General features: G+C 38.7%; 1 protein-coding gene across 1 annotated transcript; it reads left to right on the top strand.

Annotated features, from left to right (window-relative positions):
* The first annotated feature begins 34063 nt into the window (after nt 1-34063).
* Nucleotides 34064-67536, top strand: MTPN (myotrophin). The gene is made up of 4 exons (XM_068142162.1): nt 34064-34411; nt 54869-54982; nt 55985-56068; nt 64267-67536. Exons 1-4 carry the CDS (start codon nt 34340-34342, stop codon nt 64351-64353), a joined length of 357 nt encoding a protein of 118 aa, XP_067998263.1. The 5' UTR covers nt 34064-34339; the 3' UTR covers nt 64354-67536.
* Nucleotides 67537-72089: the final 4553 nt, after the last annotated feature.

Here is a 72089-nt window from a genome sequence, read left to right as displayed (position 1 = left end):
CTTGAACTTATTAAAATTGTAAAACAACTACTTGATTTGTCATCTGACAAAAACTCATAGTTATGGTTTCACAACCAGTTAAAACACAGAGTTAATGAAATAGAAAAATGTTGATTTCCTGTCAGAAAAGTGATGGTCTTCAGATGCATTCTATATAAATGCTTCTTCTTTGTAAAAACATATTTACCTCTTTTCACTAGGGTCATCTGAAAATAAATATTAAATCTGGAGATCAGATTTCCTGTATGCTTTTTTCTTTTTTATTTCAAGGAATGTTTAACCAGTAATCAGTGGAAGTGCAGATTCCCACTGTGACTAAAATACCCTCGTACTCCTTTAAGCCCTACTATGTAGGAAGATAATAATACCTGGCATCTACACATCACTGAATTTCTCAACCAGGCTTCTTATTTGAGACAGTAAGTTTTTGCAGTATGTATCCTGGCTTGCATCAGAAATAGTGTGGCCAGAAAGAGCAGGGAGGTCATTCTGCTCCAGTACTCAGCACTGGTTGAGCCACACCTTGAGTACTGCATCCAGTTCTGGGCTCCTCAATTTAAGAAGGATATTGAGACATTTTAACATGTCCAGAGAAGGGCAACAAGGCTGGGGAGAGGTCTTGAGCACAAGCCCTATGAGGAGAGGCTAAGGGAGCTGGGGTTGTTTTGCCTGGAAATGAGGAGGCTCAGGGGAAACCTTATTACTGTCTACAACTACCTGATAGGAGGTTGTAGACAGATGGGGGTTGGTCTCTTCTCTCAGGCAACCACCAACAGAACAAGAGGACACAGTCTCAAGCTGCACCAGGGGAAGTTTAGGCACGAGGTGAGGAGAAAATTCTTCACAGAAAGAGTTATTGGCCATTGGAATGTGCTGCCCGGGGAGGTGGTGGAGTCACCATCCCTGAAGGTGTTCAAAAAGGGATTGGATGTGGCATGAGGTCATGAGGTGTTGGGTGGTAGGTTGGATTTGATTTGATGATCTCTGGGGTCTTTTCCAACTTTATTGTTTCTATTCTATTCTTTGACTCTATGATTCTATGTATGCATATGCTTGTATGCCAGTGAAGTGTGCTGTTGAGTAGTTGTTTATAGTAAGATCTACATACACTTGTCTGAATATGGGCTCGTCTATCACAGGCTACATGCCAAAAAAACAGCAAAGGTCTTAGCCCCACATGCATAAGGTGGTGGATTCAGTCACCTACATGTTAGAGAGTGACAAAAGCCTGCCTGGTCATAGTATCCCACTCAAAGGATGGCAAAGGATATGTGTGGAGAATCAGGGGATACAGCCCCTGTCAGATTGGCATGACATGAAGTGTGCTGCTGCTCCACTCCTTAATTGTGCTGCAGCAGCAGCAAGGGGCTAGCTGTCCTCTCAGGCACATCCAATGCTGTGAAGGTCCCTAAAGAAAGGATGTTGAAAACAGCAATGTGAATTGAACATATTCTGGGCATGGTGTCTGGCTTGGAACACATGACTCTGTAGTGTAGTGTGTATGACTATGTGTGAAACCAATCACTAACCAGACATTGCAAAAGGTTTTAGTCCTTCCTGGACCCTAGGTCAATAGAGGTTAACAGTCTTCACAATAGAAATTTACCAACCTTTTCCCATACACAGCTGCTAAGATGAACCAGGTCTTCCCACCCATATAGTTAAGCAGAGCTGCACAGTTGGGCTGAAAATTCTCTTTGTATGAGAAGCATTTATGCCCTCCAACCTTGATCCCAATATCAATAACAGCCCCCTGAACATTTGTATATCTAGCACCATAGCACTATGTCAAAATTCTGAGTTTCATTTTATTTCTATATTTGGGAAAAAAAAAGGAAAAATCGTTTTACTGAAATTGTTCATCATTTTTCCACTGTTGATGAAAAAGACATCATGAGAGATGTGTCTGCATGACATTAGGACAGTGAACATTAAATGAAAAGGAAAAGAAAACTTCACAACTTCCCAACCCATAGTTTTTCCAGTCAATTCCAGTTACTAAAATTAAAAGCTAGACTGTTGGTTTTGGCACTATGTTGTTCCTTCTCCTCATAACTCTAATTTTGGTGAGTAGAAAAACTAGTCTGTATTTCAAGAACAGGCTCAAGGCCAAAGTCTCTGACTTTCCATATAGCAGAAATGCTCCTGGAGCTGGATCCAAGTGACCTGACTGGAACATTTAGGGGGTGTTCTGAGGACTCCTGTGTTTCAGAGGACATCTATCCATCTATAGCTCAGAGGTGCAACACAATAATGAGCGAAACACAGACCTTTCTATTCCAGAAGTATTAGAATAGGGACTGATCCATAATGTATCAGACCCTGCTGTGTTCTGTGCAGTGATTGCAGTGTGTGATGACTCAGGAAAAAGAAAAAGAAAAAGCAGGAAGGAAGAAAGAAAATTGTCCTTTAGACATGCAAGAGCACCAATGCTTTTAAAAGATTGAATAAATTGCTGAGATGCAAGTTCCTGGGCTAAGTTAGTCTTAGAGCTCAGTTTTTATAATTAAAGCCTCTATTTTAAATGCACAGCAAAGCAATTAACTCATACTAAGGAGTCAGGTGTCTGTGTCTGCAGATCATTTTCATGATGGCAGCATTTAACCCCAGGTGTACATTTTGTACTGTTATTTAAAGGTTTCTTCTGCCACTGTGATCTCTCAACCCCAAACAAACGGTGGTTGCATTTGTGACCCCATAGCACGACTCCCTCACATTACTTACCAGAAATCCACCCAATCAGTAAAAGAAGGGTGCAATCTCCAATAGAAAGGACCACAGAAAGGACAGAACACAGAAAAGGCTGTAAACCAGTTCAAGGCTGACAGAGAAATTTTCAAGATACTTTGCATTTCTAAACACTTGGAATACAGACTGTATGATGATTGATGTGCAAAGGACTCCCAGCAAAGAGTATTTTTGGAAGCTCACAGTATCAGTCATCCATAGCAGAGAAAACTAACCAACTGAGATGTGAGCCTGATGTTTTGAATCTGGACAAGAGAGTCAAAATGAGGTGCTTAAACTCTTTTTTTTTTTTACTATGAAACCTGAGAACAGGCACTGAGAGAAAAAATTCAGTGTAGGGAATTACAACTCTGTTTCTTTGAAAATACATCCCAGCCTGCTCCTAAAACATCTGACCCTACAATGCTTAAAAGGTATTAGAAAACATACATGACACAGGAGGAAATTGGGAAATTGGAAGAAATTTCTGACATTTGGGATAGGATAGGATAGGATAGGATAGGATAGGATAGGATAGGATAGGATAGGATAGGATAGGATAGGATAGGATAGGATAGAATCAATAGGGTTGAAAAAGACCTCAAAGATCATCAAGTCCAACCTGTTGCCACAGACCTCATGACTACTAAACTATGGCACGAAGTGCCACATCCGATCCCCTCTTGAACACCTCCAGGGACAATGACTCCACCACCTCCCTGGGCAGCACATTCCAATGCCTAACAACTCTCTCTGTGAAGAACTTTCTCCTCACCTTGAGCCTAAACTTCCCCTGGTGCAGATTGAGACTGTGTCCTCTTGTTCTGGTGCTGGTTGCCTGGGAGAAGAGACCAACACCCTCCTGGCCACAACCACCTTTCAGGTAGTTGTAGACAGCAATAAAGTCTCCCCTGAGCCTCCTCTTCTCCAGGCTAAGCAACCCCAGCTCCCTCAGCCTCTCCTCGTAGGGCTTGCACTTGAGGCCTCTTCCCAGCCTTGTTGCCCTTCTCTGGACACGTTCAAGAGTCTCAATGTCCTTCTTAAACTGAGGGGCCCAGAACTGGACACAGTACTCAAGGTGTGGCCTAACCAGTGCTGAGTACAGGGGCACAATGATTTCCCTGCTCCTGCTGGCCACACTATTCCTGATGGTGGCCAGGATGCCATTGGCCTTCTTGGCCACTTAGGCACACTGCTGCCTCATGTTCAGCTGGCTGTCATTCAGTACCCCCAGGTCCCTTTCTGTTTGGCAGCTCTCCAGCCACTCCAACCCCAGCCTGTAGCATTGCATGGGGTTGTTGTGACCAAAGTGCAGCACCCAGCTGATAAATAAATTAGGTAGGCTGAGTATAAATTTGGTAGATCACTGGTTTTCCCTGCTTTCCTTGTGAGGGCTTTGTTATGACTCTGTAACATTCACAGTATGAAATGTGTTGACCCATAAAATGGTCAGAACTACATTTTTAATTGTCTGTGTTGCAAAGATTTGAGTCTACATATAGTTCCAGTATTATGGGAGTAATGCTTGTTGAATTCTGCTTCAGAGGTCTCCATAACAAAAGGACACAGTCTCAAGCTGCACCAGGGGAGGTTTAGGCTGAATGTTAGGAAGAAGTTCTTTATAGAAAGGGTGACTGGCCATTGGAATGTGCTGCCCAGGGAGGTGGTGGAGTCACCATCCCTGGAGATGTTTAAGAAGAGACTGGATGGGGTGCTTAGTGCCATAGTTTAGTTGATTAGATAGTGTTGCATGATAGGTTGGACTCAATGATCTCGAAGGTCTTTTCCAACCTGGTTAATTCTATTCTGTTCTGTTCTGTTCTATTGTATTCTATTCTATTCTATTCTATTCTACCCAGATGTTGTGTGCGAAAGCAGAAATAAAGAATTATGAATTTATAGGAAATATGTATAACCCTCTTACAAATCTGTATTTCCTTCCTGAGCTTTAGGCACAGGCTCTGATGAATTAGGGGATTTATTTCTTTATTCTTCCCCTTAACCTGCAATAGGTAGGAAAAGCTGCATTTTCCCAAGGCATTGGTTAACAGGACACATATGGGCAAAGTGGGACTGTAATTTGCTGCTTCTTTTAAGCCATCAGGAAATGTTAATGCACTTGTAGCCCCACAAAATTAAGTAAGCCTGTACACAGTGAGCTCAATTCTATATATAGTTCCCTCACTCATCATCCACAGATGGCAAGTTTTAGATGACAGAGTGGCTCAGTGTTTTTACTATGCTTATCTAAAACATATATGTTTAATAATATACTACATTCCATGGTTCTTTACAGCTTTCACATTCAGGAAGGGAGAATTTGTTTACACTTGACTAGAGCAAGTATTTCATTTGCCTGCCAATATGAGCCACATATATCAAGATGGAGCTGAGGAATATGGAAGCAAGGATCAACAATAGTGAAATAATGTGCCAAAGCTTGTCAAATATAAACTTTAAAGCACATTTTACATGAACTGCATTTGGATGATAAAATCATGAATAGCTGAAGGGCCATACATAACAAAGGGGGCCTTTTTCTTTTAGATGCAATGCTGCTCTGTAAATCTGATGAGCAAAAGAGTACACTGCCTCACGGCTCTAGACTTCTCCTTGTTTGCTTTTCTTTTACCACAGTGGTGCCTTCAAGAGCAGAGTTCCTCAAAACTTTCACACCAGTGGTGACCCTTCAAGTGAATCAGAAGAGGGCTCTTGACTTTGCTATATCCCTGTTTTAACTAGAGCTGAAAATACCACCTTTTCTAGACATCTATACATATGAAGCAGTAAGCTTTACAAAACACCAACTGAAATGCATTCAAATTCTAAATGTGGATGGACAGCATCTCATAAGCAGTGGGACAGAGAGCTGTGATTTTATGTTGTCATATCTTTCACAACACACACCTTTTATATACTGCTCCTATGTTTTCAAGCCGGGCTTTCTTTCATAGCCCATACTAATCCACTCCTGTCTGGGAAATTTGTGCTAAGGCTTGGCAAGCCAAAGTTCACACTGGCTGCCCAGTTGGTTGCTCCCTCTTAGAATTGATAAGGGGCAGAATTCTTGCATTCCTACCACTAATATTATTACTGCTGGTCTCTTTCTCCTCAACCCACTATCCATAATCACACAGCTGCTGGGAATTTAATATCTTTCATCTAACTCATAACCAGAATTCAATAGGTTCAAAAACGGTTGGGAGGAGTGAAAGATTCACAGGTAAACAGGCAAGAAACCAACAAAACATACAGGAGATAACTCCTTTGTGCATAGTCAGTTTTCACATTTAAATACCAACAATAAGACTATATAGGTAGAACAACTCTCATCACAAAATGTGTTACACATGAGTTACAGAGACGATTTCATAGTCTTCCAAAGTGCAGCCTTTGGAACAAAGCTATCATTCAATAAAGCACATCCATATCACTAAATAGTCTTAGGAGAGGGAAAGAAAAGGGATTCTTCAAACATGACAATCACTAGTTACACATGAATTAGAATTCTGTACTGAACAGAAAAGTCTTTCCAAAAATTGTAGTGCAATATAAATATTATTCAATATAAAGATTGCAAGGTTAGCTAACCTCAGAGTTGAAAAGATGCACAGGCTCAGAGCTTCTGTAAAGATGTCCTGGCTTGTGTAATAAACTGCATCTTCTACAAATGATCAATCATCAGCACTTCCTGTACAGAAGAATCTAAACTGGAAATGGATAACTGTTCTGTTGAGGCCAGTCCCTGTGCATAGCTTACTCGTTTCTCCTCTGTCTGTCCTTTTCCATAATAGTGAAGAGCCACTTTATACTCATTCACAAAACCCTTATCTTCTTTTCCCATTTTTTCCCTCAACTTTGCCATTTTCCATTGAGAAATCCAGCTTTCATTTGCTTTATTTAAATAAGTAGACATGGTTGGGAGGAGAGTCCCAAGATGTGGGGAATGCACAGATCTGAGAGAATGTGAGAGACTGCAAGGATTAGTTGATTATAGATTATATGATGTGGCATAAAGGCTGAGGGAAAGAAGAGATGTTCAAAGGAAAAATGAAATTAAACAGTGCCTGGCTTTGAAAGCTATGAGAAGTAGCATACTTTGAGGATGGAAGGAGAAAAAAATATTCATGAATTTATGTCTTTGAGAATTTTTATAAAGTAGTTCTTATGAAAGCACCATGGATCCTCTGGCCACAGAGGAACAGGACCATGGACTGATGTAGTAGCACTCCCAGGTCATACACACTGGAGAAGACTATTTATTGATTGATCTGTGAAAGGACATTGAATTGGTTACAGGCATTTCTGGGAGGTTCCTATCCAAACACTGATGCAGTCCATAGCTACTTAACCTGTGAGACAGGTTAAAAAACCCCAGAACCATAGAAGTTAAGGTGCTGCAACAAAATCTCTGCTGGTGAAATTGAATCAAATGCAATTTATCTGAGAACTCTGGGCTTTAAACTGAGAAATTTTACCAAGTCACACATGCTCCAGGAGCCTGGAGCTGTCTTTACTCTGGTTTAAAAATATTAATCAGTGATTAGGGCAATAATGAACCATTCAAAACCACAGAAATTTTATTGGATCTGGTTTATGATTTACACTCTTCGCCTCTTTAGATCCCAAAGACTCTACATTAAGAAACATGAATGATGTTTACTGCAAACAGCCTCTGAGAAGCAATTCTTAGCCTTCCAAAGCAATTTTCCAGCCTCTGACTTTCGGTATAAATTGTTACATGTTCCTTCTTCTCATGTATGCAGTAATTTGAATGGAGTGTGGCTGCTGCAGGGAATTAATCAGAGGTGGCGGCTGAACTTCACTTCCAAATCATTACATGAGGTTGATAAAATCAGTCACAGGGATGAGTGGACTGAGTAACCATAGCTGCACAGCTCTGAGCCAAAAACACAGGAATTCACTAATAATTTTTGTATTTGTTTGGTTTTCTTGTTCTTCAAATGACTGAAAACATATTTAGAGGCTTTCAAAATCCTGGCTTGCTGTCTAATGCCTACAGATGCTATTAGCATAATTCTTCCCTTTGTTGTAGCAGTGATTATATTGCAGATGATCTCAGAATCATCTGATCAGGATTGAAGACCTTTCTGTCCACTGTCAATAGGTGCCTGGTGACCTGGACTCTTTTCTCTGACTCAATTCAGATGAAATGGACTTCAGCACTTTATCACCTTTCTTTCTCCTGTCTCTGAAATACGGTGCTGCAATATACATATGAACACCTGCAGATCTACATCATGGAAGAGCATGTGGACAAACCATAAGTACTGGAAAAGCTTCTCTTCTGAGCTGTTTGCCTTTTATGTTTGGGGACAATAGGGGAAGAATATCTGAGGGTTTTTTCAGGAGGAAAAAAAAAAAAGGCCTGGAGAAGTCACTGATATTGCAGTTTAGTACACAGTTTGGTATGTTCTTTCTGGAATCCCAGGAAAATAGCATGCTGGCATTGCATCTATGGAGACTAGTTGTCAGAGATTTCAGATTGCTTTTTCTTGCAGATGAAAGATGAAATGGGGCAAAGATTCTCTAGACAATTTTGATTAAGTGCTGAGCAAGTAAATTACCAGTTATGTTACTTTACAAAGGGACTTACCAAGGTGGCACTACAATATTGCAGAGAGCTATGATATGTCAGTGGCTGTAAGACTACAAGAGGCTAATTGTGGAAGTTTCCTTAGTTATGTTAAAATTAAAAGGTTGTCAAGCATTTGAACAGGCTACCCAGGAAAGTAGCTGTGAGTCCGCTCCCCTGGAGGTGTTTAAAAGAAGTGTAGTTGTGGTGCTTAGGGACAGTGTTCAGTGGTGGACCTGGCAGCAACACTTGAACTTGGTGGTCTTAAAGGTCTTTTTCAACCTACTACCCTTCAGGTAGTTGTAGAGAGCAATGAAGTCTCCCCTCAGGTTCCTCTTCTCCAGACAAAACAATTCCAGTTCCCCAAGCCATCTTTCATTAAACTTGTTCTGCAAACCCTTCGCCAGCTTTGTTGCCCTTCTCTGGAGACAGCACAGCAACTCAGTGTCCTTAATATAAACACTTAGCATCACTTTTCTATGCTGCAGTGCAAGCCTCCGTTTATCTGTACGTTGGGTTATCAGTAAATCTTCCCAGACAACTTTGAAAGTACATTCTAATTGTTAAGCATTAGTAATAACAGATTGCCAAAGTGGTCTGAAATCAAAACCAGAACAGATTAGAGTGTACCCACCACTTGTACCTGTCATGAATAAAAATATAAGTCTTCTATCAGCACTCTCTCCTGGGACATGCAAAGGCATTTCAGTGCTAGCTACAGAGGAAGAGTTTGCAGTACAGTCAGAGAATGAAACAGTTTAGGGTTGCCCTTGTGACTGTCCTTTCACAGGTGTATTAGTTGATATGATAAATGAACATTGTAGCTCAGGCAAGCACATCCTTACAAGGGGATGCCATGTCTTTTTTCAGTTCTGTTTGTTGTGTTGGTTTTGGTGGAGGGAGGTTTGATTGGTTGGTTGGGTTTGGTTGTTCCAAAATTTTGATTGCTCTAAAATTTTAAAGCAAAACAGATGAATAAGCTTCAAAACATTTTAAATTATTCACTTGTTTATCAAGACTTCTATAATATATCCCTATATTTAGCAAGACATATGACTACTTGGTCCTTCTGGGTCATACTACCAGGTTCTCTGAAATTCCAGGAATCTTTTTCAACTTCATAAGGTTCTAAGGTCTCCTAAGACTTCCCAACTCTTCCTCTTACTGCCTAATCTTCTCTTGTTTTAGGATGTACAGTATATTTGAGCAGTGCAAGTAAGAGTGAGAAGGCTTATGGAAGGAGTTAAGTGTTTGGGCAAGAAGGGACTTCCCATGTTTTTGGGAATCAAGCTTTCTGTTCCTGCTTAACAAGGAAAGACTGAGCTGCAGATGGACATAGCGATTGCAGAAACTTAAGAAAGGGCAAAATTTACTGCTGCTAATTCTGAAGAGAGATGTATTGCACAGATGACAGATACGGTCGCTTTCCTATAACTTTTCCCATTTGTATATACAAATATGTTTTGTATTGTCAAATGGAAATACCACTATACAACAAAGAATCGAAACTACTGAAGCCCTCATGTTGTGAAGTCATTCCAGGGCTTTATGAAAGACAGCTCAAGCCATTAGCTAGAGAGAATATCAGACTCTTCACAGATTAACGCTATAGTTTTATGTTTGAGTTTTCTTTTTTTCGCTTGTTTTCACTGAACTGATGCAAGCTCTTGCAGAAGAACAGAATCTGGCTTCTCGCATCAATTATGTTTTTACTCTTACTAGGTCTTTCTGATGTTAGGAAGAACTAGGAGAATGTGATTTGCTTTGCAGATCTAATTACATAGTCACTTTCTCATTTCAAGGCATAACTGCCACAAAATAAGTCCCACTGACAACTCAATAAAATGCAACAGGAAATATTTCCATTAGGTCATAGCCCTTTCTTGTGTTATTTGGTTCCATGCCCAGTGATGCCAATTTGTACCAGAGGAAGACATCATCAGTTTGTGGTGAATATCAGACGGTTACATTTCTATTCAACTGGTAGATTCAATGTTCTATTGCCCTTTGCCTACATATTAATGCCAGGAAAGATGAATGCAAAGTAATTTTAAAATTGGTTATATCTGCTCCTGTTCAGTTAAAAGATAGCAGAGGTTAAATAGTCATGGTAAATCTAAATTACTGCCTTAAAACTTAACTTTTGATTTCTTCATTTAGTCAAGCTGACAAGAAATCAATCCCTAATAATTTTTTCAGTTATTTTTTCCCAAACCTCATATTTCTCATTTTATCTAAATCTCCAATTTGGTTTCCTGATAACTAGCAAGTTATGGCAAATAAGTTAAAGCATCATGCTTTTCATAACAATATGTCTGAAAATGGTGTTCATAATCTCTGGAGTTATATATTTTAGAATCTCAATTTAAATGCAGATTTTTAAGTCCCCAGTTAAGCATCCATGAGGGACAGCTCTCACTTGATTAGAATACCAATCGTGAAAATATTTTGCATTTAACATTTTCTTCCACAAAGTGAACATAGTTAATAGACAGTCACAAAGAGGATAAAGTTTAATGGATGATATTTTTTTTTTCCAGGGATTTTCCAGGTAATGCAGTAATTCTCCAAGTAGGCTTATTTCAATATAACAGAATTTCAAAGTACTTTCTTACAAAAGAGGTAATGCATTTCAGCTAATGCCCAAGTCATTTTTTCCTTTTGCCTTCTAAATTAATATTTACCTGTATGATAACTCCTAACCAACATGAGATCCTGCTGGAAATGAAAAGCCCATAGTCTCAATTTATCGTATTGCACTACGTTTCAAAGAGCCCTGGAGCTAGGTAAGGTGTCTGTATTGACTGAGTTGAGACATATTGTTTGACTGGCTAATTATAAACGCTAGTCTTTCTAGGCCTGTTGTACAACCAATTACGAATGGTAGCCTTGCCCAGAGCAGGAACCAATTTAGTAAGCTTAGGCAGGCCTGTCAAGTAACTTACCTTGATAAGATGGGTTCTTCTGACACTTAAGACAGCATTTCCAAGCATGCCTTTGCTGCACTGAGTGCATGTATATATTTCAAATCATATTGAATGACTACCATAAGGCAAATAAGTGCTTAAACATTTGAAGGTTTGGGAGGCTGGATTTAAAAAATTCTTCCCAAAATAAATAGAATCTGGAATTAAATATGGCTTCATTTCAGAAAGGTGTATGCCAGTTATGAGAACCCAAGGAAAGACTCTACAGCAAGACTGAAAATTCATCGCTTTTAATTCCTGTTTTAGCAATTGTATTAGTCCCTAAAACAACCTTGAAATCAAACAGCTTTCATATAGTGGATTATCTGAGTTGATCTACAGAGTATGGAAAGAAGCCAAGCTAATGTGGATTTTATTTCTTTTGTCTTTAAAGCTTAATGAAGGGACACACTGAAAATAACAAGAATCAGTCTTTTAGCACCACTCTCTGCAGCTGTCATAAATGGGCTGACAAGAAGCAGAGGGGTTTTGCATAATGACATGAGCATGTCAGAAGTTATACAGATGAGTCTCGGAATAGGAAAGCTGACTTTCTTTTCCATATATTTCTGCTCAGTCTTGAACTGATGGACTGCTGCCCTTGTGCAGTACAGGAACAAGGAGCAGCAGTGAGGGACCCAGATCTCAAGCAAAGCCAATTATTCAAACATGAATTTGCTCCTGGCCCTAGAGAAAAAAAATAAAATTTAAGGCAAGATAGAAGAAAAGACTGCTGACAGACATGGAATCATAACCACATATGAGGGAATATCTGTCACGATTATTGAAAGGGAAAACGTGTCAGCAGCCAAATGTCCATTCCTCTACTCTTCCCCAGCAGCCAAATGTCCATTCCTCTACTCTTCCCAAGGCCAGGGGCATTGCAGTAAGGAGGCAAAGCGAGATAATGAGGCATTCTGATATGCATATGAATTACTCCTCTTGAATCCTGGTGTTTGACTTCACTAGTCTTCTTAACACATTGTGTTTGTTCATTGCAGTTCTCTAGTTCTTTTCTTTGTGTCTTACGTGGATGTTGTTTAAATGCTATCGGTTCCAAAAGAATGCAAACCCTCCAACATCATTATTGGAACCTCAAACACAGTCACAGGGACTCCAGACCATGGCAATGTATATGACATGCAGCACCATCTTAGTGCTTTTGAGAATGAATCATATATCTATGTTGGATTATATCTCGAATCAGCAATGGGAAGTCCTCATTGACATTAATTGCAGGATGTCCAGACTATCCTTCCTTTATCTCACTGTCACTATTTCTGCCCATCTACAGAGGCATCTAATACACTTAACCTCTTGCATCTGTGTTAGAGAATATTTTTTGATTTGTTGTTGTTTATCTTTTAAGCTCACTGATGATGTTAGTACCAGGAACATAGAATATCTTGAGTTGAAACAGACAATAAAGATCATCTTGTTCCAGCTCCCCCTCCATGGGCAAGGACAACTCCTACTAGATCAGGTTGTTCAAAGCCTCATCCAACCTGATCTTAGAGACTTCCAGGGATGAGGTATCCACAACTTCTCTGGGCAACCCATCCCAGTGTCTCACCACCCTCATAGTAAACAACTTCCTCCTAATGTCTAATCTAAATCTACCCTGCTCTAGTCTAAAACCATTGTCCCTTGTTCTATCACTGCATGACCTTTCCAGCTATTCTGTAGGCCCCGTGCAGGTACTGGAAGACCACTATAAGGTCCCTCTGGATCCTCCTCTTCTCCAGTCTGAACAGACCCAACTCCTTCAACCTGTCCTTATAGGAGAGGTGCTCCAGTCCTCTTATCACCTTTGTGATAAGGGCAACAAGGCTGGTGAGAGGCCTTGAACACAAGCCCTATGAGGAGAGGCTGAGGGAGCTGGGATTGTTTAGCCTGGAGAAGAGGAGGCTCAGGGGTGACCTCATTGCCCTCTACAACTACCTGAAATGTGGTTGTAGCCGGGAAGGGGTTGGTCTCTTCTCCCAGGCAACCAGCACCAAAACAAGGGGACGCAGTCTCAAGCTGTGCCAGGGGAGGTTTAGACTCAAGGTGAAGAGGAAGTTCTTCACCAAGCAAGTCTTTTGTCATTGGAACAGGCTGCCCAGGAAGGTGGTTGAGTCACCATCCCTGGAGGCATTCAAGAGGGGATTGGACATGGCACTTGGTGCCATGGTCTAGTCATGGGGTCTGTGTTGATAGGTTGGACTCGATGATCCTCAAGGTCCTTTCCAACCTTAGTTATACTGTGATACTGTGATACTACTGTGGCACCTCCCTGTCCTGACCAGTAACATCATTAATGTCACAACAGTCAAGGCCACCTCCAGCCATCCTATCTCACTTTGTGCTTTCCTACTTATTAAATATTTCTTGATAGAATGTGCACTTTTTTCAGAGGTGTTCTGGAATTAATTATTTTCCTTCTCATATGGTGATTTACTTCTCTGTACAACTGTCAGGCTTATTTTTCATATGTCCATATTCACAATTAATGTTTGTTAAAAAGAGTATTTCTTTTAAGCTCTAATCCACTTTTCAAAACAGTTTTCAGCTTCTGAATTCAAACTGTTATTGATGTAATAGTTTGCCTAAAACCTATAATTCTACCATTCTCCCACTCATCTGTTCCTGGAACAAACCTAAGAACTCAACTAAAAATATTTTGTCTTTCTTCACTTGTAAACTTACCTAAACCCCACTATCAAATGTCTCATAGTTCAGCCCCAGTATCATGCTACCTGAAAGTAATATGCTGTTGCAAGGATGGCTTGTGTGGGAAGAAATACCAGCCTTGTTTAATCTCCTTTGCTGTAGCATGAGCTAGTTCCCAAGAGATGCCAAACACATCTGCATTCCTTTGCAGTCACACATACAGGTGCACTGCAGCCACTCTGATTTATAGAATCAGATTCTGCTGCAACATTAAAGCTTCTTTTACTTGAGCTCTACATGGCTTAAAAAAAATGGCTGAGAAGGTAGCCCTTTCCCCTTTCTTTATGGTGTCTTTCCTAATATTTTCTGTTTCTGTTGCACTCCAGTTCTAACATGAACTAGGAGATGTATCTTTGTGATTTCTGGTGTTCCAGCATTATTTTACTCTGTACTGTCACTTGAGCTACTGGAGTTTGCTTCCCAGGGCAAACATTCTGTTCCCAGAAGCCTTCTGGATTTTCCAGACAGCCTGCCAAGTCCAGCAATTTGTGTAAACTGTCTGTACTGGATTCTAACTTCAATAAAATCTTCAAGTTTGAAACCTCCCTGGAAAGTAGGAGTGTAACACTTCTCTGGAATGCTCCTTTCCAACACTTCTTAAAACAAAACCCAGAACCTTTATATAAACACAAAAGTCATCTTCATTTTCAGTAAATCACATCATTGTCATTGCTTATTAGACATGGAGTCTAATAAACCTATGTGCATGTGTACCATTCTTTACATACTCAGGGTCATCTGGATAGTAAAAGGCTCAAAAGTTCATTTAAAAAAAAAAAAAAAGTTATTTTATTTTCTAAGTATTCCATGAACTAAACAACCCAAAAGATGTTTCCTATAAATATTTCAGCTGTTTCTACATGGTTGTGGAGTCAGAAATAGTAAGAAGTCCTCAAAGAAGGGGTATTCTGTTTTATTTTAAGCATCGATATATGTTGGAGTGGTACACAACAGATGGCAGATAGCTAGAAACAGAGCAAAGAAAATGTACTGTATAGTTTGCTAAATCTGTGGCCAAATCAATCACAGAAAGCATAGAATTTGATCCCACAGTTAAAGTGGCAATTGGCATCACCTACACGTACAGTGTCACAATCTTCTGGATCACCTATCATTTGATCAAGAATCAACAACATGCCCTCACTGATCTCAGTTAGCTCAGGGAACGAACTATTTTGCCAAGCAGTCCAGTACTGAAATAAAGACAAAATATCCTCCACAATGGGTCAAACAGAGAACAGGAAAACCTGTTCAAAAAGGAAAAAGAGATTGCACTATCTTTGTCCTGAGTGGGCACACATGGTACAGGAAAGCTGAAAAATAAATTCAACAATAATAAACTGACTTCCACTTTCAGTTAGAGAATTTTGAAGTAATTGGAATGGAGCCATGCATTTGTTATCCAAATGTCTGGTAACAGAATCTTGCCCATTTTGTTTACAGGTGGACTGCAACTATACAATCTGTTACAGGTGTGATATGGTTTCTACTGGGTCAGTAAAATACATGGTTTAATGTTTTTATTCTCCAGGTATCTTATGTGGTCTGAGACCCTGTAAAAAAACACTTAGTTAAAGCCAGGGCTATATTTATTCCTCAGCAAAACTGTGACTGAATGCCATTACAGTCATAACTTCAGTGTCAGCATGGGTGTAACTCATGAGAGACCTCCATTGTATTTGAGGGTGTAGTCTTAGGATTTGACATTCAAAAGGTTAAGTGACTAAGAGCAGAGTGAATAGAAGGGAAGGTAGCAGGGATAAAAGGAATAACTGAGTGGCACTGTATTTTATTTTCTAACCAGCAGGGAAAATTACAAATGAAGCAGCTGTACTGTGAAGTAAACATAGGCTGCAGAACAGTGGAGAACTTTAAAAAATACAAAAGGACATGGATCAAAAGACTTTGTTTTCATTACAAAAGGAACTTTTGTTGCTTTATCCTGATGTTGTCCTTTATGTAGCACATGTATGTATTTAATTTCCAAACTTTTTTTTGGACCAAGAAGCCCCAAGTATTCCAACAGCATCCAAAGAAAAAATTGCAACATTACAACATCCCTCAGAGCCACATCTTAAGTGCTCTATTACTGCCCTCTTCTATATGCTCTCCAGAGGGATCTTGACCAGCTGGACAGATGGGCACAGTCCAAGTGCTGCACTTTGGTCACAACAACCCCATGCAGTGCTACAAGCTGGGGTCAGAGTGGCTTGGAGAGCTGCCAAACAGAAATGAACCTGGGGGTACTGATTGGCAGCCACCTGAACATGAGCCAGCAGTGTGCCTAAGTGGCCAAGAAGGCCAATGGCATCCTGGCATGCATCAAGAATAGTGTGGCCAGCAGGAGCAGGGAAGTCATTTTGCCCCTGTACTCAGCACTGGTTAAGCCACACCTTGAGTACTGTGTCCAGTTCTGGGCCCCTCAGTTTAAGAAGGACATTGAGACTCTTGAACGTGTCCAGAGAAGGGTAACAAGGCTGGGGAGAGGCCTCGAGCACAAGTCCTACGAGGAGAGGCTGAGCGAGCTGGGATTGTTTAGCCTGGAGAAGAGGAGGCTCAGGGGAGACCTTATTGCTGTCTACAACTACCTGAAGGGTGGTTGTGGCCAGGAGGGTGTTGTTCTCTTCTCCCAGGCAACCAGAATGAGAGGACACAGTTCAATCTGTGCCAGGGGAAGTTTAGGTTCAAGGTGAGGAGAAAGTTCTTCACAGAGAGAGTTGTTAGCCATTGGAATGTGCTGCCCAGGGAGGTGGAGGAGTCACCATCCCTGGAGGTGTTCAGGAGGGGACTGGAAGTGGCACTTCGTGCCATGGTCTAGTAGTCATGAGGTCCTGGATGACAGGTTGGACTTGATGATCTTTGAGGTCTTTTCCAACCTTGTTGATTCTATGATTCCATGATTTTATATACTTGCCTTTTCTCCAGCGCTGTCCAGAAACTATTTCCACTAGCTGACTAATACAGGATTGTTCCACTTACTGCTCATCATTAGAAGAGCTCTCAGAGTGTGAAAAGTAGATGAGTTGAATATAGAAAGCAACAATGATTCTCCTAGCCCACCAAGAAAACAATTCAACTGACTTTGTGTTCTGAACTTCATTAGTTACAGCAAAATATGAATTATTTCATTTGCTTTTCTCAACAAGGCCCAGTTATGTGGAAAGGGATAGTATTGTGAGAAAACCCAGCATCTGGAAAGGATGAGACACATCCATAGTTACGACTGTGATGAAAGTATAACTCAAGTTGAGTACGTGTTTAAGGGTTTCTCTAGGATTTGGGACTGAGACACAGTGGTGGAGGCAGTAAATATATGCTTTGCTATAAACTCTTCACAGAGATAAGATCCTCTTTTAATTAAATGTGGCTAATTAAAGTAAACAGCAGGTTTCAGGCTGCAGAGTTTGTCTCATTTGCTGCACTGAGACAAAAATTACCAAACCTTGTCGCATTAAGTCTATATGGCAACATAATGATACCGGGTCAGCTGCTCCAAATTTTTTCCAGACATGTAGCTTGGTCTCTGTGTGTACTTAACAGGAATCAGGTTTGGGGGGGAAATGAGTATGTCAGAGTGGAGGACAGGAAAGAGACATAGTCTATTTCTTTGCAAGAGGCAGACAATAAGCATTAAACAAAGGCCAAATCAATTCTTCTACGAAGTGGCTTGTGACATTTCCTTTTCCTGTGGGAAATAAAAAAAGTGATAAAAGCTGTAGTACTGCTAAAACCTGTTTCACCTGCTAAAACTTATATCATTTCCTCAGAGAATTAGACATTTCTCTTAATCTGGTGTTATAACAACACCAAAAAAGAAATAAATTTGCAACATCTAGAGACAATGAGAAAAACAGTAGAAAGTAAGTATAAGGCTCCAAACCTCCTTATCCAAATCTTCCCAATATTAAAGGACATTTTAAACATGCTGTTATCAGGACATTAGGATATGGAAACAGGAGATAAGCAGCAGTAAGACTTCTAATGAATGATGTTCTAGCACTTTCAGTTACTTCATTGCCCTCTGCTGCTACTCTATGGGCAACAGCTTCAGAACTACTCTACAGCAACAGTCATTATCTAAGAAAGCTATGAGGGGAAAGGAGAACAGGCAAGGCTTAAAAGATAGTGCTGCCTGTTGTCCATTTATATCTACACCCTTTACTGTGCCCCATGGTCACTTATATTTATCGCTTGCATAATTGTCCCTTGATCAGCCTTTCAGTATTTCCCTGGTGACAGAAAGGCTCTGAGGAAGGTGTAAAGAGAGAAACCTGTCCTTTTTGTTGGTTTTTTTTTTTTTAATTGATTGATCTTTTAACTGAATTATAGCAACATTTTCTTTTACCTCCATATATAATTGGATTATGTAACTGAGGTAACCCATTTTCCCTTCTCTTCCCCATCCTGCTGTCCTCCAGTAAAATAGGAACAAAAGAAACCATTTCTTTGTCTGCTCAAGCATCCCCAGTATTACAGGTTACAGTGATCTATTTCCCCTACGTTATCACACACTACCTCCAGGTATAGGAGAACTAACAGCCAAGGGAATGGAAACTTACCCTGAACAAGGTTAGAAATATTTATAAGTAAATGTTTTTAATCCTTTACCATCCATTCTTCACCAAATGTAGCAGAAGAGAATTGCTTTTGAGATTTCTATATCTGGAAACAGATCAAAATTCCCCATTGCATATGGAAGTTTTTAGAAGGTAATATCACACCCTGGTGGAGTGATTTACTAATTTTTTCCTTCCATTAAAGCTAGCATAAAAATAGTGAGTGGTTGCATAAGAAGGCATGATGTAGGAATGCATGTATAGAAAGAAAAGGGCGGGGGGGAAATCAGGTTTACTTTGTCTTTCAAGTCTTTCAAGACTGCAACCTTAATATCTAGTTAATATATTTTTGAATATTTCTCTTTCTCTCTAAATATATTTAGAATACACATAAACATATTTTGTTTAAGTGTATATCTTATATACTCACCTATAAGCAAGGCAATGCTGTCATTTATATATTTACACTGCTGGATTATAATATGCAGTGTTATTATTATTTATGATGCTGGACTAATTGCTCTTCAAAACTACTAATTTCCAGATATGATCTATAATATTTCTCCAGTAAAAACTACAGTGTAAAAAAAAGAGGCTTAAGCTTTACAACTATTTCTTGCTGTAACAAAAATCCTGTTAATTACAAACTGAGGATTCTGCTATTAAATTTCAATAAGATACCTGCATGACATGAAGTACTGTGTTACTGCACTTAAAAAACCTTCTGCAGAAAGCTTACCTTTTTTTAGCCTGTGAAGTAAACACAGGTAGGTGACTATAATGATCAACATTCATTATTTAAGTGGTTTAGGTGCAAGCTGCACTGCTCAAATTGTCTTTGCCCCAGAGAATACACAATTATCAGACTTAACTGAAATTGATGAAAAGGCTCTGATGGATATTGGGCTAGAACGCTTGTAGCAGGAAAAGGCAGGACTGGAAGTATCATGCAGCTATTAGAATATGCAGCCAGAATTTACAGTAGTAAAATAAGAAGGTTAATTGAAAATTTTAGATTTTATTTTCATCTTAATGCATCATGGAGGAAAAAAGATATCAGGTAAGACAAAAGAGGGCATAAAATTGTAAAAGACAACTTTTTAAATCTTATAGTTTAACAAAGACCATTAATTCCTTGGAAAATAGAAGGGCTTTTATTTGTTCAACAGAATTAAATTAAGACTCTGGAGACTGGATTCAGGGAGGTGTTCAGGCACTAATAGAATTGAATGGGAAAGAAAAAAAAGGGAAGGGAAGGGAAGGGAAGGGAAGGGAAGGGAAGGGAAGGGAAGGGAAGGGAAGGGAAGGGAAGGGAAGGGAAGGGAAGGGAAGGGAAGGGAAGGGAAGGGAAGGGAAGGGAAGGGAAGGGAAGGGAAGGGAAGGGAAGGGAAGGGAAGGGAAGGGAAGGGAAGGGAAGGGAAGGGAAGGGAAGGGAAGGGAAGGGAAGGGAAGGGAAAGGAAGGGAAGGGAAGGGAAGGGAAGGGAAGGCAAGGCAAGGCAAGGCAAGGCAAGGCAAGGCAAGGCAAGGCAAGGCAAGGCAAGGCAAGGCAAGGCAAGGCAAGGCATTGAGCACATGTAAGCTTTTATGGGTCTAGGCCTCTAGAATCTGCTTTAATACCTGTCCCATAATGAAATTCACCAAACTGAGCATCTTAAAGGTTTGTTAAATCAATATTTTGGGAATATCTTTTATGCATTTTAAGATTGTATGCAGGTAAACCAAAGCTGATAAGGCTGAATGTTAAACACATTCTTTACCTACTTTTAAACCTTTTTTTATTGTTTGCTTCTAAAAATAATGGAAAAGTACATATAACAGAGCAGACATATCCATATTTCATTATTATATTTAAAGCTTTTTCTTGCAGCTACTAGGATCAAGAGTTAATATTAGTTTCTGGCTGCCCTTTTTCATTACATTTTTATTAGAAATTACCACTGTGTGCACACTTATTTATATGTCTGTATTTCCTGCCATAGAAATAGTACTTAAGAACATATTGTCCCCTAGAAAGAAGAAAGGAGATCAAAAGGAAAAAAAAAATCTGCAGATGAATACATGGCAGCATTTCTGATGCTGAAGCTAAAGGGATGATGTTGATAGGGCACAAAATTGATTTACCTTTAAAGATGTTTCATATTATAGCTCTCTAATTCCAGACTCCCAAACGTGGTTCTTTTGAGAATCAGTCTTCATTGACAAATGATTATGACAAAGCAATAACAAATGGGGCCAGGAACGGCTCCAAGGGGTCTGCTTATTGCTGTCTTCTCAGAACACCCAAAGGCACTCTTAAGATCAGCTTCATTGTCTTTCTTGACAGTAAACTGGCAACCCCAACACCCTACTGCATTTGGAAAAGTATCTTCCAGAGCACGCAGGACCCATATTTAAAGCTGTGATTATTGGCTTCATGAAGCTTGTGCAAACACAAAATCACCTCCAACATTCCTGGTCTACCCACCCATGACACAACCATTTTCATGAGAAGTTACAAGAAGCTCCCAGGACCTCTTTAGGAAAATGTGTTAGATTTAGCAAAAAATCTATGAGGACCAATGGGAGCAGGAAAGATAGTCAAAGGTATGATTGACAACTGTATATCTCACTCCCTTTTACTTTCTGTAGAAATCAGGCATGTAAATGACATCTGAAGCTTTGAAAAGCTCCACCTACTAATTTTGAAGCACAGGATAGTAGCATGTTGTAATAAACTAGAAAGTATGTCATTCTGAACAAAAGACATCTTGGACTATTAATTTGCTGCAGGCTTGTCATAGAAAAATGTCATTGGATATGAATTCGTTAAGTCAGTGCATGTATTTAGTTCCCTTGTGGTATAAAAGCTGTGGTTTCTGCTGATTGTTAAAAATACAAGAAATACATTCCCTAAAACCATAGGAAAAAAAATATCAAACATTTCATGTGCATAAAGGAACATAATTTACAGTTTCTGTATGAGACAGCTAGGCATTTTAAAGAGTTCATACAACAGCCTATTGTGATTTAGGACACAGCAAAGATTTTTCCCCATGATCACAGGCTTGCTTACCTTACCTCTTTATCCCCATAAACCAGGGTTGACTTCCATTAACAATTGCAAAGCCATCTGTGAGGGTTAGTATAGTACTCTCTGTGAATAACCTGATGTGTGCTGGGAGAACTGCAAAACAGCATGATGAATTAGGCCCACTTACTGGAATATTTGAAATATATGTACTTGTGGAAACCTTCAATGGAAGCTAAAGTAGCAGCTGGGATCCAGATCATCTTAACACTCTAAAACCTGCCCTTCACTTGTTTTGAAAAGGCAGCTGTAAAAGTTGAAGTTCTCTATAGTAATATTGAAGGCAAATGTTAAGCCCCAGAGAATAACAGAGGTGAGAGTATGGTCTGGAACATAGCTTTTAACTGAAAGGTGTTGTGTTTAGTTCTCAGGGTATTATGTCAAAAGAATTAGTGTGACATTACACAGACAGGATTTAATTTTCTTTGTCTCCATGGAAAGCAGTGAGGGTAAGCGCGGCTGCTTTTGTGCTGAATTTTCTAGCAGCTGAGTTATAATCAAACTGCTGAGGCCATGTTTTTGATGCCCTGGACAAAAGCATGGTCTTGCAAAGACATGTTATGTGTTCCTTCCTATCTGCTTCTGTGTTTCTACAGCCAGTAAGAAAACATGGGGTTGTATGCAACCTGGGAACACCCTGATGGGGTGTTGTATGCCATTTTGAGAGATTTGTAAGTGGTCAAATACCATGTCAGAATCACAGAATCATAGAATGATTTGGGTTGGAAGAGGCCTTAAAGATCATCTAGGAACAACCCCTCTGCCATGGGCAAGAACACCAGGTTGCTCAAGGCAACATCCACAACCTCCATGGACAACCTGTTCCAGTGCCTCACCACTTTCACTGCATATAGTGAAGCATTACTGTGCCTTACAGGGACTTACAGATTAAAAACTGATTTGGGGAATGCATACAGCAAAACTACACAGCATATCTAAAGGAGATGGGAGACATACAGCAGACTCTCCAGTGAGAATGTGGCAATCAGTCTGTTAGCTTCATGCATCCTAGCTCCATCAGAGAGAGATCATTCTCCAAACAAAGTCAGCAGGCTGCAGATCAAAAGAACGGCAATGTGTTTTAAAGCACTTCTGAAAAAGAGAAGGAAAGTCAGTTCCCAGAATTGCTGCCAGACCGACAGGCAGAATCTGTGGAAGAAGCCTGAGGATATTCAGCCTTCTTGGTTCCAGGAAACACTAAGACTTAGGAAAAGAGCAAGTGTACACATATTTTGAGCTTACTGCTTTTGTGAACCACTTTACGGGAAAACATTTTGTTATAAGTAAACATTTTAAGGCATTTAGAAGAGAGCCTGGTCACTGTATGAGTTATTGTTATGGCCCCAGATAGACAATGAGGGCCAGGATCCCTGCTTTCTGAGAAATTCACAGCATGTGCTGGGGAGTGATGGCTAGATCTGAGGGTAGGAGACAAACATGACCCCATGTAGAACCAGGTGACAGTGAGAAGCCAGAGGCAGAAGGATGGGGAAGGTTGTACCATTCCTGATTGGTTAACCTTAACCTTAATCTTAACCTGGGTGTTTAAGGATACTTTGTAGTGGGCACTGCTGACAGCCAGGCTTTGAACTTTACCCATAACGCTGACTGCTAGCAGAACCAGTCTGTGATAGAAATAATTTCTATCTGTGAAGACTGCAAACAACATAGATATAACAGTGGGTAGAGAAAGAGGTAGACGTCCATTTTACACATGGAGAAGACATAGAATGGCAAAAAATCTGTCAAAAATAGCACAGGTGTGTCAGCCACAACCAGGCACTGAGCCCTAGATGTCTGAATCCTTACTTGAACCCTCAAACTCAGGACTTCTTTCTTGTTAACAGTAATACTGTCATAATAAGCAGCCATCTGGGCAAGGTAATACATTGCATTAGAATGACTCTATGTAATATAATCAATCAATTGCAAGTGAGCATCTGGCATAATAATCTTTGCTTTCCTTTTTTTTTTCTGCTTGTTCTCTTGTTTTCTTATCTGGTTATTTCTACCTTTTGTAGAAAAGCTTCATCATTCTATCTCCAAGGATTAGCTGACATAGAGAACTTCAAGAGGAGCTTGCTAGCACTAGGATGGGAGTATCTTTTTACAGAAAAAGCTGTTAATAAGGCAAGCATCTTTCCATGTTTTCCTCAGTTCTCACACACATATGCAGCTCTTTTCATGTTATCACAAGAACTGAATTAAATGAGTTAATGAATTAAATTAATTAAAAAATGATAGACAGAAAAGATACTTTCAAGGCAGACTAAACCTACCAAGGAGGTGGATAGAAAACCCAGAAACTTGAATCACCCTTCTCTCAGCAATTGTCATCCCTCTAGTAATTCTCCTACCCATGTAATTTCTCTTCATGTTTTTTTCATTTGTTTGTTTTTAATGTTTTCTTCACATACATACATCAATATTCATGTTTAGTCTGTTTAGCTTTAAAAGGCAAGAGATCAAGGAGGAATTGTAGGGCAGAAATTCCAAAGCTCTAGTCTTGCTGAGTTCCCCGTCACATTTAGAATAGAGAACAACGGAAAAAAAATGTCCCAAAGAGTCAGAAAACATGAAAATGTCTGATTTATATGACCAATAACAGCACAGTCTGTATTTAAAGCATTTCTGTCAATCACTATCTTGAAAGAGACAAATTTTAAAATGCACTCATCAAACAAAACAAACAAAAAAACTTGATACATATAAGGAAACTACAATTGGCTCATGGATATTTCATGATCTAAGAAAAATGCCAAACTCATCAGACAAATTGTTTGGTGTGAATTATTCACTTGAGTCTAAATTGCTACTCTTCCAGGAAAATACAATGGAAACCTGTGACTCCTTGTCATCAGATTTGCTCTTTGGGACTTCAATCATATTCACTGTTCTTAACAAAAAAGAGCTTTGTATAACAGTTTGCAGTATAAGAGTAACAAAAGGATTTTTCTACCTTTATCTTTTGCTTCTAAATTGCCTTCCACTGTATTCGTATTATACATTTATGTTGCACATACAGACCCTGATTCAGCAGATTTCAATTTCCATTCCTTTAGTTAAGCAAGGCTGAAGAAAGATCTTAAAATAATGCAAGAAAGATTGTATGGGGAAGGACATGCTTATTTCCCCTGTTGAACATTGACACATTGACATGTTTTCTAGCTGGTCTGAACTTTACATTCCAAAGGCAAATATTTTGTCATTTGATCTAAGCACAGCCAACGGCTGACAAAGGCCCTGTTATTGCTGCTCTTTGAGCTGAAGTAACTCATCAGCCCACTAGAGCACAGTCTTTCCTCCTTGGTTACCAATATTTGCTATTGCACAAATAAATGGTCAAATAAGTAGCCATGAAAGAAATATTGTGGACAAGCAAAACAAACAAATAGAGAAAATAACTTTAATACTGGAATTAAAATGTAAGGAAGTAGTAAACAAATTATATGAAATGCCTACAATACACTCTCAAAATACTTAGGTCCAAAGCTTGAACATTCTTCACTTGACCCATTCAGAAACAAATGGATTATTGTATTCAGTTTGTCTGGCTTCTTCTCTGGCCTGTTATATACGAATACACCCACACAATGCAGGCTTTTTTCTCCTCCCAGATGACACTTATGATGAATAATGAACTTTATATTTCATTGTCATATCCTTGGTGGTCTCCTTCAGCATTTTTCAAAAGGGATTACTTAAGTTGCAGAGTGCTTAGAATGGTACTTATATTTTTATGTTGTGCTGCTTCAGTCCTTTGTCTTGAGATGGATGATTCAAACATAAAGCAGGCACCAAAAAAACAGTGTACAGCTGATGCACTATAAATCTGCACATCTAACTGTGATTAATAGAGATAGGTGTTATAGCCAGTAATTGTACAACAGCTGTTAGTGAGAATGGAGGAAGAAAAAGAGATCCAGGAAACCACAGTGAAGAATAAATTGTGGGGACAAAAGTTGCTCTGTATATTTATAAAATGTTAATTATCTAACAAGATAAATGGTGGGTCACCATTAGCGAACGCCATTTGCTATAGTGAAAACCAGGACAGTCTTTTCTTACCAGAGAGAAAAGGCACAGTATGTCTTTGGCTGAAGCAAAAGTACAGAAAGTACTTGAAAGTATTTGGGGTTTTTGGACTGTTTCTCCAGATAAGTATCTTAATCTTCCCAGCCCTCTCTCTCCTGACAGGGAGAAGGTTGAAGGAGTAACAGCACTTAGGGAGCAAGACTGCTCTTATATAAATAAATCCACAGGAGAAAGTCCAGATACATCAAGATGTAACTGGGGTCATATCCTGCATATGGAGTATCTTAGGCTGCTTTGTTCCAAGTTGCCTGAAAAACTACCACTGATACATGGGCATTCAGTTCTGGTTATACAGCATGGGTCTGCAGCTGCTGGAGTCAATGTAAAAATCCCTACTAGGAACATGAAGAAACAGATTGCCCTTCCTAGATACATGGAGAAACAGACTGGCTTGCTCTATCTCAGCCCAGCACTCTCTCTTCAAGACCTGATCATCTCTGGTGTGATCTTTCTGTGGTAGCTGGTTCTCCAACAAATATAAATATGGAGACTGAAAAACCTTCACTGAGTCACTCTATAATATCAGATGCAACAATTCTGCTGCTGGACAAATGATCCAGCATAAAGGAACATTTCTTAGATAAGTAAAAAGGGTTACTATTTAAAAAAAACCCTGAAGTATACCATGTACTAAGAAAATCAGCAAGAATGCAAGTTCATCTTTTGTTTGAGAAATTCAGCTGAAGATAAAACTAAATGTCATGGATGATTTCAAATTTAAGGAAAAAAAAATTAAGGTGGTTTTTAAAGGCCTGAAGAAGGGTTTTAAATGAGTGACCTGCACATACCAATGAAGAGAATACTGGACTGCTTCAATGATTATCTGCACAAAGTGAAGCAGTTCCTACCTCACACATCCTCTCATATATATGAAAGAGTGAAAGTTATCACTACCCCAGAGCACCAAAATATTCCTTCAGAAAAGTCACCAAATAACATTTCAGCAAAGCATGTAATGGTAACTTAGAGGAGCTACCATGAAACTAGATAAACTTTCAAATCCATTTACCATTTTTCATTTCAAGGCAAGTGATAGGTAACATAGATCAAAGGAAGTTAGTATAGAAAACGTTGTATTAAATGAAAAATGTATTCACAAATAACATTATGTATTTTACAGCCTCTTCTCAGCTCCTCTTATTTATCAACTGAGTTTTGGTTTCTATTTTGAACTTTAAGAGCTATCATTATACACAGCTATAACCCTATAATCTGTGGGGAAAAAATTCCTCACAGAAGTGCATTTCTTTGTTAAGTAAATGGAAATTTGCTTCCCGGAATGTCCATAGGGAAACAAACAAACAAACAGGGAAAAATGAGAATAATTTGGGGTTAGTTACTCAGTCCTTGTGCTAACAAACTGCTTAAAGCCATGTTAATTTGTCTGTGGTTCCAGAACAATTAGAAGACATGGCACTGAGACATCATTCAACCCACTTTTTTCTTCTATTCTGTATTGATCCTGACCAAGAAACCACTGCATGTTTAGGATCCACGTAACAGCTAACCTGTGTAGGCGTAAGCTTGTGCTAGGCTGTGCTTCATGTCCTGCGGGGCCCTCAGGCCGGTGCTGTGCTGCATAATGACATTGGCTACAGGGTAACCTTGCCCTGATCATTGAAACCTGCAGGAAGCTGCCACTTGGAGCCAGCACTGGCACACTACCTGCCTGGTCTTGTCTTTATCTGAAAGGTCAGCAATAAGTTTTCATGAGAACATCTCCTAGGAACAGAGTTGTTTTGTTGCAAGGCAACTATATATTAGCTCAAAGAACCAAAAGGGAGAGTTTCTCTCCATGGACCTTATCTGCGGTGCGCAGTGTGCTGTGGGAAAATCTATCAAGGCTCTATCTGATGCCCCACAAATGCAGTGTGCCCAGCATATGAAGGGACATAAGGTTTACTCATGGTCTATATTCTTCTTACTATTCTGTCTTATTAAAGTAGTTCTCTTATTAAGCCATTTGTTGTTGGATCTTTCTTATTGCGGTTCAGACAGGACCCTGCAACACCCATCTCTTCCCTCACCTCCCTACCCTGGTGCAAGACATCTTCCAGCTGACTTCAGTCTAATATAATATCATTTTTAAAAGTACAAAATCACTATACCTAAAACTATCTCCAAGCATTCCTCCCATGATGGCTCCTCCAAAATGAACACCCTAATACTGCCTTAAGGATGAGAGCATGAGCTAACTGCTGCCTCCTACTCTGACAGGAAGGCACTACTGACTTCATCCATATGAAGAAGACACAGGCATTTTGTTGGTTGGATACCAGCAAAAATCTTTTATCTGCATTCCATTATAGGTGCTGCACTAACATCTATAAATTAGCACTTTCTCTTTCCTTCTATTGGAATCACTCCACCAAGAAGAGCAATGAAAAATATGACTCTCAAAATAAAGTGTCCTCTATCTTTTTAGATACATTATGAATCATGTGAAGGGGCTAACATGTTTTCTTTGAAGTTCACTAGTAAAATAAGCAATAATTTCAAAACATCAGTGTAGACTAAATCCAGTTCTTAAATTTTTAGAATCTACAGTACCATCACATCCAATTGTTTGGATATTTATTGTTGGTAGCAAGACTAAAAATAAGTTTAACCTTTTCCTGTACCTAATTCTGTGTCTCAGAGGAGTTTTTGAATGGTGAATTTAATTAAGGCTGCTTGCCCATCACCCCAATTTATCTAAATTTTGCTAAATTTTAAACACTGTGAAAGGGACAATAATCAGGCTGGTGCATCCTAATTTCAAAGTGTTTGAACTTGCAGTCTGAATCTGCTTTCATTAATAATGATGTTGAGCAAGTAAAGTCCACTTATCACAGTCAAAACTCAGATACTATATACTCAAATTACACAATTCTCTGAGTCAGAAAATCTCAACAAAATATGTTCAGAGTTTCTAGCCCAAGGCTATACAATTAAGTAATATCAAAATCGATAATGGATTACAGAAGTTTCTTTGAGTCTCATGATTAATCCACTAATGCTGTTTATTAAACAGAGTTTTAATTCAGATTCTATTTTCTTGATATTCTATAATACAGACTTGAAATACAAGTTATTGCTTTTATTTTTATGTGAGGTGACCACAGAGTAAAATTCTGTAAACCACTTCACGGCCAATGATTGCTGACAAATTCCCCTAACCATAAGCAAATGGAACAGTCACTGGCTGATGGCAATGTGGAATATTACACAGGACTTTCAATTGAACTCCAAAAGTGCAGTTTTACTAAGTTCACACTTCAAATACCATGGCTGGTTCATCAGCCAAGCAAGGTGCAAAGCCAGTGGACTTAATTTAAAATTTAATCTATTAAAGGAGTAGTTAACTGCAACAGTGACTGGCTCCAGAGAAAAGTAAAAAAATAATGAATCTGTTACTTAGAGAATATTCCCACACTTTCTCCTATTTGGTCTTGTCACTTGGACAGAAAATCTTATTTTCCTCTCAGGTGTTCAGATGTTGGTGCACTGAGATTTTATATCATTACCCAGTCTGTTGGGGTTTTTTTTAACCAGAAACAACTTCTCAAATATAGGAAGGTTTCTCCCATCATCTTTACTATCTGTAATACAGACAGGAAACATTAATATCAGGCTAAAAAAATCCATGATGTCAACACTTTGAAGCAGAACTGCTTACGTTAAAGTCATTATCAAGAGAAATTGGCATGTACACTGACCTCGAACATTCATTCTTCCAGCAGTAAAGCTATATATGGTGGATAATTTTTTAGAAGTAGATACACATTCAACAGGAAAATTGTTTTTCTATTAGCATAGCAAATGTAGCCAAAAAGATTCTAGATGGAAAACTGCAGCAACACCTGGGAATTTGGAGGAGCTGAACTGCCAATATACAAGTCACCAGAACAGCAGTGTGAATAGATGCCCATTCATTTCTCAGGTAACTGCTGCTTAGTTCCAGATCACATCTGGTGATTATGAATGCTTTATGCCTCATCCATTGTTTATAGTTATAGCAATTGTTAAGTAAGCAGACAGTTACGAAATGTTCAAATGCACAGACTAGGATCATGACTAATGCTCAAAGGAATAACAGGTTTTAGGACATCAGACTGATTTTGCACCTAAACAGGATTACAGCATACAGAGATCTGCATGCAGATCCAGAATGTAGAAATACACAGACATACATATCTGCATGATCTGTGTGTATATACATTTATAGAGACATGGTTCATAATTACCTGCATCCCAGGATGTGATTGGCCTTCTGAGCTGAGAGTGCAAATTGTTGGATTGTATTCACTTTTTCACCCACCAATACCCCCAAATCTTTCTCTGAAGGGCTGCTCTAATTCCCTTAATCCCCCATCCTGTATTTATACTGGGGATTGCAGAACCTTGCACGTGATCTTGTTGAACTTCATGAGTTTTGCATTGCCCCTCCCCCCCCCCCCAAGCCTCTCAATGTTCCTTTTGATGGCATCCCTTCCCTCCAGTGTGCTGACTGCACCATTCAGCTTGGTGTTACCAGCAAATTTGCTCAGGGTGCATGCAATCCCATTGTCCATGTTACTGACAACGATGTTAAACAGAACTAGTCCCAGTAATAACTCCAGGAGATGGCTACCTGGATGGCTAAGTATTATTTCAACTCACAGATATGTAGAAGATATGCCTGTACTCATGCTTAAAGTCTGTAACCACACGCAACTAATCATACCATCCTTCACACAACAAACCTAAGATCTAGTCCTGAAATCCCATTTAGATTCTCTTTGTGTGGCACTCTCTTAAACCTGAGGTAGTCCTAAATCTGTGTTCACGCCTTCCCTGACTGTCAAACGTTAAGAACTGAACTTAATCACTCCGCAGGCAGGAGACCTAATTCCCGGAGATAACCACTAGAGGTCAGGCAGGACATAACTCATAGTCACAAAGAGACGGAAGGTTCTTCTAAGGGTGCAGCTCTCAAGCGAACTGAGTGACCAAAATGCCACTTAAACCAAATTTAAATATTCGCCAATTTTCATACCAAAACTTAAAACCGTGCTCTTAAAAACCGATGTATTCAAGGCAGATCACATGCACTGGTATGAAGGAAAGGGAAAGGAAATAGTTTTATTAGATAGAAAACAGGTATGCAGATAATATGGACATTCTACATAAACAGAAGTTGGTCACAGTAAACATCTTATTCAGCAGGTGCACCAATCTACTCAAAATTTACTTATTTGCTGTATTTTCAGCTGAAACCTGAAGTATTTATTTTGGTTATACAAAAATAAGCCCTACATCTCCTGTGCAGCTCCTTGAATGTCAGAATTAGTTTTAGGAATCCTTCTGTTCTGGGTATTTTTTTTCTGAAGAGATAAACAAAAATTAATGTCTAATTGTTGCCTGTAACGGTGCAAACTTGTCTCTGTAACTGTGGCTCACACTGACTTGCTTATTTATAGTAGGACTGATCTACTTCTTGTGTTCTGGTTCCTGTGTCCCTACACATTTTATATATGTGACACTGTTCTTTTAATAAGTCTATACTATATGCATAAACAAATACCCACTCACTTTCCAAACTGTAACTTTTCACACAGTCATCTTCTCTGAATTAGGGTAAAAATGCTTTCCTTTTTTTTTTTTTCCACCTCCTCAGTGGATGAGGAAAAAAAATTGTATTCTTCCTACAAAAGGCAGGCTACTGCTATCTGCAATTCTTCCCTGGAGAGTTGGGCAATTTCAGTTTTCTAACTTTTTCTAAAATCCTAGAATTTCACCTACAGTATTATCATTTAGAATTATCTCTATGCATCTGAGCAAGTTCAATAAAAATTTCATTTAATTAGAAAATCACATTTGGCATCACTTTTAGAAGCCACTTATTTATTGCTTTAACAAGCACAGTGAGAAAAATTACATTGCTTTGTGTTTCCTCTTTGTTAGTATCAGTCCCTAATGTGCCCAGCGCTCATTTGCTTACTAGCAAAGGATTTCACCTTTGTCAGCACTGCAAAGCCCATACAGTTGTGAAAAAACAAACTGCAACCTATTCAGAATCTTGCACCATCAGCAAAGCTTTGGGCTAAGTTAACCTGATTGGGATACTCAACTATACTGAACAGTCCCTTGCTTTTGGAACAGAGACTCTCTTGTCACTCACACAAATATCAGGACTTTGATGTTTAACCCTTGATTGCAACTGTTTGCTTGAAAGCAATTTCAGCCTTCAAAAGAATAATCAATGAGTGAGTGATCTTTTCCAGTCATCACTGGTGAGGCTGGAGATTGAGTACTGCTTCCAATTTTGAGGTCCCCAGAGCTAAAAAGGTATTGACATACTACAGTGAGTCCATCAAAGGATAACCAAGATGATAAACTTCAGCACATGTCCTATGACAAAAAGCTGAAAGAGACGACAAAGTTAAAGTGAGGTGAGGAGGACTTTACTGGCATCTTAAGCTGCATCATGGGAATATAGAGAGATGACAGAGCAAAACTCTTCTTGAAGGGGTACATATAGGATCAGTAGTAACAAATAAAGTTACAACAGGTAATTTTAAACTAGATATAAGTATTTTTGCTTGCTTGTTTCATGAAAGCAATCAAACATTAGAACAGGCTACCAGGAACAGCTGTGGTTACACCACACCAATATAATCAGAACTTAACTGGAAAAGGCCCTGGGCAACCTTGTCTAAATTGGCCCTGCTTTAAGCAGGGATTAAATCAGGTGAACTGTAGAGACTCCTTCTACCCTAAATTATTGTGTGTTTCTATATTTTTTTTTTAATGAATGTAGAGAAATAACTGATATTATCAAGAGATAATTTCTTGATTTTTCATCTCCTGTTAAATACTCCTGAAAAGAGAAATAAAGTTATAGAAAAAAGCTATCTTCTCTTGCATGAAGGCACAAAGGCTTTAGTTAATTTTAGTGAAGGAGATAGCAATAATGGTTTAATATCCATACTCTCATAATTAAAAGAAGGTACAGTACTTGAGTGTGAAATAAATAAACTATAAAAACCTACTAGCATCTACAAATGATACTGGAAAAGGCCTACAGACAAAACAGGATTTGCACTCTGTTAATAAATAAACCCAGCCTGCTTATTTATGAGGAAAACCTCCAAATCATTATTCATCTTCTGATCTTGAAGGGAGTATTTATCCACGCTGACACACTCCTTGCTTCAGTTTTCAGAGCCAGACTCTTCAACAATTGCTTAAGTGGCTGCTAGATCATCTTTACTAGAGTGCTCAGGGAAAAGGCAGTTCCATTCTGTTAGAAGATGCATTTCGACAGAATTAACTTCTTCTTCATTACCAAAGGCTGGCACCCAAGTTACTGCAACACCCTGCAAAACTTCTGTGCTTCAGAAATACAATGAAACCAGAAAAATCACGAGCTGTAAGGCACCATCACTCCCTTCCCCCCCTCCTCAACTCCTCTTTAAAGTTCTTTGCCGGTATGGTGCAGTGCTCCCTCTTTCTCATTAGTAATATCATTGCTGCCTTTAAACAGCATCTGCACATTTACATATTGTTGCTAGACTGGGTACAGTCCTAGCTCTAGCTCCAAGGGGCACCCAGGATGACGCTTGCCAAAGGAAAAGCAGCTCCCTATTAGCAATCGAGCATGACTCATGTTCTGTGTTCCACACGCAAAATAGGTGGTTTCAAAAAACAGATGCAACCACAGACTGCCAACGTATTAACTAATTATCACATACTTCCTTTTATGTCTCCCCGCTTATATTTTGGAATCCTTATGATAATGATAATCACTGCGCATTCTGTGCCTCGGGTTTTGCAGAACAGCTATTTAGGCAGCCAGTTCCTCTCAGTGGGCACAGGTATTAAAACACGCCGTTCCTCAGCCGGTTCGGAGGTAGGACCCAGGAGCCTTTCCGAGCCCAGCGGAGCCCAGAACAGCCTGCTGTGCCCTCAGCATGCCGCAGCGTCCCCGGCAGAGACGCAGCGTCCCGCGCACACCTTTCGCAGAGCCCTGCTACGTGCAGAGGTAAGTGTAAGGCTGCGTTTTATAGGGCTACCCTCTCAGCCCGAGGCAAGCTCCGCGGCCCCGCCAGCGGGATGACGACACAGTCAGCGGAACCTGACGCAGCCCTCATCACCATGGCAACGCCCAGGGCGGGGCCGCGGGAACATGGAGCAGAGATGCTGCCTTCGCGATGCCTCCGCCGCGTCTCCACGATCACGGGGAACGCTGGCAATATGTGCATGCGCAAAGTGGCTCCGGCGGCAGTCTGCGGGAGGCGCATGCGCTGCGCGCCCCTTCTCCCGCGTGGGTGTCTCGGTGGGGTGGGCAGGGGATCGCGGGGGAGGGGAGCTGAATGGAAACCGGAAGCGGAAGCGCCGCGCGCGAGTAAACCGCTTTTCCCTCGATCCGGCGGATTCTCCCGTGTTTCCCTCTCCCGCGTGCCGGGCCGATCTCCAGCCGCAGTAACTGCTCCTGCCCCGCGCCGCGCCCCGCCCCGCCAACCGCCGGCAGGCAGCGAGCGAGCGGCCGCCAGCCGAGGGAGGGGCTCCCGCCCTCCGCGCCGCCGCCCTCGCTCCCTGGAGGTGCTGTTGGCCCCTCGCTTCCTCGTCCTCCCGCGTCTCTGCTAGGCGGCCGCGATGTCTGACAAGGAATTCATGTGGGCCCTCAAAAATGGAGACTTGGACGAGGTGAAGGACTATGTGGCCAAGGTAGGAGGCGGCGGCAAGATCCTGGGATGGGCGAAGCGGTGCTATGGTCTGAGGAGGGAGGATCGTGCACGGAGTCCTTTTTAGGGCCCTCCACTCGAGCGGTGAGGCAGGGAGTCGGCAGGAACTGCGGCCTGCTTGGGGACAGATTTTGAACTTAATGCGTGCTGAGGGTCCCGGAGGTAGGGCGAGCTTCCTCTCCCCCTCCTCGCGGCCCTTTCGGTGCCTGGGCTTCCTTCTTGTCTCATCCCCCCCAGCTCCCCTCCTGCCCCCGAGTCGACCCTCGGTCATGCTGGTAAAGTAGTTATGTGTCCGTACGTTAAACTTTCTGTACTGACTGCCACTATCTTGTTCCTGCTTAGCTGATCTTGTGTGCATATGCATATGTGTGGTCTCGGTTTGGTTATCTGTGCCTTACGGCTCATCCTTAATACGGTGATGCTAAGCTATTGGCTGTGTTGAGGCTTAATTCATTAACCTTCTGTGAAGTGTTTTGGTATCTAGTTAGGGTGACTGGGACAGGATCAGTAGACACCTGTGTAATGGGTGAAGAGTCTTTAGGTACACTGTAGTATTTGAAGGCAACATCTGTCCTCATTTGCCTTCAGTTGTCAATGAGGTTTGTGGGACAAGCACATACACATAAAGGCAAGATTCTGCTCTGGAGAATCCATCGTGTTCAGGAATATCGTCTTCTGTTACATCAGAGCAAAGGTTTACCTGCAATTTAGCTAAAATTACTTGGGCCTCTGAACAAATTAAGAGCTGTCTTTGGGAGCTTGATGCACGCTGACATACCTTGCTGTGATGACTGAAGTTCTTCCTATTCCAGTTGTCAACTCTGGTTGATAGTTACCCAGACTTGTAGTGCTCTTGGCAAAAAGGTATGTGTGCAAGTACTTCCAACTGCTTTAGTACAAAGTCCAACAGCTTAGCTTGAATAGTCTTCTGACAGTTTCAGCTAAGCTACTGGACTTTGCATCAAAGTGGCTGTGCACTCACATGCTCTGCTTTGTGAAGTGCTGGAGTTAATAACTGGAAATAATACAATTATCCCACTTCAGTTCTTCGTTAAATGTAATGTACCTGTGATTCTGTAATAAAGTTGGATGCTACATTTGTGTGTCTTTTCTTTCTTCTCAGCTTTGTGGGCCACTGGAGTGTTTCAGCAGCAGATTTGGATGCTTGCTTTTACAGGGCTTCCATATATATCTAGAAAGTTCACTGCACACTAGTGATTAGTGGATCTTTGTGTGTCTGTTAGAGGCAAAAAACTTTGGCAGTAACCATCTTAAGTCAGTTTATATCTACAAGATCACTGCCATACTAATTACAAACATTGGTGTTTTTTTTATAGAATAGAATTATAGAATTGCTAAGGGTTTTACTAGTAGAATTGTCAAGGATCATCTAGTTCCAGCCCCCCTGCCATGGGCAGGGACACCTCACACTAGATCAGGCTCTCAGAGCCACATCCAGCCTGGCCTTAAAAACCTCCAAGGATGGGGCTTTACCACGCCCCAGGCAACCTATTCCAGTGTCTCACCACCCTCATATATCCCCACTCTGCTTGAGTGACAGCATAACTCTTGTAGCAAATGAATTTATGTGATTGCTTTTCATCCACTTCAGTGCAAAGCTGAATATTTGGTTCCATCTGTTACTGAAAGAAGCTTGAGCCAGTCTGGTTCATGTTAAAGAGGCTGAAGGGCACCATCTCACTGTACTAAGTAAAAAAAATTAAAAGAGAGATACCATCTCTGATTACAGTAAAAGAAGCCTTATGTTTTGGAGCTGCATCTAATGTAGAAGGTATATAAGCTATGGGAATGTTCTGTATATTTGTGACCTAATCTTGTTATTTTTTTCCCTCACTTCCAAAGAGGGTTTCTATCATCATCCTTCAAGCATCCTACTTGTCAGTAGCACAAGTAGTCTCACATTTTCAGTCCATTACATATTCTTGACAGGTTGTGGGCTAGTAAACTCTTAGCCTGGTTTCCTGTGGAACTAAAACTTACGTAAGCAAGTTTTGAACTGAGCCTCTTCCTTCCTAACAGTTTAACTTTTTGGCTAATTTTTGCTAAGTTTTATAGGGGTGCAGATAGGTGATCATGGATTTTGTGAAACTAAATGAAGTAGAGGGTGGTACCTTCAGAGAGGAAAAAAAAGTAAAAGAATGAGCTTATATTTTACTGCACAACAGGAAATGTGAATTGAGGAGTGGCAAGAACATTCTATGAATCCTTAGAATGCAGGAGAAGCCTCATTTGAAACTTAACATTTTTTGTTCCTGAATTAATGAAAAATGTGAGGGGAAATTATAGTTTGATACTCAGAAAAATGTCTTTATCCATGCTGAATGTTCTCTTTGGATTGCCTTGCTTATCAGTTATGTGGCTTCTGCTCCCTGCTGCTTTCCCATTCTAAATATGATTTGATGTTCAGGAATTTTACTTACATAAACTTTGCAGGAGTAGAAATATCCTTTCCCTGTAATGTGGGAGGCACTCTTCTGTAGCTTGCAGTTTGCATTGTTGTATAATCATTTCTTTTCTGTCTTCCTGAAACTTTTGATTTCCAAGTTCTCATTTGTTTTGTGTCTTGTTCTAGTCTTATTTCCTCATTAGTTGACTGGAAACAATGGCGCTTTTAACTATAATCTTGCTGTCTTGCTGCCAATAAAGCATAAAGGGATTGACCTCTGATTTTGTTTCCTATCTGAATGTCAGGGCTTGAAATGCTAACTAGATGTCTCTGAGCGCTTTAAAAATAATAGTATAAATGGATGTCATCAATGAGACATTAATAAGCTGTGAAGGTTCTGTCTTTGGAATCATTAAAATGTCTTTATTCACTGATTTGGTTACTAGGTACCAAGGGGATGAAAGCTTAGTGGCTCTCAGATTCAATTCAAAGAGCATGTGAACTTGAAGCATAATGTGAAAACCTTTCTATGCAATGGCATGGTCTATCCCCTGTAAGTAGAGAAAGTTTCTGCTACTTCAGCAGTTCCTAGACCAAGAGAGAGTACAAAGGCAGGAGGAAGTCTTCATTTGCATTTTATGGATTTTTATGTGAAGAGATCTCACATTCTGTTAAAAATACTTCAGAAAGAATCTTTCACAGAAACAAGTCATTTTGAGGGGTGACAGTGAAATAGATAAATGCAAAATGAAGCTGCCGTGTTGCTTAGCAAAAGAGACCTTGGTGCTGCCAGTCTATGCTTTTGGAAGATGTTATTGGCATTTACTTGTTAAAAGTGTGAAAGATCATTTTTATCAGTTGAATATTCATATAAGACTACTTCTTTTTTTTTTTTTTTTTTTTTTTTTTAATGAGAAACAGCTTATTAATCTCTACATTTCTCAACTTGTAACTGTCAACTTTTTCTTTATGGTAAATGTTAATTTCTACTGAGTACTGTAGTTAGTGCATTATACTAGCAGTTAAGTATGGTGTCATCTATTTTTATAATGATTAAAAAAGTAGTTTTACTGCTAACTTTCGTCGGTATCTTCCTTCTGAATATAGCCAGCATATGTTGGCTCCAGAGATGTCTTTGCAGGAATTGAAGAGACTGAAGGAATGCTGCACTCTTCCCACATACATCCACTCAAATTTTTAAAATTCCTGAAGAAAGCTGAAGCTTTCATGGGAACAGATGAATCAGCTGTGCAGTTAAATGGATCAGGAGGACCCATGCGGATCTGAGAAATTTGCTTCCCTCAAGGGAGAGAGCAGAGGGTTAAAAAGTAGTAGAAGAGCAGGGTATATTAAGCCTGCAGATCCTCTTCATGTGAATGGTGCTTGCTCTTTTGCCTTTTCTTTATCTTTTTTCCCCAGTGGAGTGAGAAGCTGTACAGTTGTTTAAAACTACTTCTCTATCAACATCCACATGTTGAATTTCCACTGAGCAGCAAATTTCTCAGGCTAAGCATAACTTCAGTCACTAGGCACAAAATTACTGTAAAGATAAACTTGGATCTATAAGAAGGAAGTTACCATAAAGGTTTGTTCTAAAGTTAGTATCCTTTCCTATAGATTGAGAGTTCCTTACTTTATGATCTGATATAGTCCTCTGCATAGTTGCTTCCTAAACCATAATGCTGCTTACAGTTATGTTAGGTAAATCAGCTAGCATAATACTATAAGAAGGTAGGACAGTCAACCAAACTGAAATCATCAGATTTTTTGCTGCTGAGTAGATTGGGAGGCTGAAATGATGGTAGGCTTTGAAACTAATTTTTAGAAAGTGTGTATAGGTTATGCTTGCCTAGTAGGCACTTTCCCTGAGGAGTCGTGTTTTTGGGTGTGGGATTTTTTTTTGAGTTGGTTGTTGTGGTTTTTTTTCAATAACAGAACAAAGAAAACCAAATCCGTAGAGGACCTTTTATCACTCAACTGGAAAACAGCAGCTACTTCTGTGTTCTTCACAAAATTATGATACTACAGTCTTGCAGTTCTTTAGGGTATAAATGATGTTTGAATATGTCTTGACAAATGGGGAAAACTTGACTACTGTAAAACTAACTGGAGAGGCTAACCCAAAAACCTTGATTAGAAATACTGTGTTTGAAATAGAGGTAACGATCAAGGTCTAAGTGTAGTGAGAGAGAAAATAAATATCTGCAGGAACAATTATAAGAATGAGGAAGTAAACAGCATTTAGCTGTTGAGGGGTAATGTCTGTTCCTTTGAGTATCCATTGAAATGGCTTTTACTCCTTCAGGAGCAAACTAAACAGAAAACAAGCACTTAAATGGTTTTTATATATGGGTGGATTACTTGAGTTACAGATTAACCATGCCATGGTTACATTGAAATTCACCTTGTTTCACTATCTTGAATGCAGAAGTGCACTTCATTATTGTGGCTAAGTTGATATGTGTATTTCCTCTGGTATGCAAGCAGTTTTCCTCCTCTTAAGTGATAGGAAATCTGAAAGCCTGGCTGGGTTGCTGTGCAATGTATGTATATCTCAGTAGTTTGTCCAGGGAGCCTATCAGGGCTGGCACTGACCTGGGAGCTGCTGGCCTCTTGCATATCTCTGTATTGTATCTCCTTGGTGTTATTCCAGTACTTACTTTTTCTTTATCTGGAGATTCTAGATCTGATATTATTCTCTATTTGGTTTACTGCTTAAGTTCTGCTTAAACTTGGTGTTCAGTTTGCTTTTTTGTGAATTTGAACATGGTGACCTAAACCTTTCTTATGTGAAACAAGACACTTGCTTTTGCTGTTAGCAAGCTCCATATTAATAGTTAGTTACTCTTAACTACAGTGCCATGAATGTACTGTAAACATGTTCAAAAGAACACAGCATGACTGCTGTAATTTAGTAGTGGGAACAATGAGACGTGTGAGCTTGATGAAAATCACCTTTTTGGGATGGTTAATAAATTTCCCCAATTTGATCTGAAAGAGTCTTGAGGACGTGGAAAAGCATTGCTCACAAATGTTACTAGTTTGCGCATCTGTTCAAGCAGTATGTAAGAACAGCACAGAGTAACAAACTCGCCTGTAAACTTGGCATTGTGGTGGAACGTATGACTTACTGGCTGAATGAATGTCCCAGAATTCTCTAGTCTGTCATTTATGTGAAGGTACAGGCATAACTGATTCTGAAGTGTAACTAGAGTTCATAATAACCAATCGCCAATCTGAAACTGCTAAATATAGTAGCATCTTGCTGAGATGCTGACATTGGGCTTAAGTTTGTTTTGTTCATTCATCTGGCTTCTGTGCTCTGAAAATGTTGTTGGCTTTAAGAGATTGCCTAAGTATGTGACTCATGTTTGACTTCGTCAATAAAAGATCAAGTACTTCCTTATTTCCTTCTGTTTGGGCTATTCCTAGTATACTGACTTAGATTTCTGTGTCTGATTGGTGTTTGCTGCAAAAAGTAAAGAGTCATTAAAGTCTTACTGTAGTAAGATAATGAATATCTTTCTGTTGTTGTTGAAAGTTTTACTAATATATTACTTTTCTTAAATCAAAAACAGATTTAATCTCTGATACCCTCTTTTGTCCAAGTTTGTGGTGTGCCCAGTGTGCCCAGGTGGCCAAGAAGGCCAGTGGCATCCTGGCCTGCATTAGGAATAGTGTGGCTAGCAGGAGTAGGGAAGTCATTGTGCCCCTGTATTCTGCATTGGTTAGGCTGCACCTTGAGTTCTGTGTCCAGTTCTGGGCCCCTCAGTTTAAGAAGGACATCGAAACACTTGAATGTGTCCAGAGAAGGGCAACAAGGCTGGTGAGAGGCCTTGAACACAAGCCCTATGAGGAGAGGCTGAGGGAGCTGGGATTGTTTAGCCTGGAGAAGAGGAGGCTCAGGGGTGACCTCATTGCCCTCTACAACTACCTGAAGGGTGGTTGTAGCCAGGAAGGGGTTGGTCTCTTCTCCCAGGCAACCAGCACCAGAATAAGGGGACACAGTCTCAAGCTGCGCCAGGGGAGGTTTAGACTCGAGGTGAGGAGAAAGTTCTTCACCAAGCGAGTCATTCGTCATTGGAATGGGCTGCCCAGGGAGGTGGTGGAGTCACTGTCCCTGGAGGGGTTCAAGAGGAGATTGGACGTGGCACTTGGTGCCATGGTCCAGTCATGAGGTCTGTGTTGATAGGCTGGACTCGATGATCCTCGAGGTCCTTTCCAACCTTAGTTATACTGTGATACTGTGTTTCATGTATGTGTTACTAAGTATGACAATACACATTTAGGAGTAGGTCATGAATAACAAGCAGAGAATTCAGTGCAGTAAGGAAAATATTTACTTCTAGTACTGCATTTTTGATTCCCACCCTCCCTTATTTTAGCCTCAGTTTCCCCTCTGGCTGTCTATACTACATCTCTGATTTTCAAGCCTAGCTCTTGCCTTCCAATCCAGTTAGCCAATCTTTATTTCAATAGGAGAGCATACAGAAGATGCGTGAAACTTTTTAAAAGTCCAAGGGAACAGTTTTCTTGTGGCTTGTATTCTGTATCCATTTGGATTAATACATGTAAAGTTGTGCTAATTGTAAAGGTTATGGATTGGGTACTCTGGAATTTGTGAATCACGCAGACTACATAAGTGAAAACACCGACGGAGTGCATCTTGTAGCAGTGTCAAAATTTATTAATAAGGAATCTCCTGGACAGGTCACAACAGACAAAACAACCTCTGTATGCCTCTTCTGACTTAGCTGTTAAAATATCAGGACCTGAAAGTCAAATATTCTAATCAAGTTTAAATAGAACATGGTGGACTCAGAAATGCAGGATTATCAAGTCCACAAATTTTTGACACTGAATGGCAGATGTAGATGAAATGTCAGAATAGAAAATTTGGGAAAACTACACAAAGCCAGGGGATGTATAAAAGTGTACTGCTTAACTCGCATATTAATTTTGGGTTTTCAATATTCATCTCCAGAGGAGTGCTCTTAGCAGGCTTTTTATGGATTTACACTTGTTTGAGCTTCTGAACATGAGTCCAGACAAAAGCATGAACAAATTCAGTCCTTTGCACCTAATTTGCAAAGTTTTGAAGTTCCAACTTAAGTTTTTCACAATTTTTCTTTGCTCTCTAGCAAGAGCACCACCTTCAATGTTGTATTTAGCAGTCAATACAAATTGTAGAAAGAGGCAGTTGTTATTTGTGTAGACAAATCTCCTATTATTAGGACAAATGCATCAACTGGAATGAATAGGTGCCAATAACTGGCCACTCAGTTATACAACAATTGTTTATCTTACAACTTGCAGTTTCAGCAGTTTTGAACAATTAAATGTTTTTCTGCTTTAGCTCATTATGAAGAGGGTGAGTACAAATTAGCACAGCTCATATTGAAAAGTGCTTGAAATATTTATTAGATGCTGGATGTGTATTGACTCTTGTTACTGCAAATTGAAAGCCCCGTGTTGATTGTGAGCACCTATGGTAAATTCTGCAATCACATGCCAGAGGTGGAGTGGGAAACAATACTTTCCTTTAAATGTTTAAGGTATAAACTTTCTTACAAGTCTTTGCTTATATACATCACTGCCTTTCTCACTGGTTACAGGCCAAAAGGGAAATGGTGAAATCATTTTACTTAGCCTTCAGCTATGCTTTGAAAATCAAATAGAGTAATTGCATGCAGTGGCTAATAAGCTGAACAGACCAAACCATCACTGGAAAGGTATTCTGGAGATTTACTTGTCGTACTTCTAGCCAAAGTTCAAAGAATATTCTAATTTATATCTAATTATGGTGTCAGTTTATAAAACAGAAGTGTGTGCTCAAGAGTTTCTTATGAGCTAAGATCAAGACTTAATGTTGAATGACCCAGTACTTTCTTTACCCAAACTTCAGTAATTTATGAACTTGCTTTTTTAACACACTCGTGGTCTATAAATTAGTGATTAGCTTCTAGGAGGAAAGATGAGCTGGAAGGCCATTTGAGACAAAAGATAGAGCAGTCTATAGAACAGTTACCACCAGCATCTTTCTTCCAAACTGATGTGCTAATGATGCAAATACTGTAAGTCATTAAGACTTTCAGAAGATTTTCATGTTTTCTTCAAAAATGTTCCCAGTACTTGATTCAGATAAAGAAATTGGGAGGAAGAGGTTTCAAGTCCTTGTATAAAAAAGAAGAGTTCCTGTGAGGTGAGATATGCATTTGTATGTATGCCCTATGTAAAAAGTTTCTTAGGATCCTTTGTGTTCAAGTGAGGAATTTGGAAGAATATATTTTTTATTTTCCTTAGATTGCTGACTTCTCAGTAACTTTAAAATACAATGTTAACTCATTCTTGGCTCAAGGGATGGGTATTTAGCATCACAGTATCACAGGATGGCTTAAAAAACTTGAATTTGGCCTGTAATATAGTTTTATCTTTACTTAAATTATCTTTACTTTATCTTGGAGATAGTAACTCAACAGCAAACACATTTCATTTCAAACTATATTCCTTTAATTAGATAATAACACAAAATACATGTAGTTATTATTTAGTTAATTAGCAGACCTGCTGAAATTCCTGGTGAAATCTGGGTAAAATAGCTTAACTTTTGTAGGTGGATTATATGAATTCTGAAAGTGTAGTATCAATAATGGTAAGTTTAAAGGGAAGTATTATAGTGAAGCTGAATACTCCAAGTGTACAGAATTGGTATCCTATGGATGTTCATGTGTTTGGGGATTTTTAAGTATATGTTCCTTAGAAAGCAGTATTTGTTTTATAGATCTAAAAATAACTTTTCTGATTTTTTTTTAACTACCATATATTGTTGATTTTACATGATTACAGTCATCAACTGCTCAGCATGTCAACGAGAATCTGTGTTAAGGCAGAAGACTTTTAGAATTCATACTGCTTTTGATTTTTCATATTTTTTTATACACTGCTGTGTGAAGGAAATGTATACTCAATGTGCACAGGAAAATAATGCCTGCTAATCTTCTATGAAAAATTACTTAGAAGCTAAGCTTCATTGCTTGGGGTTGGACAGAATAGTTGATCTTGCCTTGGACATGTACTTTGTCCAGCAGCTCATCTGTATGATGCCAAGCCCCAGTTGTAACATTTACATTTGGTTTTGGTTTGTTTTTAAATGTAAGTGTAATTTTTGGAAGATAGACTCATCTGCCTGTTGATCCTCTCATATCTCATGACAGAGTGCAACCTTAACTTTTAGAACTCATATTTATTATTGCATGTGGGGTTTAATTTCTTTATCATTACTGCTTTTTAGATTATGCATAGAGGTCAAAATGTCAATCTTGCATCTATTGAAACTGAAACCCAGTAGCTGGCACCTACTGTTATCCTAGAGGGAAAACAGTCACTTCCTGTACACTCTTTGCACAACATGTAATGAGGATTTTAACACAGATGTTGATTTTGAAGTTCTTGCTGTACCTGAAAATGCTTTAATTCAGAGCTAGCAACTAAATGCAGATTTGATAGTATTGGCTTTTATTTGCTCAGCTTTTGGAGCAATGATCTAATGATGGAAATAGCCTGAATCCTATTACTAAACCTTTGAATTGCTTTGTCCGTGAACCTTACTATTTTACTCTAAACCAAACGTAGTGGCACCAAGGAAATGAAGCATGGTACAGTGTATTTTTGTCTTTTCAAACTTTCAAAATTCCATGACTAGATAATCTGATGTGTTAAGTGTGAGTCTGTGTGAAACTACATGAACAGGTGTTCTGTACATTTTTCTGTTTTGACAATGTCATCTCTTGTCAGTCTACTGACGGCATAATACTGAATTACTGAGACCTCATCTGATTTTTAGTTTATGTATGGTTGATGTCTGCTGTTTAGCAAATCATCTGGCACTCGTGTGGGCTGGAATATTTGCTGCCTCCTATACTCTGAGTATTATCCTAATTAGTTGGAAATGCAGCAGTGTTAAAGCATGGAGTTTGGCCAATAACTCCTGGAGGAAAAACCCTTTCAGGCCAGCTCAGTGGTGCTTGTGAAAATGGGCACTGTGCTGTATTCAGTGGGTACAGTATATAACACACTTTAGAGTGAACATTGGGTTTGTGTTGTTAAGGTGTACAACCATTAGATTCTTTAAAAAATAATGGTTAAATGGTTTTATTTTTGGCTGTTCCCCCTGTATCATGTCTGAGACAAGATATGATGCTAAAACTGAAGTATTTTAACTTTATTCTTTCTAAGTAGAGGTAGCTTATGAAGTACACCTGACTGTCTACTGTTTCAGGCCATGATCTAGAAAATGTAGCACACTAACATTCATCAAGTAAAGCAGTACTTTTTATAGAGAGTCTGTTCTTAGAGATGGTAATACCTTTGCCCGCAATAGCTTATTCTGTCAGAAGTAGTTTACTGCCATTGCTGAGCTGTTGCATAAGGAGTGGGTGCTTTTGGACAACTTTTACTGTAAAACTGCTCCCTTCATTCCTGTTTCATCACTTGCTAATGCAAATACTTCTTTCTACTACTTCTCATCCAAGTCTTAAATTAAGGATTGGACCGGTGGGGGTGGGGAGAGAACAACTGTTTTCTCTAATGCATATATTTGACATATCTGTGAAGCTGGGGTTGTAGCAAGTTTCTAGAAGCTGTAGCTAGGAAATGGAAGCTTCATTACTGTTCTACAGAACAACTAGTTTATCAGGTTTGTTTGTCTTTAAAAATGCTGATACAACTGAAGCACAGATGACTCAGTAGTTTTAATTTATTTAGCAGTTGTTTCTGGAATAGTATTCTTTTGACTAAGACAAAGGACTTCAGAACGGTGGATAAGCTAGGTACTTGTTTACTGCTTACAAATAAAGCCTGAAAAGTGTGCCTTTTAAATACCTTTTGTTGACTTAAGCCAAAATTAGAGGTGCTTATAAAAGCTTTTCAGAGTACTTTGAATACCATATTAAGACAAAATGCAGCAGCAAGTTCATTAATTTTCTTAACATCTGTAGGCCAAGTATTGGTGTTATCATTAGCAGCTGAGGACAGACTTGTGCTGTCATCAGAAAGGATACATCTTTTTGACAAGTTGGTTGAGTGTCTTTTGTTGGGAGTTTTATGCTTTTATAATATGGAAACACAGGTGGATGTGGCAAGCAAAACTAATAAAAAACATGAGATAAGGAGCCAGAACAGCAATTGCTCTTGCAGCCTATTCCACAGAGCTGGAGCTTTCTATATTGAGGAAGTTCTCTTCTCACCATGTTAACTTGATTTTGCTTCTTCATCATCATCTACAGGATTTTTGGGGGAGTTTTTTGCTATTTCTGTTTTCTTCAGTAAGGTATGATAAGAGGAATGTGTAAAGACATCTTGTCCCAAATATTCCCCAAAGTATAAAGGGTAGAAAGAAGATGGCTCAGAAAAAAAATCCTTCTTGCTCCGGGATAGGACATTTAGAAGATGGGGAAGAAAAAACCTGGCAGTGTTTGAAAGGAATTAGTAATAGTCTCTTACTGTGAACAAAAATATAATCAGAATGAAGTTTTAACTAATGGAGTTGCTCTTAATTGTTAAACAAAAACCAAAGAATGCGTAGATCTTCTGAAATTGTCTAAGTGGAAAGTAGTTATCCCATACAATAAATCTCATTTTTTTGCTTTTGTTCAGTTGTCCACAGACATCTGTGGTTCGCTCAGGCTGCAGTTGGAAAACTACTGGAATGGTTAGCATTTGCTGAGCCACTGAGCAACGGTAGCAGTAGTCTCTTTGTGACCGGCTGAATGTGATACTGTTATGTAAATTTAGCTAGGGGTTTGAAAATAAATAATTTTTCAAAACACAGAGGATTTAAATGAAAATTTGGATCCTGCACAAAATTTTTGCTGTTGCCATGGGAAACTGCCTACTTGCAGTTAAAATGAGTTGATTTCTCAGCTTTGACAGGAACTTACTGCTGGTTTTAAACTGAAGAAATCTGCTTCAAAATCATAAACAATTCAAAAGTTACAACACTTAATCTTCTTCCTTCCGTTTCTGCTCTTTGTACTTAACCCAGCCTTTGAGTTGTTAGTTACTTGTTCCACTCTTGCTCTTATGTTTAATATTGACCAAGGGCAACGGGGCAATTTTTCTTCCAAATCAGAAGATAGAGACAAGAAGACTTGAGACTCCAGAATTTTGCTGAGCAGCACATACAGAAAAATGTTTCTTTACTTTAGGCAACATTTTGCATTGCTTGAGTTTGGTTATTTTACAAAGCACCAAGTTGAGTGGAAATGTGGAATTGGTTATTTATTTTTTTTTTCATCTGCTCTGCCAAATTCTTACTTCTGCAATCTCTGAAGCATCATGTATCAACATGTGGCAACAGTTTGAGGTTCCTTCTTCTTACAGGAAAGTTTAAATAGTATTCTACACTGGCTTGAGTTATGAGCCACTTGAATTGTTCTTGTTTCTAATTCATAAAAATGGACAGGAATGTGGAAATAGCATGTTAGTCTAGGGTTATGATGGAATACACAGAGGCCTGCAAACATTATTTTCTTGTCTAAAGCTGTAGATTAGTGGCTCTTATATTGAGGTCTGTATTAAGACAGCCCATGTGAGGATAAGTCTACTGTTAACAATTTAAAGCTCTCAGGTTTAGTAATGGATGCAGATATTTAACCTCTCTGCTTTACCCAGCAGAAACTACTTCAGTCTGGTGCTCTGTTCCAGTTACCATAACAAAATGTCAAGAGAAAATGGTGTAACCAGCATTGAATATGAGATTAATTTATTGTCCCTGCTATGGAAAGGTGGCTTTGAGTAGTGTTAATTTTAACACTTGAAAGCTAGAAATAAGGGCTTTTAGGAAAAGCCATTAGGCCTGAACTACTGAATTCAGTTTAAGGGTGTTTCCATTAGTAGTCTTCAAGGTCCTGTTTAAAATGCTAGCATAGCTTTTTGTTGACCAAATCCGTTTATATCTTGAGAGAAATGTAAACTACTACTTCAAAATCAATACTGGTTTTTGAGACCCTGCAGCTATTCTATAGAGGGGAAGAGCTCAGCTGAGCTACACCTCTTCACAAAACTGGAACTTTGTGGGATTGTCCAGCTGAAAGCTTAAGGTGCTGACCAAGTGAATACTTTAGTGAGCTCTGTTGCTAAGAACTGATGTTTTATAATGCTGTCAGATTTCTTCAACACATTCCAGTATATGTAATTCTGTAAAATAAAACACTTACAAATCCAACTTTGAGTTAAGGTTAGCAGTATGTGAATCAGCTCTTTGGCAGTCACAAGGGTGAAAACTAGGGTAACAAAATGGAATACATACATATGGAGCCACTCCAGGGGCAGGCTAAGAAGGATGAAAGTGCTCTCCATCAGGTCATGTGAGGAAGCAGATTTCTCTGCATGTATGCCCAAGGAATGTTGCAGTAGTGAGAAAATTTTAGTAGTAATAAAACTGAAGTAGTAGCCCTTAACTTTTCAGTGGTAAACCTCAGCTTAGTTTTTTTTGTGCTGGCAAGAGTGAAAAATGAGAGCTTTTTCATGTTTGAACTCATAGCGTTCCATTTTAGTTTTTCTTGAATCTTTAAAGTGACTTGACAACCAGGGTATTTGAGGCTTCAGTTCTGTGATTCTGTGAGTCAGACTTACAAGCTTGTAAAATTAAACTATCCTTATATTTTTAGATTATTAGTCAGGTCTCAGGAAGCATGGTGTTTGAGTTTTCTGTCATTACTGCCAGTGTTTGTGACCCATGGATGGGTTATGTAAGAATGTCGTCTTAGGTTTTTATAGTTACAGCAAGTAGAATAATAGCAGAAGTTTTTCTTTTACCTACTATATACTTAAACTCACAATTATTTTAGAAATTGTGGAATGATTGACCTTGAAGAATAACAGTATGCAGTATGGGGGTTTTCAAGTTGTGTCTTCAGTATTACTTTTAAGGATTCCCAGTCATGTTTAGGTCTGAAGTGGACAGAGCTGACATGAGGGCAATAAACAATTGAAAAGTCTATGAACATACAGTTGAAATGAACGTAGGTTAGGCAGTGAACTTTGCCTTAAATCCTTAAAACAGAAACTTTTGAGAGTACTAGTAGAATGACAAAGATAGTTAAATGTATGTTGTTTCATTTTTGTTGTTTGTTTCTTTAAAGTCTTCCTTGAAATAGATGAATGTGGAAAAACTTCTACTGAAGGATGAAGGGATGTGAGCTGACTCAAACTTTGAGAAAAGGAAGAGGAAGATTAGCATGCAGTAGTTTGTTCATACCCCCACATTCCCATTGTGGAAGTGCGAGATTGTCTGCTGAACAGTTTGAATACATGGCTAGTAATATATAAGGTGGGGGGTTTTAAGGTGTAGTTTGTCCCAGCTTGCTCTCTCTTCACAAGACTAAGGAATAAATCGCTCTTCTTTGAAAAATGATTTCAAAGATCGGGTTCTCTCTGTTGCACTTTAAAACATAAAACTTACTCTTCCCGGCAAGTAGTTTGATATAAAACCCACAAATGAGTTAGATTGAAAGGAAAGATTTCATTCAGTATAGTTTCTATTATGGTAAAGTATGTCTTCAAATTGTACCTAACTGCATAAATTACAGTTTACTGGTATTTTCAGACTATATGTTTACATTTCAGTTACAAATCCATCATTGCTATTGGGTGTATCAAAGCTTACCTAGCTGTCTACTGGGATTTTTTTCTTTTTCTTAAACCCTGAAACACACCTCATGAAGTTGAACACTGAAATCAGATGCTACACTGAATTTCTAATCCACCTGCTTGCTTTCAAATGTTTGTTTTGACATAAAAACACACAGGGTTTTTTTGGGGGTTAGTGTTTTTATTTTGGGTTTTTTTCTGCTACACCATACTCATTAACGGGAAGAATATTGCTAGTGTTTCACAAAGGCATATTGCACATGTGATCCTTCTGATGTAAAGGCCATGCACAGTGTTGTGACAAGCAAAAAGGTACAATACCTTCATTTTCTTTTGTCTGCACATATTTGCCTATTGTTCCTACATCTGAGGAACATCAGTGCTCAAAACCTGAGACACTCTTCATTTCCAGAAGCTGAATTCTTCATATCTGTTGCCATAGGCCTTGTTGGAAGTACTTCTGATGAACTGACCCACTAAATCTCTGTTCAGTCATATACAACCACTACAAACAAAAGCCTGCAGAGAAGATGGTAACATATGAAGGGTTTGGAGGTAGTAGACTCAGTATGCAGTACAATGTTCCAAATATCTCATCTAAAGGACTTAAACTTTTCTTCATAGAAAGAGTATTTTGCCCACACTGACAACAAAGTTACTGCTATATTTAAAATGTCAGAGTTGCCTAATGCTCTATGAAAAAAAGCCATATTTTGTATATGAAGAGATGGATGTAATGCAACAGACTATAAAGTGAGTTCATCTTTTTCCAGACTAACAGCGACAGGAATTACCCAGTCATGTAGCTCCTGTAGGATATTTTCCCACACTCTAAGGATATCTGATTTTATGGAATCTGCTTTTCTTCATTGAAGGTGGGATGAAAGGAGTGCATGAAATGGAGAGATGAAGTTATTCCTATATGACAAGTACAGATGGGGTTATGAAGCTCTTTCTAAATCTGAAAGAGCATTTTAATGCCACCATTATTACAGATACTGTTCTAGTAATTTAGTTAGCCTACGCAATAAGACTTAATGAGGTCACAATTTTCAGTTTCTGTTCTTGAGTTAGATCTGCATGGTAAATCCTAGCTACTTATTTCTGGTGTGTTCAGGTGCCAAGTGGTGAATCAGATGAAGGAATAGATTTAGCTAGAAAGAAGAAATGATCAAGTTAATTTCTGATGCGGGTGTGGGAATCAAATAGGCTAGGAACAGTGATACTGTAACTGCTACAGAGGAGAAACTTGATGATAAACTGATGGGTGAGCTGTGACATTAATAGCATGAAAGCAGTATTCTAGGACAATACTCCTAGCAAATCACAGTGCCCAAGTGAACAGCTGGCTTAGATTTGGTTTCAGTTGGTGTGTCAATGCAGAGTAAGCCGTGACTGAAGTTCATGGATTATGCTGTAGGGATGCTAGAGTGGCACTTGATTATTTGGCTTTAAGTGTTGATGCTTTTGAAAGTGGGAAAGGATAGATCAAGGGAGGCATGGAAAGCAGTCTGTGTCATAAAGCCTACAGAAGAGGCAGAGGCCTGTTCAAGGACACTGTCAGTTTAGTGTAGTTAAGTCATCTCTCTGGAAAATAATGAGTTTTAGGACTTGCAATTTGTGATTAATTTTGTTCATTGAACATTTCCGATAAGCTGATGTCATAATGTGCATTAGGGACAAAGTCAGTGAAATCTAATTAATTCTTTTAACTAGGGCTGCAAAAAAATAAGGCATTAAATTTGTCATAACTCATTCAAGGCAATCATTGAAGCGCAGATCATTCCAGATTACTCTGGAACATCCAGCAGGTGTGACAGGAGGTCAGCTTAGCTGTCAGATACAAAAAGTAAGAGAATGGAATTGGGAGTGGATACCCAAGAATAATGTGGATGTTTTCCTAGGGTGTGCAGGGATGGAACTGAAAAAGCCAAAGCTTGACTGGAGTTGAACTAGAAAAAGACTGAGATACAGCCAGGGGTTTTGTGTAGGTATATTGTCTAGAGAAGGCAGAGCAAGGAAAATATGCAAGATAGAGGGCAGTGGTAGAGTTGAGTTCAAGAGTAATTAATTAAAAAGATCAGTTCTAACTAATTTCTTATAGATTGAGTTGCACCTGTACTGGAAGTAGGTGATAGTTCTGTTCAGAGGATGCTATAATGAACCTTGCTATTAGTTATTTTAAAAGCAGAGAAAGTTCTTGAAATATATAGAAGTGAGCTTCAAGGTTTTATTTTCCTGTTCTTCTCTGAAAAGTTGATAGCTAGATTTCAATTTAAGCTTATAGTTAAAGTCCTAATTGAATTTTCTGCTGTTATCCATGTGTGTGACTTTTCTAAGTAGGACATAAATCAGTATGCTATAAAAATCTTATTTCATGCTGTCTTGTTTAGTAATCAGAGATTTACAGAAAGACTTTTCTTTACCTATAATCAGATTTTAATAGAGGGGATTAAAGCAGATACCTGCTAAATGCTGGTTGTGATGTTTCATATGTTGAACCAGTTTTTAATTTTCTTGAATAGCTGGTGCCCTAGGTCTTTGATCTGCAAAGAAAAACATTACTGATGTGGTTAATGACAGGCTTAGCCTTAAAGGTTGTTAAAGAAGTGATCCTATCTTCTGCGAGGGCAATTTCTTTTCTGAGGTTTTGTATAACCATTTGCACAATTTGTGAATTTTTGTCCACTGTATAAAGTGAAAATAAATAACACTTCAGGAGAGGTGTAGCCTTTGAAGATGTGTTTTAGTTTGAAGTGGACATAGTTCTCTGATTCTGGCTTAATGGTCTCCTTCAAAGTACCCTCATAACTGTTAACCTTATTGTTGTGCTGTTAGACTCTAGAGGATGGCAGAAGTCCCATAAAACTGTCCAAGAGAGTTGCCCTGTCACTTTTTGTCCAATGTATATGAGATGTCCATCATGTGGCTGTAAAGGAAAAAGCCATGCTGCTCTTTGGCAGACCATGTGTGTTCTGTCCATATATGCTTATGTATGTTTTAAAGAAAACCTTTAGCAGTACCCTCTTAGTTTCAGCCTACCAAATTAGCGGTTACTTTGCTGTCTTAGACATCATTATTGAGAACTCGTTAAGATTGCTGGTTAAGATTGCTGATAACCAGGTTCATAACATTTGGTGTGATATCTTTGGCCAATATTGTTCAAAACCACAGTACTTGGTGGGGGGGGAGGGAAGAAAAAAGAAAAAACCCAACAACTTCACAGGGAGATAAATTTGAGTCTTTGCTTCCTGTATCTTTTTCTACCTCATCCTGTTACAGGGCTTGAGAGACCACTGTTATATTCCATTGCCATTAGTTTAGGAGAGAACAGAGGGGTCCCTGGTATATTCTTGAAAAAAGCAAACAAACAAAACCCCCTCAAAAAACCTAATCCTATAATGTAAGCCAATGAGCCAAACAATATTTATAAGCTTAAGGAAGGGAAAGCTTTGCTGGACTGTCCTTAAGATGTGATGATTCTGTATTTCCTACTTCTTTTAACGTGAACTTCATAGCTTTCCTGTGTGTTGTCCCAGGAGTTAGCTTATTTGTGCTTTTTCCTTATCCCCTTTCTTACCATGTCTTGACACACATCAGACATTACAGGATTTTTAGAGCCTCTTTTGGGGTAGTGATTGTGTGGCCTTTACATGATTTACTTCCTAAACATGTGTATCCCTATCCTCAAGTTTGCAAACATCATGTGCTGTTTCAATGTTAGCTGTTTTATAATTGATGGCAAGTTGCAAGGTGCAAGTAAGAATATGAGTAGAGCTTAACTGTATAGATAATTAAGTATATGCTGTTTCCTTCTACTTTTAAGACCAATCTGTCTATTTGCTGCTAGAGCAGTCATTAACTTACCCCCACCATTGTTTTGTGTTGTGCTGAAATTCAGCAAAAAAAGAAGTTACTTCACAAGACTACCTGAAAGAACCTTACTGGTTAACAAAGAGTTAGTCTTTCAGTTAGTCACACTGGAATTGTAAACTGTTCTACAGTGTTGATAGTCCACATAGCTAAAGCTGTGCTAGACTTTGTTTAGAAGTACAATTTGCTGCCATTCATAGATAAAAGTAAAACAATCTTCCCTGAAGTCCACATGCTTCAGAAACCACAGCTGTAGTTCATGGTCAGTAGCAGGACTTATAGAGTTTTTTTAATTGTGCTGCTTGCTGCTACTTCATGCTGTTTCAAAGACAGAACAGAACCTTCAATACCTTGAGAACCGAGTCCTGACCTGTGAGACCACAGAATGCACAGTGGCTTAGTTTAACACTGTAGTGTTGCTTTGACTTTGGGCAATGTGCTGTGAAGAATTGAACACCTTGTTGATAGGAGAGAATTCTGAGGCTGCCTTGTTATTTGGCTGGTAGTATAAAACTGATAATGCAGAACATCAAATGCAGAATGAAACTTCCTTGTGACAATTTTGTCTTCCATTCTTAGATGGGATGTAATGTCTAGAAGACATATGTCAAGCCTTCTTCTATTCCGTGAACTTTCCAGAGGTTCTTGGCAGGGGTGAGGGAACTGCAGAGGAGTATAAATTGATGCTACAGCTGAAATGCTTTTGACTGTTTTTCTATGGAGATGCAGGGCTGGAAATATGATGCTAAATTTAACTATTGCCTAAAATACTAGTACTTGCACATACAAACAAGACCTAGCTTACCACATAACTTGTCAGTGTTTGGTTTCCAGTAACTTTATGTCATTACTGAGGTGCAGCAAATCAGTTTATCCTTAATGACACAACCCAAGGTGAAGAAACAAAGCTGATTAGGCACTCACTAAATTAAATTTTGTTTACGCCTTAAGAGTTGTCTCAATCCACTAGTACGAGTGGCATTAAAATACTGTGTCCTGATTTGATTGACTGTCTTCAGACTTTTTTGTGTCATGTGGCATTGGCAGATGCCAATTTCGTAATTGGATAGTAGTTATGATGCTGATGCATTTCTATGCATCTGGCTTCTCAGTCTGCAAAACTTCAATATCTGTGGAAGCCAGTAAAATGACTTATCTGGATAGCTAGGGTCTCAGTTGAGGGGAAGGAGAAGCAAAATAAGCCACTGTAAGCATTTTTTCACAAGCTCTAATGACTTTTTTTTCCCACCATTTGAGTTACTAGTGCACTAGCGCCAGTTGCTACACTTGAGATGCTGTGTGGAATGAAAGACCAAGGTTGTCTTGCAGCCTTGAATGCATAGATGAGGGGAAGGAAATCACGGAAAGTAATTTTCATTTTTCTTGGGCAACAACTTCAATGTGTGAACGGACAGTCTGCAGTGTATTCGAGGGTGTTGGATTTGTTTTAAGCTCTTCTTGGTGTGTTAGCTCTAAAATTTTTCTTAGTATATTATTTTTATGTTGAAGGGTGAAGATGTCAACCGGACACTTGAAGGTGGGAGGAAGCCTCTTCACTATGCAGCAGACTGTGGACAGCTTGAGATTCTGGAATTTCTGCTATTGAAAGGAGCGGATATTAACGTATGTACAACAATTGGCAAGAAGATGTTAGGGCATTACGGTCATCTTCCACTCCTTCCCACACGCTTAAGTGATAGTTTGAAATGGCTAAATAGCTACTGAAATATGCAGATCAATTTGTTGCATGCATTTAAAAATGTTTGAGAGTCGGTCTTCTAGAGGTTAGAAGCTTAAAATCAGATTTCATGCTTTTACTCTTTTTGGACATGCTAGGAAGAGTTGCTTATAGCTATAAAAGATGTAAATTTCCCATGACTATCACTAAAAAAATAAGTTCAGTAACTGTATCTAAATAAAGTTTGCATGAAATACATATTGTTACTTGTACAAACCCAGTCACTTTCCTATAGCTTGACTTTCATCACTCTTTGTTGTGAAAAAATTTGGCTGGGCTCTAGTAGTACTTTGAAACAGTATAGCATTTGTAAGTACTTTAACCTTTCATGCTAAATGCTGTGCATTAGAGAACTTGCCTGAAAGGGTAATGTACAAGACATCTTAACCTTAGTCCTTAAAAAAAAGTGGCTTGAATGTTTTCCCTGAAATCCCTTGAATTTTTTTCCTTGGTGTCTGGCAAGAGTCTCCTGACTGGAAGGGAGAAAACAACCTTTCAGTCGCTACATTTCTTATTCTCCTTTTTTGAGAGAGGGCAAGACAGTCCAAACAGTATCTCAGCTATAAGTAATTTCTGAAGCCAGGCTGTCTGGCAGAATTTGGAGTAGTGATTTTTAAACTGGACAAAATTTGCCAGGTAAACCCCCACAATTTCTACAGTTGTCCTAAAATAGTAGATAGACTTTGGGATACCTAAAAGTCTTATGCAAGAAAAATCTTGCAGTTATGTGATTGGTTTTTAAACAATGACTTTCCCTTTTAGAAGAGAGTAAAAAATTCTGAAGGAATGCATTGCTGGATAATACTCTTTAATCCTTACAAAAGTTAAGTGAAGTCTTTTAAAGCTGTGTGAACTTGTGCATCGGTTAACTGTGTCTCAATTTACAGGCTCCAGACAAACATAATATCACACCACTCCTATCAGCAGTCTATGAGGGCCATGTTTCCTGTGTGAAATTGCTTCTGTCAAAGGTGAGATACAAATGTTTGGAGTAAGTTATCCATTAGCAAAGTGTATATTACAATTTTTATTTTCAATCAGGTGATGCTCCAGATAAGTTCAAAACATCAAACAAATGTTTATGTTGCCAGATCAGAGAGGATACTCTGATTACGGAGCAGGGAGAGTTCCAGGACTCTTGCAAACAATAGTGACCCCTAACAGTCATGTGAGTTCTAGCGAGAGAGCAGTTAACAGCAAATCAGGCGAAGAAAAAAAAGCATTCCTTCAGCAGACAGGGAGGAGTGGGATTTAGCTTTGGCAGCTGCTTAAGTGTTTCATGTGATGGAATCTCCACTGTGAAGTGGCTCAGGGGTGTGGTTTTCCTCTGCTTTTGCCAGATGACTAAAAATTCATCTGGTTTGACAGAGTGAAGGAAGAATAGGAAGACAAGCCCTCTCTGTGGTAGAGCTAGTCAATATTTTTTTCTGTTTCTGTTCTCCCTTTGATTCACATTGCAAAGGTGATCCATTTGACAAAGCAGTAGTTAATTCATGCAACATTTTATTGCCATTTGTATGAATTCCTTGCTACATCTCACTTTGAGAAGAGGTGGTTAACAGTACATTTTCAGTATATGAACCCACTTAAGTCATTCAGCTAGAAGATTTCATACTGTGTGATGTTTTCATAGGTCACTTCTGAGGTAGTCTTCCTTTACTTCCTTAATGTTGCATGAATTTCACTTTTCTTCACTTGTCCTATCCTGTCTAATGTTATATCATTCTGTGAAGAAATGCTGTGAGTGTTAATTTAGGATTCATAATGGTGCATCCAACTTGCTTAAATTTTGTTGTGAGGACTGATCCTTCATTTAGGATCATTATATGTACGTTACAAAAAAGGTATCCTTTATACCACATTGTATTTCTTTCTGTTTTGAAGTGTTTTACAATCTAAGTAAGTTTCTCAAATAATATATAAGATGCCTGAAAACTTAAGTTCACGCATGAACTGTCTGGCCACCAGTAGGGGTTATGTATTCATTGTAGCCCCTGTCAGTAAGGGCATTAATGACCTTCCTGAACCACATATTTTTCACACAGCTTGTGAGAATATGTTGATCTCTGTACTTGGTACAATTTGAATGACAGTCATAAAGACAAGGCAGTCTTACAAAGTGCAAAATGTTATGAGAATATGAACTTGGGCTAGGAGATGAGGTTAGAAAAATGTTACTACAGCTGGACAGTTTGGGAAAGCTTGTATTTTCTGGTTTCTTTGTGCAGAGCTGAATGTATGAAAGCTGCTTGTTTCTGTTCATGAGGGCTAGCTGATGAACTGCAGCTTTGTTCATCAGCTCACTCTGAGGCAGATCCTATAGGCTGTTCTTTCTCTTCTATCTTATGACCTTTGTTTGAACATTCATTGTTCCACCTTGTAGAATAATAGCAGAATGGGGGACGTCAGGTCAGGCAGTTCAGCTCTTATTTTGAGTTCTAAGAATTGACAATTGTTCGACAGCTTTATGTTTTTCCTGGTTATTTTTGGAGTGGGATTTATTTTAATTTTATTCTAAATGAAGGGCAAATATTGAATGTAAATAGTGGAACTGCAAATGCAAATAATGGACCAGTGTATTTAAGATATTCTTCAAAGCTGTTCTTCATTGGTTTTGTAAATACAACTCTTCTCACTGCTAGAAAGCTTTATTATTTTACACGTACCTACTTTCAGCTGCCTTCATTTACTCTGTTACTTGATACCTTGCATACATGGCCTCTGTCACAGAGTATCCCTTCAGCTGTCAATAACCTCCTTTAACATATTTCCACAAGTTCTGAGAACTGATGAATACAGTAGTGTATCTCTCCTTAGTCCACGTACCACAAATACAAAACAGGTATCAGTTTTATCAAGGTAAAATTATGTAAGGAATAAGAGATTTTTCATCTTCTAGGAATTGATTTAATATAAATAAATCTTGTGTTACATGCAGCTGTTGATTTGGAAATGGAATTGTTAGCTTATAACATTCTGTGCTGCCTTCTAAAGTATATGAACTGTGGGGGTGTTCATAAACTTTTCGTGTGAGACTCCCGAGTTGCTGAGATGAGGAGGAGTGTTTCAAAAAACGTTTCAGATGTTAATGAGACATAAAATGCAAAAAAAAAAATACCTTAGTAGAAGTACCAAATATGAAAAAGAAGTTAGCTTAGTCAAGGTGACCTCTTAGGATTTTTTTAAACTTCCTGTTACTGTGGAAGATTTGTTCACGGGAAGGAAGTAAGCTGGTTCCTTCTTAATGTAGTGTAACTGCAGAGTGTTGTTTAAACAATCTTTCACTGAAAGCAGTAAAAACATTAAAAGTATTTGGGCATAATTCACTTTCTGAGGATAATAAATAGTTATAAATAAGAGACACCTAATCAAGATTGTATGCTCTTAAACTGACTAGAATGATGAGAGTGGCTACTTGATCTTAAAGTGATGTAGTTGTTGATACTGGTGATCACACAGTTGTGTAGTGATGCACAGCAAGGCTTCTTCTAAGCCTGTGTGAGAAACAGTTTACACTCAAAAGAGCTTAACCTGAAAAATCTGGAGGACCTATACTGGCTTTTAGCAGTTCAGTCTCTACAAAAGCTTATAATGTACATGTCACGTTGCTAGACTTTTTTGTAGATGATACTAATAGTTGAACCCATTACACCAACTGTCATCCCTTAAGAAGCAGCAGTTTGGTTTATGGCATTTCAAATAACCTCCAACAAGGCTTTTCTATGAGACAGCAGAGTTTGTTTCTCTTATCATCTCTCAAAGGACTGTTTTGAGGTTCTTGGCTAACGCTCATCACACATGGAAGCTGAATGCTGTGATGACACAGTGTCTGTATGAAATTGATTTATTTTTTTTTTATTTAGATTTTTCTCAAGGTTTTGCAGCATGACCCACCTGTTTCAGAGGGTGGCTTCATGGGTTTGATTTCAGTTTTTGTAGATGCACAATAGAACTCAGTTTCTCTATCTAACTGCTCGCCTAGCCTCTGTGGTGTTCCTTTGTAAATGGCAGATGGTGTTTGCTTGTTGCCATGGGATAAACGCTTGCTCATCTAGCTCTATTGTGACACTGGTTTTGTAGGACATGGATTAATTTCAGATGGAATTTGAGAGTAAGAGACATGAAACAGGTGGGAAGGATGAAGCTGAAGTTTCTTCAGCCAACCCTGTAATATTCCTTTTACCCACACTATTAGTTGGAAAGGCACAAGTGGTGTTTTTCTCTCCATTACCAAACTTCATGTGTTTTTTCATATCTTTTACTTTTTGGTAAACAGTTTGCTCAGTATTAAAGTTAGCAGCTGTTTAGGTCTGGGGGATCTTTTTCCCAAGTTTTCACCTGTTGTAATGGCTTCATGGATTTAACTCCCAAATTGTTTTTGTTTGTTTATTTTTTTGCTCTATGAAACATAGCCAAAAAAACCTCCATTGCTCCTCCCCCCAAAAAACCAACCAAAACAACAACAACAAAAACCAAACAAACAACAAAAAACAACAACCACAAAACTAAAACAAAACCCAATATTTTGTTGAATTATGGTTTTGTGATTAAGGTACTTTGAACTATGGCTTGACCTATTACTATAGATTTTGTCAGTATTTAAGTTTATCCACTTCTTTCAATACAAAAAAATCCCACAGATATATCCAAAATACAGTTACTGTGTGTAGCTAAAACAACTTGCCTTCTTTAAGAGAAGGTGATATAGTTGTATGACTTTGCTCTCATAATTACAGTGGATACATAGGGTTACTGATAAACATAGCAAAAGGGATATTGCAGTCTTCCAAAGTTAGGTTCTCAAATGGACCTTTGTTACACACTTCAGAAGGAAGTTAGACTTCCTGATGAGTTGGCTAGATGTTTTAATTTTGGAATCTGCAATGTTCAACTTGATTTATTAAACCATAAAAACCTTAGATGCAATTTGAGAACTCCAAAGGCTGAAATTAACAAATGATTGAGTATTCTCAAGCACTGCTGTTGTGCTAATGATAATGATCAGCCATAATCAGTTACTGTCATGATTTTGACAGCTTGGATAGCTTTCAACACAGCATTTCCCCAATGTGAACTAAAGAGAGGAGAGAAGAGGAGGCTCAGGGGAGACCTTATTGCTCTCTATAACTACCTGAAGGGAGGTTGTACGTAGGTGGCAGCTGGTCTCTTCTCCCAGGCAACCAGCACCAGAACAAGAGGACACAGTCTCAAGCTGCACCAGGGGAGGTTCAGACTGGATGTTAGGAAGAAATTCTTCACAGAAAGAGTGATTTGCCATTGGAATGGGCTGCCCAGGGAGGTGGTGGAGTCGCCATCATTGGGGGTGTTTAGGAGGAGACTTGATGGGGTGCTTGGTTGCATGGTTTAGTTGATTAGGTGGTGTTGGATGATAGGTTGGACACGATGATCTTGAAGGTCTCTTCCAACCTGGTTCATTCTCTTCTATTCTAAACTGAAATGTGGATAATGTGGTTATTTAAACTTAGAGATGAAAGCCAAAGTTTTTGTTGGCATCGTTAAAATACTCCAATTGTGTCGTTCCTTCCAAACCTATGGGGATTAAAACTCCAGTGGTGATCTGAAATTGCTGATTGATTTTTTTCTTTTTCCTAAAACTGTAAAATATACTTTGGGGTGAATTAAAATGTGCGGGTTTATACTTAAAGCTTTTCTGTGCACTAGAAAACACTTTACAGGATTTTAATGCTTAGATTAATGAACAGCTGCTACGTGTATGACAGATCAGTCTCCAAACGAGCTTAATTAACTTCCTGTTACCAGTAGGTAATGCTGCAACATCATATTAATTCTTAAAACTTGAAAGACTGCAAGTACTGAAATACATAATGAGTGAAGAGTAAACCTGTGTAGGTTTGCAGAGTTACACCTAAAAGTACTCTATCAGCATTGGAGTTTCAGACTAAAATGTTGTTTTGCTCTAATTTATTGTAATACACAAAAGTAAGTTTCTCTTGTCTAAAGAGCACTTAAAAGTCCAAAGGTAGGATTTGTTGTCTTATTACTGGATTAACACTGGATACTCCTTCTTATTAATCTTCAAATATTTTTCTAAAATAGCATTTAATGTTAAAGAGTAAAGTTGCTTGCAGCATATTGTGATCTCAAAGTGAAGCAGAAATGCTGCATCTTGTGTTTGTTTTCTTCCCTTCTGCCTTTCCAGTTCTGTTAATAATGCTAAATATCATAATACTGGAAGATATTGTACCATGAGGCTGCCAGTCTTCTACCAGATTGATTAAGTGCTGCTCCCAGTTCCAGTTTCACAGGATTTGGTGGCAGCTCTGCATTGCCCTTGTATGCTGCCTTCGTGGTTTGCTTTGGTTTTGTTGTTTTTTGTTTTCCCTTTCCTGAGCTGCAGTTGTGCCCTAGTAGCTATTGTGCTTTCAGAGTGTTTAACTTATTTTTTAACATTTTTGTTTTGCCCAGTGGTTTAAGAGGGCAAACAGTCCTGACAAAGAAAGAGTTTATCTGTGTCTTTGTATGTATTTTAAGAAAAGACCATCACACAATCATAAAATATGAATAGCTTTTTATTTTGGAGAAGTAGAGAATACTATGGAATCATTGTACTTTTATGACCTTCTCATTTAGCTTTTTTCCAGGCAATGTTGTATTTCTGAAAATTGAAGTGCTTTTGGCCTGACCTTTATTATTTCCTTCTCATTCTTCCGAATGCAGGCAGGATTCTCTTTCTGCCTAGCTAAGGATCTGTTCTCCAAACTTACTAACACTGGGGTTATTAAACAGTGTCCTTCTTAAACAGTCATGAGCCTCACGTCATACATTTAGTAAATATGTTTTAGAAACTCAAGTCACATGTCTGTAACTTTTCTGAAGTGCAAATATGCATGAGGGTGTAAAGCAGTCCTATGCCTAAGCTCAAATTTCTCTTCATGCTTTGAAGTTACTTCACTTGGATGTGTCATTTAAAGTTCTCAAAACTCTGATTTGAGATGACTACCAGCAGGTCAGTTACTGCATAGTTCCACTTTTCTTCAAGTCTGAGGTCCTTCAGATTTTCTGATCTTAACATCAAAGAATAACTTTGAAGCCCTTTTGATTTCCACAGGGATTTGAATCTGAGACTGCTATCCAGGCAGTAGAAATAAGATCTGCAAAAGAAGCCATTACTGCTATCTTGGTTGCCTTTCTCTCCCAGTAAAACTGAGACTTTAACTGCCAAATACTTGTTAAATCTCTCAGGAATTTTTTTTAGGGGGAAAATAGGTGTGTAAAAAACAATAGGTTGCAGTGGTTTCAGCCAAAGTGTGTGTTTACACTGACCAGCTAGTCTCTTCTTAGGAACAGACCAATTCAGCCCAGATACATACCCAACAAATAGTCATACTGCTGCACCATACTGCCCACTGTTTGGGCCCAGGATACTACATAGTGACAGGAGAAGAGTAAATGTAATGATTGCTCCTGTCACTGCATTGAATGTATTGCATATACACAAACTGTGTGCCTTTATTCTGCTATCTGAAAGATACTAGAGAAAATTACCTGCCTGAAGGAGTTATTGCAGTTATAAGTATCCCTCTCTTAATTATCTGATGGAGCTCTCCAGATAATTTTATTTTCCCAGGCTCTTTCCTTCATAGGAGAACCCTTTTTCCTTGCCCCACATCTGATTGCCACCAAACAAAACACCTATGTCTTGTACTGAGTATCTCCAGTGGCTGCAAGGAAGATGAACATCTCCAGTCCCAGATCACTTTGGCCAGTGCACCACAAGATGAGCAGTGATGCCTTAGGGACCACTGCAAAACCATAATTCTTAGAATGGCAGATTCAATATTTACAAGTAGAGAATAGAGGTTTAAAAGAGGGAGATATTCTATGTCATGAAAAGTAGCATTGACAGCACATCATAGTAATGTCAGATCCAGTTTATTAGGTTGTTAGAAACAGTTAAGATGAGAAATTTAGTGGGCTGAGAGTTATATGGTATTATGTATGGGAGCTTAGTGGGATTTTGTGTGTAATCTGGTATCAGTAAAGCAGCCCTGGAAATTTTAGGTCCATTATATTCTTAGAAAACTATTGAGTGTCCTTAACACTGACTATTTGTACACTTCCTTCTTTATAATGTGAGATTTGTATTTATTCTTCAGAAAGTTTATACATAGCAACAAAGCTCTGCAGTACCTGGTCTTGACAAAGTGTATCTGTACTCACAGTGTTTTTCCTGTTATTTAATTGAGCTAGTATACCTCTTTTAAAGCAAGACTTGCATATCTTATCAAGAAGAGTTATTCTGGAATCTAATACTATTTTCAGGAAACATTTATCTCTGTAGGCAGCCCTGTGTTCTGTAATAACATTTATCCCTTTATTTAACTACCCTATTTACAGTGTGGTCTCGAGTTTACCCTTTTATGTATATGACTACACAATGCTTAAACATGACTAGTTAATCACTCTGCTTCTCCTAGCATAATTCTGACATCAAGGCTGTGTTTGTGCTTACTATTCTGCAGTTTGTTTTGTGGGGGCATTTCTTCTATGCTCCATCTCCTGTTGCCTCACTACTCTATTCTATTGCCTGGTAGGCGTATGCGTAGCTCATTCAAAACAAACTTCATGGCTTTTGGACTTAGAATAATTTTGGGGTTTATATATCAATATGGATATTTTCCAAAATGGGAGAGAAGCACAGTTCTAGGTGGATGTAGTCTTCTGTGATATAGAAAGAAAGTAATATGATTTGTTAGTAAGCCTTTCCAGGCATTATCTGTAATTTAGCACGTGAAAAAGCTTGTGGCACCATAGATTTCATAGAAGTGTGTAGCACTGAATTCTTGCATTTATAAAAGTAGTTGCTGGAAACAACAAAAAAAATCCTTCTGTTCTTACCAAAGATTAACTGATAATTTTTTTATCTTATATCTTGCTGTTTGACAGAACTTCTGTGATTTATTTTTTTTTCTAGTTGTAAAGTGCTTGATTCGAAACTTAAGATTATCTGTGTGCTGAATGCTTTTGTACACAGAACTTGCCTGATTGGTTTCTAAATGAAAAAAAAATGCACTACACTAAAAAGCCCTAGGTAGTCAATGTAATCATGCAAGTAATTGTTGTGACACCTTTAATGCTAATACAGCCTGTCGTTATGGATCGATAATCCTTCTCATTGTCTTTACAGGGTGCTGATAAGACTGTGAAAGGCCCAGATGGACTAACTGCCTTTGAAGCCACTGACAACCAGGCAATCAAAACTCTTCTTCAGTGATGGATGGACTGATATCTTAAATGTCTCTCCTGTGGCCTCACACTGCTGCCTGTCTGTCACTTTTTGCATCTTCCAGCTTCTTCAGCTAAATACTTTGGGGGGAGGGAAATTCTTTATGAATCAGACTAGTTAGGGGCTTATATCAAAGATAATGTTTGGAGAGGGTTGAAAACTATTATGAACAGTGTCCCACTAGGACTTCTTTTCAGTGCACAATCTCTTCCCATTTCTAGTGAAAATGGCAGAAGGAAGACAGACCATGATCTTGAATTTTTGACTTGTAAATCTCTTAGATTAGTACTGTTTTCTGTTGAAAGATTGCTTTAGATGGAAGTACTGTGCTATAGACCTGAAACTAATTGTGAAGGAGACAATAGTCCCATGCTATTAGTGTAGTAATATAGGTGACTGGGTTGCTTTTCTCTCTCAGTGGGTAGCTTTATTCTTCTTCTGCCTAAAGCTTATGTTGCAGTTTTGAGGACTTTTGATACTAGTTACTGGAGCTGTTCTTTATATTGACTAATTGGATGTCACACTAATGTTTTTCTGAACTCTTGAGTAAAGTGGTAAAGATCAGTTGAGGCATGGTGGTATTACACTCCGGAATATCTGCGGAGGTAATTAAGGATGCTTGAATTGGAGGTTTTTCTTTCCCTTGTTTGTTCTAGACCAGAACTGATGTTCTAAGCAACTGTTACTGAAAGAATTCAAAGTGTCAGTGTAGTTATTTCCAAACAGATTGTAAGATTTAAGATCTTTACTTGCCATGTCAGCATAACATTTCTAGACAGATGGGAGAGCTACAGGCAGTTTGGTAGGCAATGATAATCAAGTCAAATGTGGAAAATGATCATTAATTATTTAGACATTCATATCAGGTGAATATTGTTGCTAAACTTTTCTGGTAAACTTTTGAAATACATGTAAGCTTTCTAAGTTCAGATGTTAGGAAGAGGAAGATGTACAAGTAGAAGTCTTGCTCTAACTCCTGGAAGAAAGAAACCAAACACTTTCAATTGTGCGTACCTTGGAATTGGTGTTTCATCGTTGGCTGACTGAATCTCTTAAATTTCGTGAAGGCGTGGGGCTTGTTCTGAAAGTTCCCAGGGCAATCATTGCCCATTGCCCATTGACTATTAGGTAAGATTTACAATAACAGCAAGTATGACAGTGCTGATAATTCATGGGAAAGTATTTAATGAAGTTGTAGGGATTCCCGTTCCATCTTATGGTCCTTGGGAATGTTTGAGCTTCTGGCTTTCACCTTGAAAGTTTTCACTAGACTCTGTTTCACCCAAAACTGAAGAACAGTTTTTTATAACAGAAAAGCATATGCCACAAACTGCATCTTCTTTTTCTTTGGAATAGAGATTTCAAATTTTCTGACAATAGAGTACAAAGAAAAAGAAATGTACATAATGTCTCATGCTGAATTCTTAAACAAAAGTAGCCGATCCTATTTTGATATCACTGTTGAGAGGGTATGTAGAAGTAGACTGGTGACAACTACTCACATTTAATGGAGACTTAGTTTTACTTGAATCATGTTGCATAGAATGATTGAATGCCTCAGCTATAAAAAGCTTTGCATTTAGACTGTAAAATGAGAGCAGAAACTGATTTACACGTACACATCCCATAAGAAAGGCGATGGAGAAAACAATCAGCTCTGACCATAAACTGTACAGTGCAATTGCTCTGCTTCTTGGAGACGGGAGGCAAGGAAGAGCTGAAAGGTTGGAAATGAGTGATAAATCAATTGATGAGCTGCTGATAAAAGAACAAGCATGTGTGGTGAACAGTGCTTTTAATGACTATTTAAAAGAGAACTCTTTAATCTTATCTCTGATCAGTGCTGGATTGTCATGTCATTGTAATAGTGTGAACACAGACCATAGGTTTAGCTCTTTATTCAGCTACGAAATTAACCATCTGCGGCATAAATTTACCTCCATATTATGCTATTAAGTACTTAGCTATTGAAATATTAGTCTAGAAAACTGCAATCTGTTTTTATGTGGAAAACTTGATTGTTCAAGTTTTTTTTGTGTTGATTAGTGTCAAGTTGTCTCACCCTAGTGGTTTTTGGGTTTCGTTGTTGTTTTTCTTTTCTTTTTCTGTTTTTTTCCCTTCTGTATTCTTTCCTGCCCATCAGCTCTGACTTAATGAGCATTATCATATTAAAGAAACATCATGTTTGTAGTAACTCTTGTGGTGATTCACTGAGGCAATTTTGCCTCCCTTTTTCTACAGTTCTGTGGACATCTTATTTTTTTCTTACTTCACTTGAGGGGGGAAAAAAAAACATACAAATAAACTTCAGTGAGACAAGGGTTAATTTGGCTGTAATTTATACCCAAGCTGCCTTTCAGGATCGTTAAAAGATGGCATTTAATGTTTGGATCATAAAGAAGAAATACTTTTTTGCTTTTTGCACTACACAAGAAGTAATTGATTATCTTGCCCAGGATTTAAAATAAAAAGAAGGAAACAAAAGTAGTAATAAAAGCTTATTCTTTTCTAATTGTCCAGAAACTGGGCTTGTCCACCTGTTCCCCTTTGATAGTTACATTGTGGAAAAAGCAATGGATGGCTGCCTTTATCATTGAGTAGGTCCTAACTAGAGGAAAATACCAATCTGTAAATTATTTCACATTCTATAAACAGAATATGAATACTTTGACTGGAACTGCATATACTTGGAAGTCTACTCTATGCTTAAACCTTTTCCTTTGAAATTTGTACTGAATAAGTTATAACCTTAAACATATTTCGGACTTTTTACCCTCTGCCCCTTTTTCATAAGGGGAGCAAACGGCAAGAGAAGTACAGCAGTTAAATGGAACTTTATCCTTGAACATAACATTGAATTATTTGTAGAAGAGGCTGGTAAGAGTGGAGTGTCCTATGTCAAGCAATTGCAGTGTTGCATGCAAAATTTCCAGATGAATTTGTCTTAATTCTATTTTGTAAATGGATAAACAATCATCTTTCTACGCAGCGATGGAAGAAAATCAGTGCTCTGTACATTTTGATATTTGACTTCCTCTTTTCACAGTTGTTAACTGTTTTGACACAGTAAGGTTCATCATGATCATGGTTCATAGACATCAGAATGCTAAATGATACTGTATTTTTCAGTTTGTGTTGCAAGAATGAATGGAATAAACTTGAATTGTGCGATATGAGAATAGAGAGTTTTATTTCCCTTTCTGCTCCTATGTTTTATTAATTCCTGGTTACAACATTTTATTCCCCCCAAAGCAGCTAAGCACCAACCTCACAAAACTTAAATATGAAATGATAACTCCTGTGATAATTGAATACACACAAGTTTTGTGAGTGTTGGTGGTTTGGGCTTTTATAATTATATGCATTATAAGGGGGTTTTCATTAATGCTATGGGTTTTTGTAGTCTGCATTTGCTGCTTAACTGGTAATACAAGGTCATCAACATAAGAGCCATGAGGAGAGGAGCTGCCAGTGCAGACTGAGGCAAAAAAAGTTGAAGGGAATCTCAGCCTTCTCTCCTTAGTTACGAGTTCACCACTGTTTCTCATCAGGGCCCACCAGACAGACCTGGGAGACAAAGTCCCTCCCATTGTAAGCAAAGACAAGATTTGTGACCATCTGAGGAACCTGAAGATGCTCAAGAATATGGGGCCTTAATGGGGTGCATCACAGAGTCCTGAGAGAATTGGCTGGTAGTTGCCAAGCCACTCCATATTTGAAAAGTCCTGGCAGTCAGGTGAAGCCCCTGGTGACTGGAAGAAAGGAAACATTACACCCTTTTTGAAAGAGGGTAGAAAGGAGGACCCTGGGTATTATCAACCTGTCAGCCTCACCTCTGTGCCTGGGAAGTTATAGAATTAACCAGGTTGGAAAAGACCTTTAAGATCATTGAGTCCATCCTATCATCTAACACTAATCAACTAAACCATGGCACCAAGCACCCCACACATCCTCCTTGATGGCATGCTAAGGCACATGGAGGACAGGGAGGTGTTTCAAAGTAAAATAAAGCATTTTTTTTGGTTTGGATCAATGTTTAACTATTTTGTCTCAAGAAGTGTTTGAAAGTGGGAAGTCTTGAAAGGTTTGTAGCTGTTCATGGAAATGAAGCTATATTTTGTCTTTATTTTGGGGGCTTTAGGAAGCTTCCTAAAACAAGAGCACTTCTGAATTTTCTTTCATTGTTCCATAAAGCAAAGAAGGAAGTTTACCCTTTCATAACAGAAATGTATCTTTTATATTATTTTGAAATAATTAAAAGAATTGCTGATGTATTTTATAAGAACAGTTGTGCTAAAGGATAATTCCAAATTATACTTCTGCTAAATTGCTATGAAAAGCTAGTCCTATACCTGATAGTGGAGTCACCATCATCGGAGGTGTTTAGGAAGAGACTTGATAGGGTGCTTGGTTGCATGGTTTAGTTGATTAGGTGGTGTTGGATGATAGGTTGGACATGATGATCTTGGAGGTCTCTTCCAACCTGGTCTGGTCTGGTCTGGTCTATTCTATTCTATTCTACTATTCTATTTGTAGACAAATCCTGAACACTAGGCATAAATAGAATATGGGAGGCATTGGTTAAGATCTCATTAGAAGTGGATTCAGTACAACAGCAACAGATTTGTTTTGTGACTATGCACAAACCTCTTTGTATTTCACTCCTTAATGTGAAAACTTTCCTCCTTCTTTTGTGCACTTAGCCTGTAGAGCTAACTGAAGGATTATCTCTCAGGACCTGACACACCTTAAAGGTTCTTTTTGTGTGTTTTGCAGCCAGTGTCAATATCCTTCTCAAAAACACAGAAGGGCTTATTTAGATAGATGAAACAGATGGGAGCACACTAATTTCTAGTGTCAGAGGTATGAAACATAAGCCCAAGCTTATAAATTAATAAAATTTCTGAAGATAGCTACAAAATGTAAACATTTATAAAGCCATATTAAACAATAACTTGAAAGAAAAAAGTCTTGGCTGACGACAATAAAACTACATAACCTGTCTGCTTAATGAGAAGGTCCTTCTAAGACTGTTCTCACTATAAACAATTGAATATATCTTGTCTAGTCTTTATTTTCTAGATAAAAAAAAGAAGAAGCAGCACTTGGTTAGTAGATGGCTGCTTTAGGGGGAAAAAAAAAAGAACTCCCTTGTTCCCAGTTTGCAAAGCTCAGAGGTTAGGATTGAAGGCTTTCTTTACTGTCAGAGGTGAGATTTACAGAGCTGTACAGAGAATAGAATGTGCTATAAATTAATGTCAAAGTCTCCCTGAGTGGTTTTGAAAGATCACGTTCTGTCAACTGCATTTGTTCTCCACATGCCAGAGCTGACCTGTGACATGTGCTCCCATTCTCATCTTTATCTACCTTTGCTAAATGCACAGCTTTCAGAAGCTGTACTTTACCCCTGTTGCAGCTTTCTCTTTTTAATAGCTGCCTAGAAAGTAGGCAAAGAACGTGTTTGTAAATCTTGCTAGAAAATACTCCATCTAAGGCTGTCCATCATCTGTAACAGGGAAAAAAGAATTAAAATTAAGGGAGGAAAGACCAAGGAGAAATTGCGTGAACAAAAGACACTGTCCATACTATCTCTGTAGGCTTGTTCTCCCCATGAAATATTAGAGTAGTAGGTCACATTTCTATTTTTCATCAGATACTTTGTCTTGTTACAACTTTTCTTCACATGAAATGTAGACTGATTTACCTCCTCCTTGGTGCTGTCCTGAAATAATGTGGATGTAACACAAGTGTTTTAAGCTGCCCATTGACTTCTTGATGCCCTCTTGACTGCTTCTCTCATAATGGTATGATTCTATATAAATCACTCTACTTTGTTTCAGTCTTTGGGGCAAGATAATGGTAAAAAGATAGAGCTAGAAAGCTGGAGAGGAGCTGGAGCAGGGTTTGGAGTATTGTGGAATTTTGTACCAACAAATGAGGCAGGCAAGCAAATGCTTGCAGTGACTGAGGGGTTTGTCATAGACTTTTCTATTTAAGGCTTATTTTTTCACCATTTCTAATGAAGACTAAACACTTTTCAACAACAAATATAAGCCATATTCATAAACATCTGAGCTTCTGACTGGGAGGATGGAGGGCAATACTTACTGAAGTGATAAGGCAAAAAAAGGTGTTCTGTTCAGGTTTTGCATTCAACAAAGCAGCCTGTTTTCCCTTCCTGCTTTGAAAGGATGGATGCAACATCTGTTTTTGCAACATTTGCTTTTCGTTTGGGTGGTTTTGTTGTTGTGGGTTTTTTTGAGGAGGTTGTTGTGGGTTTTTTTTTTGTTTGTTTTGGTTTGTTGTTTTTGTCTTCAGAAAGCCATTTGGATGGAGAAATGCTGCTCTATTGAACTGGAGCTTTCCTGTGAGAAAGAAGATTGTGTTAATGCGGAGCTAACTGCTGCACGCACAAACATTTTTGCTACAGAGAGAAGCTGTCACATAGAGCGGACTTCCAATTGCATCTTTCATGGCCATGTAGGCAGAAAACTGTCACTTTAAAAATATATATATCATACAGCTTGTTGGTTCTGTCCATGTAGTGACAACTTACCAGAGGAAACAATGATTTGAAAGAGGTAACGTGAGCATGACCTGTCTAGTGCAAAGCTACAGGGGAAAAAAAAATGTATGCTACTGGATTCTCTCCCAAGGAAATGTTCAAACCATTCCCAGGTAGGTATATGACCTAGGATGTACCTGCTGATTAGTCTTAATGTCTCATTGATTTACTGAGGATTTAAAATATTTGTTCAGAGGTTCTGTGTTCTGCTCTTAAAAAGCTGACAGGTGAAACCAGCACTAAAGCTGCTTTTGTCATTCTTGACAGCAGTTGTATTAAGAAAAGCAATCCCCCTTGCTGTGAGTGAATGCTACAAGGGTAACAAGTTTCTGATTTTTATTTTTTTATGAGATCAGCAGGGATAAAAGCTAATAGCTAGTAAAGGAGTCAACCTATTAAGGTATTTGACTAAAAATATAAAGCTTGTCTAACAGAGGTTTTGAAATTACACTAAATTTAGGTTTTTTGACAGGTTAATAGCAAGAAACTGTCACATTCTAACATCGGTAATGAGGGTTTTTTCAGTCTACTTTTTGTCATGAGAAGTTCAGTCAGCTTTTTCCTTGCATTCACAAACCCCTCGAGCTATAATGGTAGCTAATTGATTATTCTTCTCTCAGTTCTCTGTTTTAAAGCCAGGATGTATGCTTTGTATGTTCTTTGATGAAAACTGATAATCCCTTGTACTGTGATACTGGGGAAACTTCTGTACATGTAAAAAGGCAGAGTAACATCTGGCAGAGAGGTTGATTTTAATTTGTTTTTAATTTTACTTTGCTTTCTTTTCAGAGAGAGAGAAAGTGAGAGGCTAATTTACCTTACTCATGGAACATCGATCGTCAGGTAATATGAGGTAAGAATTTTGCTGGGCTTTGATATAATTGTGTGATTAAAAATTGGTGTCTTCATCACTGTTTCTTTGGTAGGGCTAGTGTAAGAACTGATGAAATTTTTCTACCAACTGAATTCTACATAAATGGATCACATCAGAAATCTTCGTTATCACGACTTGTAAGTAGTGTGTAAGAATTTCTTCTTGAGCACTGAAGAATTCAGGGCAGTTTAATCCAGACACTTTCATTGAATGAATGTACCTGACTTTTAATAGCAGGTGATAAGCAGGTATGGAAACAGCCATAAGAATCTTCCACTTCCTTTG

Source organism: Melanerpes formicivorus, unplaced genomic scaffold (assembly GCF_026170545.1).
Source record: "Melanerpes formicivorus ecotype bairdi unplaced genomic scaffold, bMelFor1.0.p_v2 SCAF_8, whole genome shotgun sequence".
NCBI classification, from domain to species: Eukaryota; Metazoa; Chordata; class Aves; order Piciformes; family Picidae; genus Melanerpes; species Melanerpes formicivorus.
The sequence above is the reverse complement of the archived record's forward strand: the minus strand, read 5'-3'. Positions and strand labels throughout refer to the sequence as shown.

Coding starts and splice junctions, on each gene's coding strand:
- MTPN (XM_068142162.1), top strand. CDS start 34,340: ATGTCTGACAAGGAATTCATGTGGGCCCTCAAAAATGGAGACTTGGAC. Junction 54,983..55,984: donor TGAAAGGAGCGGATATTAAC/GTATGTACAACA, acceptor CTCAATTTACAG/GCTCCAGACAAACATAATAT. Junction 56,069..64,266: donor TGAAATTGCTTCTGTCAAAG/GTGAGATACAAA, acceptor TTGTCTTTACAG/GGTGCTGATAAGACTGTGAA.